Source organism: Taudactylus pleione, unplaced genomic scaffold (genome assembly GCF_031769625.1).
Source record: "Taudactylus pleione unplaced genomic scaffold, aTauple2 ptg000044l, whole genome shotgun sequence".
Taxonomy (NCBI): domain Eukaryota; kingdom Metazoa; phylum Chordata; class Amphibia; order Anura; family Myobatrachidae; genus Taudactylus; species Taudactylus pleione.
The window spans coordinates 7,182,393-7,254,481 of record NW_028284446.1 but is presented as its reverse complement, the minus strand read 5'-3'; the positions used below and the strand labels follow the sequence as shown (position 1 = coordinate 7,254,481).

The window sequence follows — 72,089 nt, the reverse complement described above, 5'->3', positions numbered from 1 at the left end:
CTTCGCATGTTACTATTTTTGCTCCATGTCCACATGGAAAGTAACTGTTGGAAATAAAGGTTGATCTACTAAAGGGGATCTATCCAACCATAGCAATACCATATAAAAGGTCATTCATGAAATCACACATTCTGTATGCCATTCTGGCTCCTGAAGCTCTAAAAACAAACCAAATGCAAGAAGGGCAATACAGCATAGTATCCCCCATCATAAAGCTTAAATGTGAAGATAAAGTTATAGCTTGGGGCAGATATGCGAAAGGAAAAATGCTAAATAAGTTCTTAAAGATTTACATTTCCCGGAGTGCATGATAAAGTTAAACCCTTAACTGGGTAGGCCAACATATCAGATTCCCCCGATTTGCAGATCCTGGACAAAAAAATACAGTGATCGGCAAGTGAGGGTTTAACATGCAGAATTTCCCTGACTACTCAGTCAGGGAATCTGAGAACTGCGGCCCTGATATATGGCCTGGCATTAACAGACATTAGCCATAAGTTACCCTTTTATAACCGATAAACAGAAAGTGATGTATTGAAATTACAAGCATACCTGAATGGGCTGTACATGCCGGGCTACATTTACACTTGCCCTTGGATTTGACATTGTAGTCAAGAATAAAATTCCTGCCGATAACAATTTTTGTGTCACACAACCAGCAGTACTCACCTGGATACTGTAACTGGGAAACATGCCTCTGTACAGCCACCTACAGTACGCACCACTATAGAGCAGAGCAATATCTGCAGTGAATGCAGCAGAGGTTTAAACAAAAATATGGCTTAAAGCTTTACAAGTAATATAAAAAACGAGATATGGTAAGAACTTACCTTTGTTATCTCTGTTTCTACGAAGTCCATAGGGTCCACAGGGTTGACCTTGGGGTATAGCTGGATCTGGATCCATGGGCACCACGCAGTTAAAGCTTTGCTGCTCCCAGGATGCACTTGGGTCCGTCCTCCTCTATACCCCGCCCCGGCCACAAGCACCTCAGTTGGTAAGCAGCTAAGGCCGGAGGAGGAGACTAAACAGAGAGAAGGAAGACTGGAACACACAAGAAACCATACTCACAGAAATGGGAGACGGAAAACCGGTGACCAGCCACACAGCCCATTTGAAGCCAGGTGCGTCAGGGCGGGCGCCCTGTGGACCCTATGGACTTTGTAGAAACAGAGATAACAAAGGTAAGTTCTTACCATATCTCTTGTTTTCTACTTCAGGGTCCATAGGGTTGACCTTGGGGATGTCCCAAAGCAGTTCAACTAAGGGCGGGGACGCTCCTGTGCTGAAAGGAGTACCCGGCGCCCGAAGGATGCATCCTGAGAGGCGAAGGTGTCAAACGCATAGAACCTCAAAAACGTTTGAATTGAAGACCAAGTGGCCGCCTTACACAGCTGAACAGCGGAGGCACCACGTCTTGCAGCCCAAGAGGGACCCACAGAACGAGTGGAATGAGCCTTAACAGAGGCTGGCACAGGTAAACCCTCCTGTGCATAAGCCTCACCAATAATGGAACGAAGCCAACGGGCTAACGTTTGCTTGTTGGCAGGCCAACCCCTCTTGGGAAAACCGAAGAGGACAAAGAATCCGACTTCCTAACCGAAGCAGTCCGATCCACATAGATTCTAAGTGCCCGGACTACATCTAAGGAAGCCTCACCAGCTGAAAGATCAGGCGACTGAAAAGCTGGCACAACAAGTTCCTGATTAATGTGGAACTTCGAGACCACTTTGGGCAAAAACTCAGGACGAGTGCGGAGCACCGCTCTGTCCTGATGAAAAATCAGAAAAGGAGGGCGACAGGAAAGCGCCCCCAACTCGGACACCCTCCTGGCAGAAGCAATTGCTAGGAGAAAAACGGTCTTGAACGTCAGCCACTTGAGGTCCACCGCCTCAAGAGGCTCAAAAAGATGACCCTGCAAGACCCGTAGCACCACCGCCAAGTCCCAAGGAGCCACAGGAGGCACGAAGGGAGGCTGTATCCTGAGAACACCCTGGAAAAAGGTGTGAACATCCGGTAGTGTAGCAATCCGTCGCTGAAACCACACGGACAATGCAGACACATGAACCTTCAGAGAGGCCAGGCGTAAGCCGAGGTCCAAACCTGATTGAAGGAACTCCAAGATTCTGGAAACCCGGAACACCTGAGGATCATAGTTTCTGGATTCACACCACTGAAAGTAAGTGCGCCACACCCTGTGGTAAATCCGTGCGGAGGCAGGCTTGCGTACCCTAAGCATGGTACCAATGACTGAACTGGAGAAACCCCTAGACCTCAAGACGGCTGTCTCAAGAGCCACGCCGTCAAAGACAGCCGACCCAGATCCGGGTAAAGGCAGGGCCCTTGAGACAACAGGTCCCGACGCTGAGGAAGAAGGTACGGAGCGTCGATGGAGACCTCAGATCGGAGTACCAAGGACGTCTGGGCCACGCCGGAGCTACCAGCACGAGCGTGCCACCGTCCTGCTTGAATTTCCGCAGAACCAGAGGAAGGATATCGGAGGAAACAGATACGCCAGGTGAAACGGCCATTTCACCGACAGCGCGTCTACCAGACTGGCGCCTGCGTCTCTTGTCCTTGACCCGTAAACGGGCAACTTGTGATTGTGACGGTAGGCCATCAAGTCCAGCTCCGGCAGCCCCCACCTGTCCACGAGTAGCTGAAAACACCTCTGGGTGAAGAGACCATTCCCCGGGATGCACGTCGTGACGGCTGAGGAAGTCCGCCTCCCAATTGAGGGCTCCGGGAATGAAGACTGCCGAGATCGCTGGAATGTGACACTCCGCCCAAGCAAGGATGCGAGACACCTCCGACATTGCTGCCCGACTTAGAGTTCCTCCTTGGTGGTTGATATACGCCACCGTGGTGGCGTTGTCGGACTGCACCTGAACCAGCCGTCCGTAAAGAGCGGGACCGGACGACTGCAGGGCCCGATAAACCGCCCGCAGTTCCAGAATGTTGATGGGAAGAGCTTCTTCCGCAGACCAACGACCCTGAAGTGACAACGAGCTGTTCACTGCCCCCCAACCCCGAAGACTGGCATCCGTCGTGAGCAGGACCGAGTCCGGGATCCAAAAGGGACGCCCCTCGACCAGATGAGCTGTCTGAAGCCACCAAGCCAAAGACTGCCGAACCTCCGGGGACAACACCAGCAACTGCGAGCGGATCCGGTGAGGTAACCCGTTCCATTTCGATAGAATCAGCCCCTGCAGAGGCCGGGAATGGAACTGGGCAAATTCCACCATGTCGGTTGTTGACACCATGGAGCCCAAAACCCTCATAGCCGAATGGACCGACACGCGGCAACTGCTCAGGCAACTGTGTATCCTCAGCTGCAGGGAGGAGACCTTCTCCGGGGTCAGGAAGATCCTTTGCTGCCGAGAATCCAGCAGGGCTCCCAAATGAACCATCCGCTGAGATGGAATCAGGGAGGACTTTTTCCAATTTATCAGCCACCCATGCACTTGCAGGCAAGCGACCGTCAAGTGGAGATGATGCAGTACCTCCGGGGAACTCGCCAGCAACAGGAGGTCGTCCAGATACGGTAGTAGCCGTACATTCTGGTTCCGATGATGTGCGGCCATGACCGCCATAATCTTCGTGAACACCCTCGGTGCCGTGGAGAGACCAAAGGGTAGCGCCCGGAACTGGTAATGGTGTTGAAGGATAGCGAACCTCAGATACCGCTGGTGCGAAGGTGCTATCGGAACATGGAGGTAGGCGTCCTGGATATCCAGGGACACCATGTAATCCCCCGGTTCCATCGCCAGAATGATGGAACGCAACGTTTCCATCCTGAACTTGGGAACTCGGAGGAATTTATTCAGAGACTTCAAGTTGAGGATAGGGCGATGAGAACCATTGGGTTTCCGCACCAGAAACAGAAGAATAGAACCCCATCCCTCGTAATTGAGGAACGGGAACAATGACCCCTGCTGTCAGCAAGGACTCTATAGCTTCCTGAATCTGTAAAGACTTCGTCGTAACCTGAGGACTCGTGCAGAAAAACTGGTGGGGCAGTCTGTGCCGAAAAGACAGGGCGTACCCCTGGGAAACCACTTCTCGAACCCAGGCATCCGTGGTGGTATTGTGCCAGCACTGGGCAAATAGAAGTCAGCCTCCCACTCTGGGGTCCCCCAGAGGGAGGCCCATCCCATCAGGCAGAAGGTTTATCTTCCTGCTTGGAAGAAGGGCGCCTGGCACTCCAGGGCTGCTTCTTGGGCTTAGAAGCGGCCTTGGTCGTCGACTGCCTTGGGAAGGACTGACCTTCTGCCTTGCCCTGAACCCGAAAGGACCGAAAAGCAGAGCTCCGTACCTTGGTAGGAGCAGAAGCCGAAGGGAGGAAGGCTGATTTAGACTTAGCCAGAGTGTCCACTATTTTGTCCAAGTCTGGACCAAAAAGCAACTCCCCATTAAAAGGTAAGGCCTCCAGTCCCTTTTTGGAGTCTGCGTCAGCTCTCCAAGACCTCAGCCACAAGGACCGACGCGCCGACACAGCTGCAGCCGACACCCGAGAGGTTAGCAGGCTTGCGTCTAACGATGCTTCCCCAATGTAGGAAGCCGCATCCCTCATTTGACCTATCAACGCTCTCTGGATCTCCGGAGCATCTTCCGGAAAGGTATCCTCCAAAGTATTGGCCCAGCTCTCGATGGCCTTAGCCACCCAAGAGATGGCCATGGACGGACAGGCCACCGCCCCCGAGAGAGAGTAGATAGACTTCAAACAAGTCTCCACCTTCCTGTCCATGGGATCCTTCAGGGAGGAGATCGACGGCAAAGGCAGCGTAGCGCTTTTAATTAAGCGGGTAACGTGGGAATCCACCGCTGGAGGAGTTTCCCACTTCCTGCAATGAGCCTACGGAAACGGATAGTTCGAAGCCAACCGCTTCTGCGATTGGAACCTCTTGCTGGGCAACTGCCAGGCCCCTGCCATATGATCCGTCAATTGATCGGACAGGGGAAAAATCGTCGAAGCTACCTTAGCCTTTTTAAAATTTGGGTATTTTGACCTGGGGGCGGGCACATACTCCTCAATGTGAAGGATGGCCCGCACCGCCCTAACCAATGCCGGAACATTAATGGAAGACTTAGCCTCCATCTCCTGGGCCCCGGCATCAGAGTCAAGAGTCTTCATGGATCTCCCCGTCATCCGAAGACACGTCCGTGTACTGAGCCGCCAGTGAAGCCGGAACGCTTGGACGCCCGTGGGGGCAAATCACTGTGCAACATATGTTGAAAAGCCGATGACGAAGCCGCCAGACTCTGAACAGAGCTGGAGAGGACGTCCACCCAAGGCGGGGGTACTGCCTGAGGATACCCCTGAAAAAGTACCATCGACTGCTGCGGCACCGTGGGGGTTTGCACGTATACCGGCAAACCCGCATAAGGACCCACAGTCTGAGACCCGGGAGGAGACTGCACCAGACGAGTCACACCCGGGGAACAGGGCATGGTAGGCTGGGGCAATGCCCTAGAAGGGGCCACAGTCGGGACCGCATGTCGGTCCGCGATTGACGCCAGCACTTGCGTAAACATTGCCCACGGAGGATCATGCGCCACCGGGGGTTTAGAGGGTCCAGGTACCAACTGGCACCGCCCGCACAGACAGTCCTCAGACAATTCTGCCCCGTCAACCCCTGCCGAACAGTGTCGGCAGGAAAACACAGGAGCCTCTGAGCGCTCATTCCCCTCATCAGACATGACAAACTTTTTTGCAAAAAAAGTGTCTCACCGAAACGAGGTAAGGCGTACAACACCCACGCACTCCCAAGTATGCAACCCAAACAGCCCACAATATGGTACTGAGGAGCACACCGCAGTATGTGACGGACCGCACAAATACGTAGATTTATGTAAGTGAGGTACACAGAAAGAACACCCCTCCCCCACACACCTGCGGGCCGTAGAAGGAAAGGTATAGGTAAAAAGCTGCCAGTAAGTAGAAAATAAGCACAGACAGCAGCACTAGCAAAAGTCACATACCATGCAGAGAAGTTATACTCACTGCACCTTCCGCTACAATCAACCTCCCAGATTCAGTGTCTGGGAGGGCTATAGCGCTGCGAACACTGTCCTTTGCAGGGGGAGAGGTACGCAGGGGAACTGGTCCACTGGATGCCTGCCTGGGAGCTCTGCGATGCTGCCTGAGGAAGATGGCCGCCGGAGAGCTCTGAGGAGTGGCCGAGTGAGAACAGCCCAGCGACGCCAGCACACATGAGAGAAGGCGCGCTGGGCTGAGGGGAGGAGCGCTGAAGCAGGGAAGGCTGCCTCCCCTGCTAGTACTAAACCCCCGGGGAAGCCGGTTCCCCGCCGGTACTTACACCCCGGGGGCCAGCGGACACGCCGGGTATTCCTGAAGAGGGGGAGCCCGCCGCCGCTACTAGCGCCGCCGGTCTGTCCCCAGAGACCGGCGGCATGAAGACTGCATTTTCCCCGCGTGCAGCGCTGCACTCGACTTACCTGGCCCCTTCAGTCCGGCAGCAGTCCTTGGGTGGTCCCGGAGCCACACTAGCACTGACTCCGGGGTCCCGCTGCGATCCCCGGATCAGTACCGGCGTCGCAGCGCCAGCGGGGCTGTTGGAGCGGCAGCATAGACGTCCAGATGGACAGTCTGATGCTGCCGCTCTGAAGACAGTAAAAATAAAAATAATAAAATCTCTTTTTTTAAAAAATAAATAAAGCTTAGGGGCTGCTTATGCAGCCCCACTGCGCAGGGTGACCCGACTCCGGCCGGGCACCAACTAAAACTGAGGTGCCTGTGGCCGGGGTATAGAGGACGGACCCAAGTGCATCCTGGGAGCAGCAAAGCTTTAACTGCGTGGTGCCCATGGATCCAGATCCAGCTATACCCCAAGGTCAACCCTGTGGACCCCCTGTGGACCCTGAAGTAGAAATTATAGCCCAACTAAGGTGATGACTTCCCTAATATCTCCCACACTCACTTTAAACATGAAATGTTGATCTTCTGTACTTTGATAGGAGAGCTACACTCCCAGTATGGCATTTTCATTGGAAATAACCTTATATTAACTCCCACAAAAATGGATAAGAAACAAATTTGGCATTCCCTCCAATCTATACTCTTCTCCACATTCTACAAAAGGACGCACCCATTGATAAATAGACATGCTATATTTAAGTCACTGATACAGTGTAATACATTTAGAATTAAAAAAAAAAAAAAAATTATATAGTACAATTATGTCCCACATGACTGCTTCATTTTCAGCATCAATTAGGACTATGCCAATAGCAGAATAGGTAGTTTAAGTTGTTCAATGAAAGCTAGAGAAGCCATTCATGTTTAAGAATTTTATTGCAAAAATAAATGTATCACTAGTCATTTCATTTCCAGATACTGCATACTTGCTTCCTCGCTTTGAGACCAACTGAAAAGAAAAATTAATTTCAATAAGTGTTTCATTTGTACAGTAGTAATAAGCAACTTAACTGGGTGCAAGGTTAATGCTCCCAAAATGCTACAATTTAGGCAGTCATTTAAATATGTCTCACTTAAGTGAAAGCAGTTCACAAAATCCATAGAACGGGTCTTTTAAAGTAATTTGTACAGGTTGAATTTCCCATAACAGTATATTCTAAGAACCAAAATACTGCAAAAAACTTGAGTATTTTGGGGCAGCAGTGACCAGACATCATGAAATCACTAGTGTCAATGGCCAATGACTAGCAGTATGAGCGTGGCTTTGCAGCCATTCCCTCACCAGGAACTGCTTCTCAGTCTACTCCAGTGTTGGCTAACCTTGACACTCCAGCTGTTATGGAACTACATAACCCAGCATGCACTGCTACAGTTTTGCTATTAGGGCATGCTTAAACTGTGGCAGGGCATGCTGGGATATATAGTTCCACAACAGCTGGAGTGTCAAGGTTAGCCAACACTGGTCTACTCCACCCCGCTGGACTCACCTGACACCCACTAACCCCACCCTTGCACAGGTGGTCCTGAGCATTTTGGATATGGGAAATTCAACCTATATTTCCTTTTATGCCAGTCACAAAACACACAGTAGGATGCAGATATTGTGCTCAAGATGGGCAGAACAATGGATTAATGCTTTGCTACCCACAACACTGGTGGTCAAGTGTTCAATTTCAACCAGGACCTTCTGTGTGCAGTCACTCACTCAATGTTTGAATGGGTTTTCTCTCCCATTCCAGACACCTACTACCGGTGGGTCAAGTCAATGCTTCCTAAAACTAGTCCTTGAAACTCTGACATTGCCATGTTATGCAAGTTTCCTCACAATTACAAGTGAATTAAAACAACCTTTAGATTTTAGTGTCAGTAATACATGTGCTCCACTAAAGAGATACAGAAAACATGCACCATTGTGTTTTGAGGCCTGGATTCAAGAAACAATGGGCTGATACAGTAATGTTCGTTTGTCAGAATCCAATCTCCTAGGGAATATAGATTGCACTGGGGCAGACTGATATGACCAACTACTCACTAAAGTACTGTGTAATGTATGCCTGATTCAGATCTGTACATAATTCTGATTTACAAATCACAGTCCCTCTTAGCACTAGCATGAATTACATACTGCAACGTTTGGGGGTGCGGAGATTACAACCATTCTATAGGGACTGCGTCAGACGCACTTCCTGGACCCTGCTGGAGTTCAGGCAGCCAGTCTGGATAAGCTTTGGCTTGCGCAGACTGGCCGAGGGCTGCCACAAGCGATCCGATGCCATGTCTTCGGGCACAACACTCATATCGTAGATACATGCAGGAGGTGTCTATTTCCTATAGTTGCCTCCTGCTGCATTTGCATTTTAGTTGTACAGCATTACACAGCCGCTTCACTGCGGCTATGCAACACCATGGGCGCCATTGAAAATTTAAGATTGACAGTGCATTTTACTACTTAAATCTGGAGTCCTGCTTTTACTAGTAACTGATGCAGTTAATGCCAACTATTGAAGACTACTGGCTTTCTACATACATAACCACCATCTGAAAATAAAACTAGTGTAACTACTTAATACTCTTCACATACTAACCTCATATGAAGTAAGAAAGTCATAGCACAACCAAGAATCATCAGTCTGGTTCCAGGGGGATGGGGGGAAATCAGTCATTAATCTGAAAAAAATATAAAAATAATTACATATTATAGTGCACAGAGCATTTCCACAAATTACAGGGGGGCAACAATTCTATAAAAATATATAGGAACCTCCACCTTCAATAAATTGTATAAACATTGAATTGTCCTTTAAGAAACTTGCCTACTTTGTTTCTTTCATTGGTGAGAAACTATGCAGAGTTTAAGGTCTCTTCACTGGTTTACCAACTTATTGTAGATCAATGGTGAAGAGTCATTAAACTTGTTTTATCTAACCAATTAAAGGAGCCTAATAGGCACTGCAATATTAAAACACCTCAAGTACTAAGCATTTTTTGAAGGTGGTGGTTACTCTGAAGAGCGCTAGTAGATTTTTGGACAAACAGACTAGAGTCAATCCATTGTTTAAAGAAATCCTTCAAATACTCAGGATGTTGACTTAGAAAATAAATTAAATGACTCGATGATCCTCATGATTTGATGTTAGAATGATTTGAGGACTGAGAGAAACTGGTCTGAAAGGTATTCAAAACAGACTTCCCAGCAAGATACTGGGATAGTCCAACTTCTCATTGTTAATGGAGGGATAGCTGGTTCTATTTGTACTGAACCAACACGATTTTTTTTGGGAGAGGCGATTGAAAACATCACAAGCACAACGTGAGCTCAAGGAAGAGGGATGTGGACATGAGCAAAAGAGTTACCTCAAATTACCGGACTAATCCCACAAATGAACTAGCCAAGAGCAGCTTTCGGCAGGCTCCACAGGATGCACAACACTTGACTTCTCCAAGGACATTGCAGATTCTGTACTCTAGCAGAGGATTCTCAGGAGGCAACAGTATTTTACCATCTAATATGGTGTGCGTTAAACTTAGCTAAAACAGTGCTATTGTTAAATGGGTGAGCAGCAATGACATTCTAAATTTTGCTAATAAAAACCCCCAATCAGATTTGGTTTGCCTATTTAAGACAATATTAGAAGCAGCAAAACCAGACCCTTAACCTCAACCCAAAAATGTTAAAGAGGCCATGTTGGCAGCGAGTGGCTATGCTTCAAATATTGCAGTGTCCATTTCCAAGGGCTGACTGTCCAATCAATCATGGGCAATGATGCAGATTCAGCAGGGAAAGTAAATGCCAACTGTAATCACTCATGACCACTTGGACAGTTAATATAATGGAACATTGCACAGAAAATGCAAGTGAGCAATGGGAAGTTACCATTAAAAATGTTATACACTGAGGCTGTCCCTAAAAAATCTAAAGGAGTTCGCTATTTACTTTACAAGATTACTGAGGCAAGACCACAAGAAGAAACATACCTACTTCAAGTATTGCTTACAAAGCAAAGTGTACTTGTTACTGTTAAGTCACCTGCTGGTAATGCTTCTTCCATAGTAATGCTATGGTTTGAGGCCAATAATGGCATAGGAATGGGGTTTGCCTATATTTATGATTTATACAGGCCATTATAAAACCTTAATGTAATCAGCGTCATTTGCAGCAGCACTGAGCAGTTTGCTCTGGCGGCCAGTCAGTACATTTATAGCTTAATAGGCTACAAACTGAGAATACACTATACTAAGTTTATTTTTTATTTTTTTTAGACATTTACGGCAGATACCTACACTTAAGTGCTACACTTTCCTGAAACAACCCCCACCCGTCAATATCACTAAGTAACCACTTGTGCCAAGCCCAGCCACATCCGTGTTGTGCAGAAGGTAAATGTCAGGAGCATATTTCTTTTCAGATGGTCTTTTAATAAGCTTCGTGAAGCCAAAATAAAAGTAGAATACAAGAATTCCGTAACCACTTCAATACAACTTTCATTTCTTCCAGTAAAAAAAGGACAATATAAACAAACATTTTTCAAGAACTTCTTGTGACTGTTATTGGAGAGATTGGACAGGAGGTTCGCTTTAAGTATATCAAGGAGGTTTAGCCACTATTTACAGCGCACCCAGGCTCTGATCTACCTTGTTACACTAAAGGAATGTCTTCAAAATTAAGAAAAAAAATTTTATTAAAGTATATGGGGACCAATATCACCCCTTGCACTATATACAGCAGCAACAGGCATATTATATACCGTGTTGCAGCAGGAGATCAAGTCCAGCAGCAAACAAATCCTCATTTCTTAAGAGTCTCTAGTGAATATAAACCTGTTGCTGGAGGAGCCGATCCCCCTCCAATGCACTCCACATAACTCAAGGGAAAGTAAACTGATTTGCCTCAATGAAACAGCAATGACGGGAAAACATGCCTGTCATTACAAAAAACAGTAACATTATAAAATAAAGTATACCAAAAAATAAATTTAACATAAAAGCATGTCCCAGGTCAGACCCTATAGGACAGCCGTTTCACATAGGTTGGAGGCAGTCAGGTATATCAAATGTTTATAAAAGTGAACACAATTAGAAGAACTACATATTAACGATTCAGCGAAGCTCCAAAAATCTTTATAAATACAGCCATTGGAAGGACGATCTTGAGTCAGGAGGTATTTTACTCGTTGTGTGTAGCTGAGGACAAGAAGCAGGTATAGTTGTAAAGCACTTGTATATGGACAGATTCCAGCATCATCTCCCCTATACTATTTAGACTTTACCCCTTATCCCACTTGGACCTAAATTACAGCTTATTCTACTTGTGCACTGAAAATAGATCAGAACAGAGCCTGTACACATGCATTAGATGGGCAAAATAAGACTGACGTCATAAGCCCTTAAAGAGTGATAGCTTCAAACATGCTCCCAAAACCTCACATCAAATCAGAGTGCCCTACTTACCATAGCTGTCGTAGCTGTCTCTGTAGGAGCCTCCAGACCGATCTCCATAGCCACCTTGACTCCTGCCACTAGACACAAGGTAGCAACCAATAAGTTAGTTCAGCATGGTGATACAGAAGTAATCTACTGCTCTAATGCTGGGCAAGTGATCTTTGCTTTTGATCCGATTTTTATCTGAAGGGCTAGGTAAACAAATGTTAAAGGCTACTCAAGCTGCAATTTAACACCTCTGTGCCGGTTATAAAATTTTCAGTATGCCACTGAAATCATTCTACATCATTTAATCAAGGCACACATTTAGAGAATTGATATGCAAGCACATAGCAAACATGTTGGGAAAGGTAACAAATTTGAGGTAAAATGCTACAAGCAGCAGGAAAACTAAGCTAATCACTGCTTGTCTGCTCAGTGGTAAAAATCTGCTTCTAACCGCTTTGTCGGTACTATCTTTGATCTCATCTAAAACTCCATGCTGATGTTCTACAACTTCATGCTCACCTGCCATAGTAGTCCCGGGATCCACCACTACCACCATAACCTCCACTTCTGTTATCAAAACGGCTGCTGCCATATCCCCTGTCTCCACCACCTATTAATAAAAAAATAAAAAAAATGTAATGTTAAAACACAATTGATAAGGTTTACATTTGAATATAAAGTGTCCACACAGCGATTTTTTTACCGATCTGGCCGATTCCGACACATTGGAACGATAGTTTGTGTAAAAAAAACGCCCAAATCGTGAGTCCCCACTCACGATCAATGCGCGCCCCCGCAGGTCGCACATCGCATCTTCAGTTCTGCCGTGCAGTACAGCAGATCTGACATACTAGACACAAATGCACTGTTAAACTCTGGCTGCTGGAGATCGGATGAAGATTGGACAGCACATATTATGGATATAGTGTTCAGAGCTGCCGGGGAGTTTCAAGGGAAATTGGACACAGTCGGATCGCGAGTACATTGGTATGTGTGTGGGCACCGTAACAATGTTGTGTGACTTGCGCTTTTAGTTTCAGCTGCTATGGTCCAACACAATGCACATATATAGAAAACAAAGAGGGAAGGCCACCAAGTGCTGATACATAGAATAATTCTCTTGTGGAGAAAAAAAAAAAAAAGAAAAAAGAAAACTACAAGTGATATATTGTCTCATGCAGTTAGAATTCCTCATCTCTGAACCATAGCTCACCTTAGAGTGGTGAAAAACGTGCACATAATAGGCATCTTTTTGGAGTCTCTCTCACTTGTGGTTGTGCAGGAATATCCCAAAATCTACATCAATGGGTAGGACAACCTCCAAAATAAGCATAAAGAAAATGACCTCATCGTGTCAAACAGTAAAGCAGGGGTCTTCAACCTTGGCACTCCAGCTGCTGTGGAACTACACATCCCAGCATGCACTGCCTTTTTGATATAACAGCATGCTAAAACTATGGCAGTGCATGCTGGGATGTGTAGTTCCACAGCAGCAGGAGGGCCAAGGTTGACCCCTGCAGTAAAGGATAATTTAACGCTGGTAAAAACCGGTACGACAAAATGTATAAAAACCCAAACCCCTTAGGGAATGTCTGCATACCAGATCGGGCCTGAAAGGTAGGCACTGTAAACAGCATGAGGGAATAGTTCTTATGCCCGGGTCAGTCACCTCCAGCTGTTATCCAGTGAATATCCCCCTTATGGTCCAGTCCAGTGTTGATCCTCTCACTGGTCTGGACCTTAAGGGGGATATTCACTGGATAACGGCTGGTGGTGACTGACCCGGGCATAAGAACTATTCCCTCATGCTGTTTACAGTGCCTACCTTTCAGGCCCGATCTGGTACGCAGCCATTCCCTAAGGGTGTTTTTTAATAAATACCAGCATTTTTACCAGCATTAAATTATCCTTTACTGTTCGACACTACGAGAGGTAGTTTTCTTTATGGTTATTTTGAAGATTATCCAACCCATTGATGTGGATTTTGGGATATACCTGCACAACCATAAGTGGGTTCCTCAAGTGAGGAAAACCCCCCAATAAGATAACTTTATGTGCATGATTCTCACCACTCTAAGGTGAGCTACGCTTCTGACATAAGGAACTCTAACTGCATGAGACAATATTTATCACTTTTTTTGTTCTCTCTCCTTCACAAGAGAATTATTCTATGCATCAGCGCTTGGTGGCCTTCCATGTTTTCTATATAAATTTACATTTGACTCGCAAAAATAAAATTGCATCCTTTGATCAATCCTTTTAAAGGACAGACTGAATTAACGCACACTTTTAAAGCAATTACATACCACGTCCTCGGCCACCACGGAAGAATCCTCTTCCTCCAGATGAACCACCTCTGTATCCTCCTCTCCTCTCACTGGAGGACTTTCCAGCCTGGTCCACACGAATCTGGCGCCCATCCACAGACTAGAAACAGAGCAAGAGTCACACACAAACAAAATGCAGATTTTAAAAGTTAAATTACCACCCAAGAAGCAGAACCTATCAGTACAGCCTGGATTAAAACTGGGGGAGGATTTGGGATGGACATCAGAAAAAAGTTAGCAACCCGATTCAACGGTCGCCAGCCACCAAATACAGCTTCTGATACCATTCCAGCACTGACTTCTTCGCTGCACAGTAAAACCATTTTTATCAGGTGGTTTTGATAAGATGGACTTAGCATCATCCCTGGATTTGACATTTGAAGCATGGCAACTATTTGATGCCAGGCTTCCAATGTCCATACCTAGGAGGTACATGCAACTTTACTTTATCAATCAAAAGGTTTGATTGAATACTCACTTTCCCATTCATCGCTTGCATGGCATCTTTTGCATCATCTGGGCTTTCAAATGTAACAAATCCAAAGCCTCTTGATCGCTTGGTCTCCCGGTCTTTAACAACCACCACTACACAGAAAAAAAAAAAAAAAACACTATGTAAAAGGGACAGACAGCTCACTGCTACACATGGGCAGCACAGATGCATAATATTGGCATTACTGACTCACTATGCTGGGGCCTTAAGTACAATTCCAACCATGGTAAGTTATGTAGAGTTTGTATGTTCTCCCGATGTGCGCATGTGGTAGGGAATATAGAGACTTAAGCGCCACTGGAGCAGGGACTGGTGTGAACGGCCAATTATTCTCCAGAGCACTGAGTAATGTGTTCGCTATAGAAATAACTGATAATAAATACACTTCCACAACTTACCCTCGGCGATGGATCCATATTTGCTGAACACTTGTTCCAGGTTCTGCTCGTCTGTGTCAAAGCTCAGACCGCCGATAAACAGCTTCCCTTCATCACACATGGTGAGATCTGCGGAGACAACACGATGCAGAGAATAAAGGAGCTGCAGTGGCCAAAGATGGCGCCCGGGACGCGGTGGGTGGGCGTTGCCTGCACTCCCAGGGACGTCAATGAGCAGCTACACAGCCTGTGACTCCCCCCGCCCTGCTGCAGCTACGCCTCCTAGCTGTGCAGTTACAGCACCATCGCCTCCCAGAATAGCCGGCTGCAATGGAGGCCGCAGTCAGCCGATACGCAATATTTGAGAAAAAAAAACAAAAAAACTCCCAAAACAAAACCTTGAATACATTGACTGATACAATTTGCCCATAAACACGCAGCATAGATCACAGCGCAACCACTGCGCGCCGACGGTATAATACTTAAGACCACAATACCTAGCCCCAAAAAAAAACCCGTGGCAGCAAACAAAGACTCACTTACCGATTTAACCGTGTGGACCTGACTCAGAAGAAAACTACAGAGAAGGAATGCCGCAACCTATCGGGCACGGCCTTATATACATTCTGTCGCCCCGCCCCGCCCCGTCACGTATTACGTCAGGGAGAAACCAACACGGCAATATCACAGTGTACGTATAGTTTTTTGCATTAAGCAGCATCTGCACACAGGTGCGCGAGTGTCACACTATGATAGCTGTGCCCTATTATTACCGTCACACAGTAGGAAGTAGGAAAGAGGAAAAAAATGCCCTAACGCAAAATGGATTCGTCTGAATCGCACCCGTGGCATGTAATGAATATGCAGCGCGAACATGTGGCATACCCGCTGTGATTGGGCCGGCGGTGTTGCTGGGCGGAGTTAAGTTACTGCACTTTCCTCCTGGGGGCACGGCCCGCCTCACACAAAGAGAAACGCGCCATGATTGAGGCTGCAGTGCAGGCGCCATTTTGTGGGCACAGCGCGGGCTGCAGCCTCTCCCGTACATAAACAAATAAAACAAAATGGTTATCAATTTGTCGCGTCCGTGTGTATGCACCGGGGTGGTGCCTGTGTCCATCTTCACATATGTCTCCATGTTAAGCTTAGCGTCATATGTAAGTGGCGTGCTGCTGCCTGGGGAAGGGAAATGCTATTGTTTTGTCGTTAATGGTCCCCGTTTACTTTGGAAATGTTTTCAGACTGTTGGAGAACAGGATGCCGGTCACCTCATAGCTGGATTATGTTAGTATACGCTGTAAAAAAAACTGATTTGCTGCATTACTACTTTCATCAGCTGCCTTTGAGGAGGTTCCCTGGCGCAGTTTGCTCTTCAGAATTTTTGTGGTCAAAGTGCCTTATATTCCTGTCCACCCATTCTTATACTTCCACTAGAATGGATGTCAGTATTACATGTACTGATAGCATACATACCTGTGTACACCGCTACTATCGGGGCCAGTGCTATACAGGGTGTTCACGGGTCAGTCAGAATTAGATCTTTATATAAATTGATAATGAATGCAGCAATTTAGTTCAGATGAAATTACACGAACTATCTGGACCATTTCAATTCTAACTCCTCCCGCAGGTACAACAATGGAACCCCCTGTGGCCTGTGCACCTGGCTTGTATGTTAACTATTTCATCTAGTGTTGTCAACACTGAAATTAAAAACAAGCCCAAAACAAAAGCCCAACTTAATGTGGTGGTACAGGGTGGTTTTATTAAAATACATATGAAGATTTATGTGCAGAAAAATGCTTTTTATTGCTATATGAATAGACCCCATTCTGCGAAGTAAAGTGTGGGGCACTCAGGGGCTGACTTAGAGGACTGAATTGCAAAGCTGCACACAAGCGACTTTGTAATATCGTCCTTGCTAAAATGCAAATGCAGCGGAAGGTGTCTTGACACCTCATGCTGCATCTGCGACTGAGGTCACAGTCTGGGATCATGGGACGCGAAGGCTGGCCCTTAGGTCAGGCTGAAGCTTACCACAGCCTAACCGGGTCCTGTCAGCCTGCAAAGCCAGGAAGTCTACATCCATGGATGCAGATTCTGGCCTTGCCACTCAGAAACCCCAGTTTCCAGGAAAGCAGGCTGTCCCGCCCAGTAAACGCCTCTGCTTGTTAAGCATAAGGGGGCCTGCGTGCGATATCACAGGACCCGTTCTGCACATGCACAGAACATTTTCTGCGTATGTGCAGATTGCCAAACAACGGGTATCTGCGATCAGCAGTGCACTAGTGTACACTGCTGAATCAGGCTCTCTGTGCATGGTAAAGTGCAGGACAAAAGTTTAATTTAAACACCCCAAAATAATTACTATAGAATCAGTATAATATTTGCCATTTCTATGTGATTACACTTGCAAGTAAGACCACTGTTATTGCCACTTATCAGTGGCGTCACCCGCCGAGTTGTGACACCAAAGTGCTGACAGTGACAGGAGCCGGGTACTGCACTATAGCATTACGTGCAGCACTCGGATCCTGACACAGTGAGGGAGCTGGCACTGCACATAGACTGGTCCCCAGGGGCAGTCCTTGAGTGACTAAAACGTGGGTTGGGGACGTGAGACCATGCCCCTACCTGTGAGGGCCACATCCCCTTTTTGCCGCCACGCAGCTTAGCTGCGCGCACTACAACCCTTCCTGTACCGGGTGTCACTACGGGGAGGGATGCCACTGCCACTTATTATTAATAATATAGATTAGCATTAGGACTGTCTGGTATAAGAGAAATAAAAATAAACATGGGAAAATGTAACGTCTATTGATCATTTAAACAAGTCATTTTCTAGTTAGCCAAAACTATATAACTACTTATACAGATAAATATATAAATAATACAGAGAGGCAGATAAAAATAAATCGATTGGGGAAGGAGATATGTAACATGCTTACCTTATTAGTGGTACCTGGCTATTCAAGCCCCAAAACAAGCTACATAAAAAAAAGCCCAAAAACAAGCCCAATTCTGCTTGTTCTAAATGGACTTGGCAACTATGGCCCTCATTCAGAGCCGGACGCTCTGAGCAGAGCGCTCGCTCTGAATGAGGGCCGTCCTCCATAAAAATGGAGCGTCCTCCTGGACGCTCGTATAGCTGTGGGTCACCACCCACAGCCTATACGAGCGTGCAAGTTGATGGTCGCGATGGTCTCGACCATCGCGACCATCGCCACTGCGAGCCGGAGCCTGCAGTTGAGTTTCTCAACCGCAAGGCCAGGAGTGATTTTAACTCTATCAGAGCCAAAATCACTCCCACTGACATCACTAGTGATGTCAGTGGGCCGGCTTCTGACGGTAGGCGTTCCCTTGGGAACGCCCCCGTCTGGGAGGCATAACCCGGCACGCCCACCAAAGGGGGCGTGCTGTCAATCAACATCGACAGCACGCCCCCTTTGATCAGACACAACGAGCGAAGGAAAGTCCTTCGCTCGTCGCGTCTGGCGCATGCGCACGACGGAGCTCCCTCCGTTGTGCGCATGCTCAGTGCACACCATCGACCCACTCGCAAGCGGACAGCCGCTCGCGAGTGGGTCTGAATCAGGCCCTATGATTTCATTGTGCTGCGACCTTGTTTTAAAAACCAGTGTGAAGTCAGTCATGGCTGTACAAATGTAAAAGGTATAGCCACATTTAGGTCTTCTATGCAGGAAGGATTATTTCTGGCCTTTACAGTAGCGTGGGTTTTACTTACAATATACAATAATTAGATAGGTATGGTCATCTTCACTGTTATTAAACATATTTAATATTTTGTAAAAGTTGTATGCTGCTTCAGTGAATAGTGAAGTGCAATTAGTGATCAATTTAGAAAATTAGGGGTCTATTTAATAATTGTCATTATATTGGATCCATGACAGGTACATCTCCATCATGCAATACCATCAGGGAGGCGTCTGATTAGCTCCAAATTTATTCTGCAGCAGGACAACGACCCAAACATACAGCCTATGTCATTAATGTCCTGGAAGTGACAAATTGGCCCACCAGAGCCCTGATCTCAACATCATCGAGTCTGTTTGGGATTACATGAAGAGACAGAAGGATATGAGCAAGCCTACATCCACAGAACATCTGTGGTTAGTTCTCCAAGATGTTTGGAACAACCTCCCTGAAGAGTTCTTCCAAAAACGGTGTACAAGTGTACATAACAGAATTGATGCTGTTTTGAAGGCAAAGGGTGGTCACACTAAATATTGATTTGATTTAGCTTTCTGTTCATTCACTTTGCATTTTGTTAATTGATAAAAAAAAACTATTAACACTTGTATTTTTGAAAGCATTCTGACTTTGCAGCATTTTCTCCACACCTGCCTCTCAATATTGCAAATAATACCTTGACCCGGTGCCTCCACAATATAAAACGTACAGAACCTCCAAAAGGTGCGGCACTCAGGTACAAAGAGCCAGACTTTAAGGCAGTGGTATGCTCATCAACGTTTCAGTTTCTCGAAACTGTCTTCAGGATGTAAATGATATACATAAACGCTTACCTTAATATAGCCTACCACCTTCACCATGTACAAATCAAACTTCTCGGCATCTCTGACAGGATGCTTGCCAGCGACATCATCGCTAATCGACTGATGCCGATGTCATTACGTTTCTCTGGGCGGCGCACACCACGTTACAAAAAAAAAACCATCACCAGGCAACAATAAACAATATTGTAAAGCTGTGGGAAACAATTGCAAGCATGAAGTCATATAATATACTAACAGTAATAGTTAACTACCCCCGGATTAGATTATAAAACAACAAGGCTAGAAAAAAAAGGTGCAAAATAACATTATTGGCAGCAAAATAAATTATAAAGTGCATAAGAATCAATGTTAACAGCATATACCATTATTAGTAGCATCATGGATAATAAAGTACATAAACATCTAGCAACAATAAGATCTTAAAACGACATCACATTGACATTAAAAGACCCTAAGTAATAACATAACACGCATATTGGATACACTGAATGATCAATGGAGTTCAGACACGCAATATGGTAAGCAGCGTCCTAAATAGTACAAATGCATAACAATCTAGCAGGGGTAAGATCTGTGCTCATCGCTTATTCCAACATCATGGTAACAAACAGACATATATCCAAATCTCATCACTAACACTGCAAACTTGATATTCAAGGGTACTATAGGATGAAAACGTAACTTGTGGACAAACATATCCCATGATATAATCAGTAATATACTTACAGATATAAATTCATGTAGTCATACCTACACAGAGTACACAAAGCAAAAATAGTAAGCTCCTAAAGTACTACCAAAAACCCCAAAGTACACCTAACATAAGGGATCCAAAAACTAAGGCAGATACAGGCAAGTGTATGTGTGCACCTGATGGCAATCTCAAGGCCACCTACTAACTCAGAACTCTAAATGGAAAGGGGAAATGAAATATGCTATAAGGAGCACGGATTGCCAAGTAGGGCATCCAGAGGGACCTCCGGTCTACCTTACAGTAGGTCATTCCATGTAACTCACGTTACATTTCATGATAATTTTTAGAAGTTTAAATGCACCACACACAAAAATAAAGCTGAAATTCAATATTTTAAAAATATGGCAATAATATATAGAGTAGGTAGTCATAATTAATGTTTAGTAGCAGAAACACATGTACACTTAGTAGTTAAATGTTATTGTTTATATGCGTGACTCATGTTACAACAGAATGTACATAGGAACTGAGGGGACTGATATATTTATTTAAACCTGGTCTCCTATTTTTTTTTACAATATAATTGTTATGCTATACACTTATAAGACCCTAAACGTATGATAGACACACAAACAAAAAACTGAATGTTAAACAAACTATAAACTATAATCAATTTTGACATGTGACTCGTGTTACATACAAATGTGACTCACATTACATTTCTGTTCCCAGTCAAAGGGCTCTGATACAAATTACTCAAACCTGTAGAATCCATGTAAATCAATGTAGGTCAGTTTATCTTCCTTATTAATTGTGAAGATGTATAAAATATTTCATCTGGTGATTATGGCCATTTCCAGTTGATGCCAGGTTGCTCCATTGTGCTCACTAAGTATTCACCATCTCTGATGTCCTTGATCTCACCTGGGTAACTCTTTCCATCATATTCTACATAGAACCAGTCACCAACATTAACTACATCATATGTAGTAACTGTCACAGTGCGCCAGACATCGGCTATTACTTACCGGGTCCGGGAGCACTGGAATCCCGGTGGCAGCGGGCGGGGAGTCCCTGGTGCCCGGTGCTTATGTGTCTGGTCCCCCCACTGTGTGGCTGCTAAGTGCAGGCAGCCGCGGCTCTCCTAGGAGCGTGCGCGCCGACCTGCAGGAAACTTTAAAAGACTAGGCACGCCAAATATAAAGTCATGTTTGGGCGTAAATTGAACTCCTCCCTATAAGAGGGAGTCTCTGGCAACAGATAGGTGCCAGAATATAGGCTCCATTACCTTACTCCAGGGTTCCTGTGCATATCTCTTTACCTGTTCCTGATCTTGGCTTTGTTCGTAACTCCGATTTCGTCTGAACCCTAGTACAGCATTGGTAATCTGGTTCTGACCTTGGCTACCCTTCGTGACCTGCATACGTCTGCTCCCTGGTACCATCTTGCCCGTTTGGTTTTGACCCGGCCTGTTGACTACACTGAAAGTCTTCTCTGTTACATCCAGAGTTCACCAGCACCTGTATAGGGGAACCTATTCTGAGGGCCGCGATCTGTGTGTCGGACGCAGCCAAGTCCATACCTTCTTGCGAGGGTCCCTGGTGAAAACCGCTAGCACATCAGACTCTGCGCCACAGAAATAGTTCACGCCAATCCCCAAATTCAAGTTACATCCATTATCTACACGAGAGTTGCGACATAATACTCTGGCCAAAAACATGGATGCTGCTTGTAATCTGTCACCACATGACTTGCTTGAGAACCTCCTCGCTAGAATAGAGAAACAAGAACAAGACTAGGCTCAGATTATGCAGTGTTTGCAGACCGTAATGCAACGAGTCGGTGTCGCTCAGCCACCTCCGGTACAACCAGTTCCATCTACGGTGACTGTACAACTTGCAGGTGCTTCGGCTCCATTACAGATTCCGAATCCTGCGAAGTATGATGGGGACCCCAAAGGCTGTCGAGGATTTCTGAACCAGTGCTCAATTCAGTTTGAGGTTCAGTCGGCAAATTTCCCTTCCGAAAGGACAAAAGTGGCTTACTTTATATTGCTACTGTCCAGGCAGGCGTTGGCTTGGGCCTCTCCATTTTAGATAAAAATCAGGATAGGTGTGTGTGATGAGGCACTAGGTTTGGACTAGGGATGCAATCGGTTGGAGAAATAAATGTAATGGTGGCTTGGTAAGCGACAATTAACATACAGTCAGGTGCATAAATATTGGGACATTGACAGAATTTTCATATTTTGGCCTCTATTCACCACCACAATGGCTTTGAAATGAAACAAACAAGATGTGCTTTAACTGCAGACTTTCAGATTTAATTGGAGGGTAATTACATCCAAATCAGGTGAACGGTGTAGGAATTACAACAGTTTCTATATGTGCCTCCCACTTTTTAAGGGGCCAAAAGTAATGGGACTATCAACTCAAAAGCTATTTCATGGACAGGTGTGGGCTATTCCCTCATTATTTCATTATCAATGAAGCCGGTAAAAGGTCTGGAGTTGATTCTAGGTGTGACATTTGCATTTGGAATCAGTTGCAGTCGACTCTCAATATGAGATCCAAAGAACTGTCACTATCAGTGAAGCAAGCCATCATTAGGCTGAAAAATCAAAACAAACCCATCAGAGAGATAGCAAAAATATTAGGTGTGGCCAAATCAACTGTTTGGAACATTCTTAAAAAGAAAGAACGCATCGGAGAGCTCAGCAACACCAAAAGACCCGGAAGACCACGGAACACAACTGTGGTGGATGACAGAAGAACTATTTCCCTGTTGAAGAAAAACCCCTTCACAACAGTTGGCCAAATCAAGAACACTCTCCAGGAGGTAGGTGTATATGTGTCAAAGTCAACAATCAAGAGAAGACTTCACAAGAGTGAATATAGAGGGTTCACCACAAGATGCAAACCATTGGTGAGCCACAAAAACAGGAAGAACAGATTAGAGTTTGCCAAACAACATCCAAAAAAGCCATTACAGTTCTGGAACAACATCCTATGGACAGATGAGACAAAGATCAACTTGTACCAGAGTGATGGGAAGAGAAGAGTATGGAGAAGGAAAGGAACTGCTCATGATCCAAAACATACCACCTCATCAGTGAAGCATGGTGGTGGTAGTGTCATGGCGTGAGCATGTATGGCTGCCAATGGAACTGGTTCCCTTGTATTTATTGATGATGTGACTGCTGACAAAAGCAGCAGAATGAATTCTGAAGTGTTTCGGGCAATATTATATGCTCATATTCAGTCAAATGCTTCAGAACTCATTGGACGGCGCTTCACAGTGCAGATGGACAATGACCCGAAGCATACTGCAAAAGCAACCAAAGAGTTTTTTAAGGCTAAAGAGTGGAATGTTATGCAATGGCCAAGTAAATCTCCTGACCTGAATCCGATTGAGCATGCATTTCACTTGATGAAGACAGAACTGAAGGGAAAATGCCCCAAGAACAAGCAGGAACTGAAGACATTTGCAGTAGAGGCCTGGCAGAGCATCACCAGGGATGAAACCCAGCGTCATGTGATGTCTATGCATTCCAGACTTCAGGCTGTAATTGCCTGCAAAGGATTTGCAACAAAGTATTAAAAAGTGAAAGTTAGATTTAGGATTGTTTAGTTTGTCCCATTACTTTTGGCCCCTTAAAAAGTGGGAGGCACATATAGAAACCGTTGTAATTCCTACACCGTTCACCTGATTTGGATGTAATTACCCTCCAATTAAATCTGAAAATCTGCAGTTAAAGCACATCTTGTTTGTTTCATTTCAAAGCCATTGTGGTGGTGAATAGAGGCCAAAGTATGAAAATTCTGTCAATGTCCCAATATTTATGCACCTGACTGTATGTGTCTGCCAATCAGGATGATTGGGTCTCCCTGTTGCCATGGGCTGAATTTGCACACAATAATCTATTTCACGAGACATCAGGTATTCTCACTTTTTTATTCAGTATGGCCTGCACCCTGTTCTACCAGAATTACCAGTTCTTGTGTCGTAACACTACCAGCCGTCCGTGGTATGGTGAACCGTTTTCTCAACATCTGGAAGGAGGTAAAAAAGAATTTATACAAAGCCTCCTCGAGTTATAAATTATCTGCGGACAAAAGGAGGAGGAGAGGTCCTTCACTTAGGCCTGGTGACAAAGGGTCTTATTCAGACCCGGTCGTTAGATGCAAGCGGTCGCTCTGATTGAGGACGGCCGCTTGCATCTGGAAGTGCGGCCTCCTGGTCGTTAGCTAAGCTGTGGGTTACCACCCACAGCTTAGCGACCAACCAGGGTGATGGTCGCGACCATCGGGGCTTGCGATGAGACCCTAAGGTTGGGTCGCGGCACTCGCAAGCCCCAGGGAGCTTCCTGCTCTGATCGAGCAGGAAGCTCTCCACTGACATTATTGCTGATGTCAGTGGGGCCGCCCCCAAACGGCAAGTGTTCCGTCGGGAACGCCTCCGTTTGGCCAGCCACCCCCCCAGCCCGCCTTCCAAACGGGGCGAGGGGGGGTAATGTCACAGTGCGCCGGACACTGGCTATTACTTACCGGGTCCGGGAGCCCTGGAATCCCGGACAGCAGCGTGGCGGGGAGACCCTGACGCCCACTTTTTACGTGTCTGGTTCTCCCGCTGTGCGGCTGCTAAGTACAGGATGCCACGGCTCTCCTAGGAGCGCTTTCGCTGACCTGCAGGAAAATTTAGCGGGATAGGCGCGCCAAATGTGAAATCACGTTTGGGCGTGAATTGAACTCCTCCATATAAGAGGGAGTCACTGACAACAGACCGGTGTCAGAGTATAGGCTCCATTACCTTACTCCAGCGTTCCTGTGCATATCTCATTACCTGTTCCTGACCTTGGCTTTGTTCGTGACTCCGATTTTGTCTGATCCCTGGTACTACGATGGTAATCTGGTTCTGACCTTGGCTATACTTTGTGACCTACATACGTCTGCTCCCTGGTGCCATCTTACCTGTTTGTTCTGACCTGGCCTGTTGACTATGCTGAAAGTCTTCTCCGCTACATCCAGAGTTCACCAGCACCTGTATAGGGAAACCTATTCTGAGGGCTGCGACCTGTGTCGGACGCAGCCAAGTCCATACCTTCTTGCGAGGGTCCCTGGTGAACACCGCCAGCACATTAGACTCCACGCCCCAGAAATAGTCACGCTAATCCCCAAATATGAGTTACATCCATTATATACCCGAGACTTGCGACAGTAACTATGACAGTTACATTTCCACATATATGGATGTATGCCAATGCAATTTTAAATGTTTGCAAATGTTGGAGTGTCGCAGTTTCTTTCTAAACTTGTCCAATATTCTACTGAGGGCACCCAAGTGGCTTATTGACTAGTGAGTGCCGGTCCAAGTTTCTACATATTATATATCAGCTGATGAACCCAGGTAGACCTTATATGTTTACTGTTTTCATCTCACCACTTCAATAACACATTGATCCTTTACCTCTATAGTAATGCATCACTGCTACAGTAAGACATTACCTTCCTGTGTACTAACACATTCCACTCCCTCACCTCTGTAGTAACACCTTTCCCTCCCTCGCCCGTGTTGTAACACATTCGACAATCCCCTCCCTCCCCTGTGTAGAAATACAATCCCTTTCTCACACCTGTAGTAATACATTACCCTCACACCTGTAGTAAATTATTCCCCTCCCTCACCTCTGAAGCAACATATTCCCCTCCCTCGCCTGTGTTGTAACACATACCCTTCCTTCACCCCGTAGTAACACTTTTGACATTTCCCTCCTTCACCTGTGTAGTAACACATTTTCCTCTCTTACCTCTGTAGCAGTGACGTGCGGTGAAGTAAATGGCTGAGGAGGCACTGACTAGTTTCAGAGCCAAATTTACACATACATATATGAACCCGAGGGTTCATGTGGACATTATATAAAGGTGCAGCAGTATATAGTTCTGGAAATTTAGTGTGTTTTGCTCAGGGATGTGTGGAAAAGGTGCCTCACCTCCCATACCCTTTTTACTCCAGAGTTTTGACTATAAAAATGATTAGAATAATAGATATTTATAATATTTTCTTTAATATTTTCTTATCATTTTTATAGTCAAAACTCTGGAGTATACTAAAGTATGACAGGAAAGGCTCTGCCTCACCTGACCGCACATCACTGCTCTGTAGTAACACAGAGTGTCTCTAACACTACACTCCATACTGTACACTTACCCCCTAACCCTGAACCCACTACTATATACTTACCCCCCTAACCCTGCACCAAATACTGTGTCCATATCCCTCAACACTTAACCCAATACTATACCCTTATCCCTAACCCTGCTACCAAAACTGTACCCTAACGCTATAACCCTGCACCCAATATTGTATCTTTACCAGTTTTATTACCATTTATTCCCTCACTCACACACAACACAGAACTAAATGATCGGAAAATGGTTTAATTTGAAGTGCCCAGAATGTCTGAAGTGCTGTGGGATCAGATCTTGTTGAATGCAGCGACATCTTCCCATCCCTCACTATTCAAATAGGGGAGCACACCAACTGCCAGTGATGTTTAGCAGCACTTGGGATGACAGTTGGTGTTTGAATATTGAACTGTGCTGCAGCCACTATGAGACAATCAGACAGGACATTGCACAGGGGGAGGAAACAGTTTAGCCCAAAAAATCCCTTAGTGGGCACCTACGTCATGAAAGGAATATTCTCCCCGATTTTCATGTTTCTAGGTCCAGGGGTTTGGGCTGGCGTTGATGAGTCAGTCAGTCAGGACATCTGATTTAAGCTTTTCTTACATAGCTGTGATACTTAAATCATGTGGAAATATTAGGTGACTTTTTGCTTGCTAAATACAGTAGACCTCTAAATAACATGAATAATGGAAATGCAGTAAGCATATTTGAGTATGTTGGTGAAGTAGTGTTTAAAGGGGCCTATTTATTAAACTTCGCACTCCCAAAAATCATGTGGAGCCAGCATTGTCCACATAATTTATCTATTCATGCTGTTTACCAAAGCAGAAAGCAGAATACAGGATGTTATTAGAGCGCTGGATACTGCAGTCACCATTTGTTTTTTTTTTCAGATGGAGACTTTAGTCTTCTCTGATTTATCTATTACTTGATCCCCAGACAGCTAACATCATCTAGAGTTGCCATTAGCCATTGTAGCCCATCCAGTCAGTACATTTCTGTACTTCTATGCAATACCTGATGCAGTTGACTTACATACATGGTGCCATTTTTATAAAACCTTGATAAAAATGATTGATGTATAAAAAAATTAGGTTTTAGAAAGTATATATGAGTGTGGTGACTAACAATGATAATAATATAGCAATAATTGAAATACAGTGCACTGCACATATAAGTAGTTACTGTTGCTGTTGTGGGGAGTATATGAAGAGGTAATAAGTCTAGCAAATCTAGGAAGGTTGCAGCCTTAGTGCTGGGCCTTACCTTACAGTTCTTTTCCTACTCACCATGGGCTAGCTGGCAAATTTTAGCCTTGGGGGTGATTACAGATACAGCACTGGCCCATAGTGTATGAACTGTAGCCCTTCTCTATGATCACTGGGCCTGATTCTGACCCGGTCGCAAGCGCTGTGCGCTCGCAACCGGGTCGATGTTGGGCCAGTGCACATGCGCACGATGGAGCCGGCTCCGTCGTGCGCATGCGCGAGACCCGGATAGCGACGGGACTCCGTCGCTCCGGGTCTCGTACCAAAGGGGGCGTGCTGTCGATGTTGAGTGACAGCACGCCCCCTTTGGTGGGCGGGCCGGGGGAGTGGCTGCCCAAACGGAGCCGTTCCCATGTGAACGCCGTTTGGGGGCGGCCCCACTGACATCACGAGTGATGTCAGTGGGATAGATTTCGGCTCTGTTAGAGCCGAAATCTCTCTGGGGCTTGCAGCAACGAGACCCTACCACAAGGGTCTCGTCGCAAGCCTGATGGTCGTGATGGTCTTGACCATCGCGACCATCTTCCTGGCCGCTCGCTATAGCTGTGGGTGGTCACCCACAGCTATGCGAGCGGCCAGGAGGCCGTTCTAAAAAAAAAATAGCCCGGCCCTGATTCAGAGTGAGCGCTCTGTCAGAGCGTCCGGCTCTGATTCAGGGCCACTTTTCCACAGGTATTTTGTGGCTGGCTGTGTATCAATATGACCTATGGCTCTATTTTACAATAACAAGTTCCAGCTTGCCACCTGGTAAACTTGCTGTGCTTTGTAGTTCCATAACATTGAAGAGCCAGAGGCCCCAATGTAGGGGAGTCCATCTATGTGGGAAGCTTTTATTGCTATGCAAAGTAAATATGCTATGTAAATGCCTGATATTTTAAGGTCTTAATAAGAAATACATTTAAAAAAAATTATCTTGACATGCCCCTGAAATACCATCCCTTCCACATATTATATGCCATCACACTCCTCCATATGCCCCTCTCTGTGCAGTCTCTTCCACATGCCCCCTATGCGAAGCCTCCCCCATTTGCTCCACTATGCCCAGTCTCCCCCACATGCCCCTCTATGCGCAGTTATCTCAACATGCCCCTATGTGCTCAGTTGCCCCTCTGTGCGCTGTCTCTCCCACATGCCCCTCTAACGCAGTCTCTTCCACGTGCACATCTATGTGCAGTTTCTTCCACATTCCTCCCTATGTGCAATCTCCTCTGAATACCCCTTCTATGCAGTGGCGTTACAATGGGAGTGCGGGTGGTGTGGGCAGCACCTGGTTGTCACCCTCGGAGGGGGTGACACCAAAATGCCGGCTCCTCCTCAGTGACAGGAGCAGAGTGCTGCAGTGTCACATTCTCCTGAAGCACTCTGCTCCTATCACAGAGGAGGAGCCAACAGTGCTGGCAGAGGTCTCCGGGGGCAGCCCAGCATCTCCAATGCTGGGTACACCCCCGGAGTGACGCTATCGGGTTTTCCCAATAGACCACGCCGACTTTTGGAGTGTGGGAGGAAACCCATGCAAGCACAGGGAGAATATAGAAACTACACACAGTTATGGCCATAGTGGGAATATGTACAGAAGGTCTAATTGAAGGACTAATGGCATTCATGTGGGTAACCACAAAATCACAGATGATTAGCCTGCTTAACGTTGTAACAAGTTCTTATAATTAATTTGTTGGCTATAACATAAGGGGACTAGCTCCTATGGTTCCATCAAACATTCATTCAGAAAATGTTTTGTTTTGTTTTGCCCAACATAGGGTTAAAAGTGGCTAGGGGTAATATGTATTACTTCTGAGTTTAAGAAGTCCTTATCTTGCACCCAATAAAAGCTTCAAATTTAGCTTACTGTACAAAATACATAAACAAATTAATACCAGAACAGGTAGTGTATAGTAATTTGTACTAACCACTTGTATACTACTGCATGCAATGTACAAACTCATTAGACCAGTGCTCGAAGTGGGAATTTTGAAGTGGGGGTATGGAAATTTTAATTGAACCCCCCCTCCACAAGCTTTGGGGATTTTGATAATAAGATTCAGCCTCTGCTTCTATCTCAAACCCTGCACCTCTCACTGTGTACTACCCTCTCCCACCCCTGCATCTCACACTGCCTACTTCCTTGCTTCCACACCCTGTACCCCACACTACGTACTCCCACACCCTGCACCCCACACTACCTACTACACAACCATGGAACACTCCTTACAGCCCCCTCCCCCCACCCCCTGCATTTCACACTAAATACTCCCCTCTCTGACCCCCTGTACCTGTCCAAGTCCAGAGTCAGCGCTGACAGTCTAGTGCAGCTTCTCCTCCCCTTCCCCAGCAGGCGGTGGAGCTCCGCTGGCAGATCTGCATCTTCCTTCCAGGCTATAGACTTGGTGCCGGCTTTGAACCAATTACGGCACGGAACAGCAGCCAATCAGATGCAGCCGCATGGCTGCTTCTGATTGGATGCCGGTCCGAAAGCCATGATTGGCCAGTGGCCAGCACCAAATTAAAATGACCACAGCAGATAATTCTTGATTCGGGCGCCGGTCCGTGATCGGTTCACGACCGGCGCCGGGTTTGTAATACTGTGGCCGCATCTGTCATGGTGCCGGGAATCATCCTCACCTCCATGCTAGATCAGGCCAGAGCTGCTTGGAGAGGTGTCGCTAGCGGGACACATCTCCACATTATGCTGCAGCTGCTCTTTAGCTCCCAGCGCCGTTGGAACACTGGCTGAAGTAGCGGTATAGCATACCGCTGTATACCGGCTCACTTCGAGCCCTGCATTAGACTATGCCCAATTGCTGTTGGTTAATTTATTGTCTGTTTTTAAATCTACTGATTGTAGTGTAGAAAGTATATTTCTAACGCTGGGTAGACACTTTGATGACGGATTGGTCAGCAGGCCAATCTGCCATCAGAGCAGCTGATTGGTTACCCATACTCACTTACCAATCGACCACTCTATGTGTCTGGGCTGACAGCACAATTGGGCGGGCATTTAAATTTGCCTGCACATTTGAGATGTTCAGTGTCAGCTGGTCCCTGTAGCAAGTGTACGGGCTGGGGCGTATCTATAATGGGTGCAGGGTGTGCTGTTCATATGGGCCCTTGTGCTGCCAAACGGATCGCGGACCTATGTAGGGCCATATGCTCCCTAAATGGCAGCACAAGGCAAGGATATAGACCAGCATTTCAAACTGATAGCACAGCATTTCAAACTTAAAGGTCATTCATTGTCCAGCTTACAGTATAAAATCATCGATCATATGCCGCCTTTGGCACATGGGGGTGATCGTAATGCAATCCTGTTAGTGTGAAACCAAATGCGTTCACAAATTAAATACTTTGGCTCCAAACGGCCTTAATGAAAAATTAACCTGGAATGCCTTTTTATAAATGTGTTACATCTATTATTTCCATATAGAGCTATCTACACATATTATGTTAGCCATAGATTATGTTGCTACCCTTCATATATTTGCTAAGTATCTGAACCATACACCTGTTTATAATGATGTTCTTAGTATTATTATATGACTAGATTTATATGCACAAATGAATTCTTTAGCAAAATATGGTGGAAGTGCTCTTATATTTTATCTAATGTTATTATGCACTTTGCTCTCTTTGTTCTCTCCCGTTTACTGCAGGACTGGTGTCAGTGGCTGCTAGGTCCCGGCTGACGTCATCCGACCTAGCCGGACCTCGTGGTGCTTCACGCGGCCACGTCCCCAGTCACCGGGAGACACTGACCAGCAACACTTCTTACATGAGCTCTTCTTATATAAGGTAAGACACTTGTATCACATGTTTTTCACATGTCCTAATGAAAAAACCTATCGGTCTTAAAACGTCGACAGCAGTTATGTGACCTTTGATAGACAGAGCCATAACTAGACGTTTTGGTGCCCTGTGCCAGAGAGAGCATCGGCGCGACCCCCCCCCCCCTTTTTTAAATAGGGACATAAGATAGTGCATCTCAAAAAGGGCCATGGCTCCATGGGGAAGGACCAGGGAAGAGATAGGGGAGGCCAGGGGAATTTATCTACTATGCCTAATGGAGGAAGGGTAAGCATTCTTGAATATATCCGGAGTACCGGGCTGACCGCAATATATATTTTATATATATATATATATATATATATATATATATACTGTATATTAGCTTGCAAGATCTTTATGAGTCTGACCAATATTTTAAGTAGCAATCAGTTGAAAGGCAAAACCAACTTGGTTTTGCCTTTCTGTAAGGTCTGTCCCATCTGTTAAATGCATGTACAGTGGGAGCCGGGTCATGCCAATGACTTCCACTGGTTGAGAGATGGGACCTCTCCTAGAAGAGGAGGAACTTTGTAAATATGAGAGTTTGGGGAGGGGGCTTGAGGGACAGGGTAGGAAAAGGGGGTGGACAAGACCGAGTGCAGCGTTGGGGGGTGGATAGAGAACAGGAAGAGTTGTCAGTGCAGGGAGAGTGGTGCGGACCGGTGGGGGGGGTCCATTTTTACTAATGCATATATCACTAGGGTATATACTATTTTTTCGTTGCTTGAGGCAAAATTTTGTGCATTCTACATGTAATGTTATATATATTTGTGTAGGAAATTTCAGTCAGCTATTAATAGCTTAATCAGTTGTGTGTATATATACCGGTAAAGTGATTGAAAAGTTAAAACCAGAAAACTGTGTTGTCTAATTTTTTGTGGCAGCCCGCAATATCCAACAGCCAGTCAAGTGCCTCCATCAGTTGACTAACCAGAAAGTTTCAGAAGGCATATATTTACACCATGTGTGCTCTCTTTGACATATTTGTGTTCTCTCTATGGGTTGTGTCAACATGAAGACTTCAGAAGTTTGGTCTCCAAGGGTGGAGGTAGAGGGGAAAGCTGCTGCTAACAAAGGGCCAGATTCAGAGTTGTGCGCTTTTAGTATCACTGCTGCATTTTTGGATCTACCCGATGTGATGTCCCTCTCAGTCTGACCATTAAACTGAGGGTGATATGCTAAGGAAAAGTTCAGCTCTATGCCTGCCTGTTTGCAAAACCTTTTCCAGATCTGGGATGTGAACTGTGTACCCCTAGCCGATATGATGTCCCTGGGGCAAATTTGTCCCAAATGAAGATTTGTGACAACTCCGTGCCTGAGGTTATACCTCTGAGGGGTACAAAGTGGGCCATCTTAGTGAACTGATCCTCTACAACCCATATTGTGTTAGACTTCTTAGATTTTGGTAGCTCAGTGATAAAGTCCATGGTGTTGCTGGAACAGGGTTGACTTGGAATTGATCCATGGGGTATTTATTGTGTTAGGCACACTTGGCACAGGTGTAGATGTATTCATGCACATGAGTCAACCACTAGTAAAATCTGAAGAGGAAGTGGGTCAGTTTCCATGTACCAGGATGTCCTAAAAATTGTGATGTGTGGGCCAGTAGAGTAATCTGGGTCTGAGCACTTCTGGCACAAGTGATCTGCTGGAGGCTGCTGATAGTGGCCAAAGTTAAGGTCTTTTTCAGGGTATTCAAGGCCTGAATGGCTTCTGACACCCATTGTCTGTGGTTACTCCCTTTCCTGTGAGGGTCATTATAGGGGTTACCAGTGTGGAGTAGTTCCTAATAAACTGCCAATAGTAGTTCAAAACCCAAGGAATTGTTGCGTGGCTCGGAGGACAGTAGGCAGTGACCACTCTTTGATAGCCTGGAGTTTTGCCAAATCCATCTCCAGACCTGTGCCCGAAACTATGTACCTAAGGTAATGTAGTGAGTGATGAGGCAAGTAGAAAGTATTAAAATGTTGTCTAGGTAAATTACAACACATGAGTACAGGAAATCTCAGAATATCTCATTCATGAATCCCTGGAAGACCACAGGGACATTGTAGAGCCCAAAGGGCATCACCAAGTATTTGAAGTGCCTGTCCCTTGTGTTAACAGCGGTCTTTCACTTGACTAGCCACACCCACTCTAGAACCCAAGCTCGTCAGAGCTCTTGACCATCATGGGGAGGCAGGCATGGAACAAATAAGGAGCCTACTGAGTGGCATAATGTGAAATGTGTGTACTACAACTGGTCTAAAAGGTGAAATAAAGTTGCCAACATTACATAAGAAACTTTTGTATGTTTTATTTGTAACAGAGCAACATAGCTAGCTTTGGGGAAAACATATTTCTTTAATAACACATGGCGTGACTTCACCGCTCCACAATAGGTAGCGATATCTGGACTTTCATGCCTTTTTCTTAATTTAGCCTCTGTGTCGCATCGCAGCTGCATCCAATGTCATTCATGGGATACTGGGCACTTAGCATTAGTATTTTTGGCGCAGTTGAGTTTGAATAAAGTTGCAAATTATGGACAAAGGGCCTAATTCAGCTTTGGGAATAGAGGGCCTGATTCATTAAGGATCGCTATTGCGATAGCCGTTCCATAATCGCACGCAGGTCTGCTGCGAAAATATGCTGATTGCTATCGCAATGCCGTCACACTGCCAGCATAGATGCCCACTGCCTCCCACTACCGCTATCTCACATCCATAATACTTTGCACTCCTGCATATACATCGGTAACATTGAGTACCATCAGCCCCTCACGCAGAATTACAGCAGCCCTGACCTTACTTAGAAATCGCTAACCTTGTTGCATGTAATAAGCTCTCAAGCTGCGTATGCCCCTAGTAGTCTTAGGAAGATTTCAAAACCTGCTTTGGAAGATGGAAATAAATGGTTGAAAACCAATAATGTAACTAAAGGCTGTTACAAATGTGGTAAAAGTAGGTGCATCACTTGTAATCACATAACTAATAGAACAGGGGTAGTGATTTGTAATTATAATCAAGAGATATTTACAATAACAGATTTTATCAACTGTGATTCCAAGTACTGCACCTACGTAATACAGTGCCCTTGTCGCCTGCAGTACATGGGTAGGACAACACGTACACTTAATACAAGATTTACAGAGCATCGGCTAAACATTTTAAAAAGGTGTCAACAACATAGCGTATCTCGTCATTTTAGTACTGATCACAATGGAAATCCAGAAGGTCTCTCCATCACTGGCATTAGAACCATCAAAAAGACACACAGAGGAGGGGACAGATATAGGCTGCTATGCTCCCAAGAGGCATTTTGGATATTTTGCTTACATACCTTATATCCTGGTGGCCTAAATGAGAGCATTGACTTTGAATCATTTTCATAGTCATATATATTGAATTCAATGCTTTTTTTCATTCCTTTGGGTCTATCTTTAGTTGTTGTGAGGTGAATGGAATTCATTACAGAGGAAGTCGACTCTGGTAGGATCTATTAGTATTTCCGAGAGATGAGCGGGTTTGGTTCTCCGAGATCCATACCCACCCGAATTTCGCAGATCCGAGTCGGCTTGGGTTTTCCTCGGATCTCAAAACGAGACAAAACATCATCAACCCGCTGTCGGATTCTCGCAGGTTTTGGCTTGTATAAAAGCTCCCCGCGATCGCCACCATTTTCATTCCGGCTGTGGAGAGTGAAAAGGGAGGGGGCTGTGAATGTGATTGCTGTGCTGTTGCTGTGCATAGGGGCTGGCTACTGTTGTCACTCAGGGGCTAGCTGCTTAATGTCCATAATGGGCGGGGATGGCTGTTTTCCATATAGGTACTGGCTGGCTATTGTCCATAGGGGCTGGCTGGCTGGCTGTTGTCCATACAGTGCACCAGGAAAGTATTCACAGCGCTTCATTTTTTCCACAGTTTGGTATGAAACAGCCTTATTCCAAAATGGAATAAATTCATTTTTGTCCTCAATATTCCACACACAATACCCAATAATGACAACGTGTAAAAAGTTTTTTTTAGACTTTTGCACATTTAATTAAAAAACAAAATTAAGAAATCACATGTACATACAGTAAGTATTCACAGCCTTTGCTCAATACTTTGTTGATGCACCTTTGGCAGCAATTACAGCCTCAAGTCTTTTTGAATATGATGTCACAAGCTTGGCACACCTATCTTTGGGCAGTTTCACCCATTCCTCTTTGCAGCGCCTCACAAGCTCCATCAGGTTGGATGGGAAGCGTCGGTGCACAGCCATTTTCAGATCTCTCCAGAGATGTTCAATCGGATTCAAGTCTAGGCTCTGGCTGGGCCACTCATGGACATTCACAGAGTGGTCCTGAAGCCACTCCTTTGATATCTTGGCTGTGTGCTTAGGGTCGTTGTCCTGCTGAAAGATGAACCGTCACCCTAGTCTGAGGTCAAGAGCACTCTGGAGCAAGTTTTTATCCAGGATGTCTCTGTACATTGCTGCATTCATCTTTCCCTCTATCCTGACTAGTCTCCCAGTTCCTGCCGCTGAAAAACATCCCCACAGTCCTGACAGTGGCGTGCAGGACATGCTCTCGGTGGCCCGAAAAGATTTCTGGACATTTTCGACATTCAGCAACTGCGTGTCAAAAATTGCAGAACCAGCAAGAACTGTTGAATTTGCCCTGCCATCAGCTGAAGCAAGAGGTAGTAACTAGGTGGAATTCTACACTCTATATGCTTCAGCAGATGGAGGAGCAGCAAAAGGCTATCCAAGGCTACACTAGGGCCTATGACATAGGGAGAGGAACGGGAATGCACCTTAGTCAAGCGCAGTGGAGAATAATTTATGTGTTGTGCAAGGTTATCAAACCCTTTGAACTTGCCACATGTGAAGTTAGTTCAGACACTGCCAGCTTGAGTCAGGTCATTCCCCTAATTAGACTTTTGCAAAATCAGCTGGAGAAACTTAAGGAGGAGCTGAAATGGAGTGATTCCGCTAGGTATGTTGGACTGGTAGATCAAGCCCTTCATTCTCTTCGCCAGGATCCAAGGGTCATCAATCTCTTGAAATCAGATCACTATATTTTGGCGACCATATTTGATCCTAGGTTTAAGTCATACCTTGTGTCTTTCTTTCCAACGGACATAAATCTGAAAAGATGCAAAGAGCTGTTGGTGAAAAAATTGTCAGCTCAAGCGGCACATGACTCGGCATCATCTCCTCCTTCAGTTTCTGTATCTGCCAGGAAAAAAACTACATTTTCCTAAGAGACCCACTGCTGGTGGTGACGCAGATCAGTCATGAAAAAGTAATGACATCTGGTTGGGTCTGAAAGAACTGCCTACAATGAGTGACATGTCTACCGTGACTTTGTCTGATACAGTGACCATTCAGAGAATGGTGGATGATTATTTTAGGGACAGCATCCAAATAGGCATTTCAGACAGTCCATTTCACTACTGGCAGGAAAAAGAGGCAATTTGGAGTCCCTTACACAAACTGGCTTTGCTGTACTTACATTGCCCACCCTCCAGTGTGTACTCTGAAAGAGTTTTAGCGCAGTCGGGAACCTTGTCAGTAATTGGCGTAGGAGATTATTTCCTCAGAATGTGGAAAAGATGATGTTCATCAAAATGAATTACAAATTCCATGAGGAAGACCTTTACCAGCAATTAAGTAAAACAACTACAGAAGAGTCTGTTATGGTGGATTCCAGCAGGGACAAATTAATATTGTGTGAAGAAGAGGATGTACACACTGATGGGGATGACGATGACAACATCTGATCTTACCTATGTTGTAAATCCAGTTTGTGTATGGGATCATTGCCACCAATGTCCACTGCGCATTGGCAGCTTGTTTTGTGGGGGTCCAAACAAACCAATCAATTCAGCCACATGTGGCAGTCCCTGTCGCTGAAGTGATTGGTTTGTTAAACTGTGAATGTCCTGTTTCATATATACAACATAAGGGTGTGTGGGAGGGCCCAATGACAATTCCATCTTGCACCTTTTTCCTTTCCATTATGTGCTGTTTGGGGCATTGTTGCCTGACATTTTTAATGTTATGGTTTATGAATGTCCAGAAATTGTAATGGCCACAAACAGCATCTACTACATGCCCCTTTCATTTTTTTTTAAGAAAATTCTGAACCAACTGCTGCTTGTGTCAACCCGGCGGCACAAGTCGCACAACAGTGACATTCAGCCAAGGGTTCTCAGCCCGCAAGGCTGCTACATGGCCCAAAGGCTGCATCATGATTCACGGCCCAAAGGCCACCTGTCGTCACTCCAGCCCTCAAAGCTGTAACGGCCACAACTTGCCAAGAGTTCCAGCCCTCAAGGCTGTTGCAGGACTGGTTCCTAATCATAGCTCTGTATTCCAGTACTACTCAGCCCGGAGGCTGCACCAACAATTAACTATCAATTCTTACTTTAGCCAGTGGCTTTACCAACTATAATTTCTTCAGCCAGTGGCTGCACCAATTATAAAGTATCAACTCTTCTTACTTCAGACAGTGGCTGCACCAATTATCAAGTATCAACTCTTCTTACTTCAGCCACTGGCTGCACCAATTATCAAGTATCAACTATTCTTACTTCAGCCAGTGGCTGCAACAACTATCAATTCTTACTTCAGCCAGTGGCTGCACCAATTATCAAGTATCAACTATTCTTACTTCAGACAGAGGCTGCGCCAACTATCAATTCTTACTTCAGCCAGTGGCTGCACCAATTATCAACTATCAATTCCTCCTTCAGTAAGTGACTGTATCAATTATCAACTATCAATTCTTCAATCCTCAAGAGGTACCCCAACCATCATCTTTGCACAGTCCTCAACTCTATTTATCACTCAGTTTTGAGCCAGCTAGCTGGATGGAACCTTTTGGCCTTAACTAGATGAAACAAATCAATATTGTGAGCTGTGAGGTCATCAAAATTGACTGGAAACGAGTGGAAATAAATGTTATTGAGGTTAATAATACTGTAGGAACAAAAACAGACCCATTTTATGTGATTTTAGCTGTTTTTATGATTTTTTAAAGAAAAAATACAGATCCAATACCAAAAAACAAAACACGGAAGGGAGGTTTTGGCAAAACCAATCCAGATCCAAAACCAGGAGAGATACGGATCCAAAACCAAAACACGGGGGTCGGCGCACATCTGTAGTATTTCCATGAGATGATTTATTGCAGGTGTGGGGAGATTTATGGGTTCAGCAATATTGGTCCATACAATTTATGTTCTAATGGGACCACTGCTATTTTTATATATACATATATATAAATATATATATATATATATATATATATATATACAATGAGTATAACTTAAGGAGCTGGAATATTAAAAATAATCAATTAAGATGTCTAATGTATTGACAAATCAAAACTTATAGTATATGATTGTATAGTCACAATAGAAAGTTGATTATGTATCGAATATGTAAAATAATATGCAAATTTAATATAAATATATGTATATATATATATATATATATATATATATATACGACTTTGTAAGGTGTGGCACTCCACGCAATAAACACACAGGAAACGGCTTGTAGAAAACGGTTAACGTTTCAATGCATCAGCATTTTCGTCAGAACAAATTCACAGTGCAAAAAACATACCTTATATACATAAGCATAATCACCCAGTGATAGTAAGCATGCTTGCTAAGGCGCGACTGCACGCCCGGGCTCAGGCAGCTCCCTGATGACGTCATCACGTCGCTCCATGAGTGACACATTCCCATAACCATAGCAACCCAGTAACAAAATACACGAGCTAACATACAAAAAAACCAAACGGCGCTGCACCATACATATTACAATGATGATATCAACATTAAATACATTAGCACTCAACAAAGTGTCAAAGCACTACATATATTCCACCTACTCATAACTAGAACGACACATATCATGCCCGCTATGATGCCCAAAATGCTGGCTATACTAATCGATATAGAGACCTAAGGCATAGATCTAGCTCACTCACATGTACCTATTACATCAATTCTACAGAAATGAACTTAAGCCAAGTTGCTCATTAAGCCCTCTAGGTGCCATGGTACCCAGGCGATGTATCCACCTAGTCTCACGCTGCATTAGCAATCTACTTCTATTGCCACCCCTAGATAGGGGGGGAACGTGATCAATCATACGGTACTTAAGCACAGACAAAGCATGCCTAGCACTGGCAAAATGCCTTGCAACAGGCTGATCACTTCTTCCTCCATTGATTGCCGTTCTAATGGCACTTCTATGTGCAGCCATGCGTTCCTTAAATGCCCGCTCGGTCTTGCCAATATAGGAAAGACCGCACGGGCATAGGATTTGATAAACTACATATTGCGAATTACACGTGAGTTTATGCCTGATAGTATACCTAAAGCCCGAATGGGGATGGTAAAAACTATCTCCAGGAATCATGTATCTACAGGTGGTACACGTACATCTAAAACATCCTAATTTACCATCAGACCTACTATCTGCCATGGGAACAGGGCTCGATATATCTGCTTTAACAAGGATATCCTTAAGACTACGTCCACGTCTATAACATGACATAATATGCGTGTCATTCATCAAATACTGTCTACTAGCTGCAAGACCTTCCCCATGAGGGATAATGGTGTATAAACTCCCCACGTCCAGGCTACAAAGCCAAATTTCTTCATTGTATACAGGGAGTTCAGCCAATTTCCTAAGTAAAGTTGACGTATCCAAAAGGTAATGTGGGTGGCTCCGTATGCATGGTTGCATCAATGAATCAAGATATATGGCTGTCGGCTGCAATAAGGATCCCCTGGCACTGATTATGGGACGTCCTGGTGGGTCCACCAGACTCCCTGTATACAATAAAGAAATTTGGCTTTGTAGCCTGGACGTGGGGAGTTTATACACCATTATCCCTCATGGGGAAGGTCTTGCAGCTAGTAGACAGTATTTGATGAATCACCCATTGTATCAAGGACCACAAATTGATGTGGTTATGGAATTGTTGAATTTGATCTTGACGCATAATTTCTTCTTCTATGACAATAAGTATTATTTACAACGGATTGGGTGTGCGATGGGGTCCAGTGTGGCCCCATCGTATGCGAATCTGTACATGTTTGCGGTAGAAGATGAAGTGTTTTTCAAACAACAGAATATTGTGAATAGGATTGCATTCTACGTGCGCTACATTGACGATTTGTTGTTGTTTTGGTTGGGACCCAAGCAGGACCTGATTGATTCACATAATATTAGTGATAGCCCAGTGAAATTTACGTACAATATTAGCAATGAATATGTCAATTTTTTGGATGTAAATATTTCAATTAAGCAGGGCAAAATCTCAACTCAATTGTATCAAAAGGCCACTGATAAAAACAATCTACTTAGGTTTGATAGTTGCCATCCTAGGCCGTTAGTGAAGGGGCTACCCTATTCCCAACTGATGAGGATTAAACGTATTACATCAGACCCACAGTTGGTTGAAGTGGGGATGGATGATATGATACATACATTTATTGCTAGGGGCTATGACCCTATAGAGTTGGAAACAACTAAACAAAGGGTCCTTAACTTTGATAGAAATTCAATCTTGGCACAAGGTCAGCCTACTCACAAATCTGAATGTGTACCATGGGTTAACCAATACAATTGTAATAGTCGCTATGTCAACAAAGCGTCTAAAAAGCTATGGCCTATAATACAAACAGACCATGATTTGAAACTACATGACACGCGTATTATGTCATGTTATAGACGTGGATGTAGTCTTAAGGATATCCTTGTTAAAGCAGATATATCGAGCCCTGTTCCCATGGCAGATAGTAGGTCTGATGGTAAATTAGGATGTTTTAGATGTACCACCTGTAGATACATGATTCCTGGAGATAGTTTTTACCATCCCCATTCGGGCTTTAGGTATACTATCAGGCATAAACTCACGTGTAATTCGCAATATGTAGTTTATCAAATCATATGCCCGTGCGGTCTTTCCTATATTGGCAAGACCGAGCAGGCATTTAAGGAACGCATGGCTGCACATAGAAGTGCCATTAGAACGGCAATCAATGGAGGAAGAAGTGATCAGCCTGTTGCAAGGCATTTTGCCAGTGCTAGGCATGCTTTGTCTGTGCTTAAGTACCGTATGATTGATCACGTTCCCCCCCTATCTAGGGGTGGCAATAGAAGTAGATTGCTAATGCAGCGTGAGACTAGGTGGATACATCGCCTGGGTACCATGGCACCTAGAGGGCTTAATGAGCAACTTGGCTTAAGTTCATTTCTGTAGAATTGATGTAATAGGTACATGTGAGTGAGCTAGATCTATGCCTTAGGTCTCTATATCGATTAGTATAGCCAGCATTTTGGGCATCATAGCGGGCATGATATGTGTCGTTCTAGTTATGAGTAGGTGAAATATATGTAGTGCTTTGACACTTTGTTGAGTGCTAATGTATTTAATGTTGATATCATCATTGTAATATGTATGGTGCAGCGCCGTTTGTTTTTTTTGTATGTTAGCTCGTGTATTTTGTTACTGGGTTGCTATGGTTATGGGAATGTGTCACTCATGGAGCGACGTGATGACGTCATCAGGGAGCTGCCTGAGCCCGGGCGTGCAGTCGCGCCTTAGCAAGCATGCTTACTATCACTGGGTGATTATGCTTATGTATATAAGGTATGTTTTTTGCACTGTAAATTTGTTCTGACGAAAATGCTGATGCATTGAAACGTTAACCGTTTTCTACAAGCCGTTTCCTGTGTGTTTATTGCGTGGAGTGCCACACCTTACAAAGTCGTATATCTCAGTTCAGTGGGGGCAACCAGCTAAGTAATCATACTATTTTTTGAGTGCCGGACCTTTGGAATGTATATATATATGTTTCATTGGGATTGATTTATTGAACAATGGGTGTCATTCAGACCCGCTCGCGAGCGCTGTACGCTCGCAAGCGGGTCGATGGTTCCCAAGTGCGCATGCGCGAGACCCGGCGAGCGACGGGGAAGCCATCGATCGGGTTCTCGCACCAAAGGGGGCGTGCTGTCGATGGTGAGTGACAGCACACCCCCTTTGGTGGGCGTGCCGGGGGCGTGGCTGCCCAGACGGAGGCGTTCCCATGGGAACGCCTACCGTCTGGGTCCGGCCCAACTGACATCACTAGTGATGTCAGTGGGAGTGATTTTGGCTCTGATAGAGCCAAAATCACTCCAGGGCTTGCGGCCACGAGACCCTACCGCAAGGGTCTCGTCGCAAGCCCGATGGTCTTGACCATCGCGACCATCATCATGGATGCTCGCATAAGCTATGAGTGGTAACCCACAGCTATGCGAGCGTCCAAAAGGTCGGGTCACAATTAAAAAAAACACGTCCTGATTTAGAGCGGGCGCTTGTTCAGAGCCTCCGGCTCTGAATCAGGCCCAATGTGTGATGGGTTGGGGATATATTTATTATATTTAAAGAGTCTCCGCTTATAAGTTCGCTAGGGTGATTAGCAACTAAAACATAATAGCTGGGAAGATATGAAGTCTTATTTGATTAACGGTTGGTCTTAAGGTAGTTTTGGTATTTTGCATAGAAGATCTAGTTATGTGGTAAAGGCAGTATAGTAAGGTAGCTTAAGTAGTAGGTAGCCAACGTAAAGATCTTTTATATGGGGAATTGTATTGTGAATATTGATTATGTCATGTTCAATATCTATAAAATTATTACCTTAAGAACGATTAAGAAATAAATCAGAACAATTTATTTTTTATCTATCCATCTAAATCAGATGTATAATATGGAAAATTTATGGAATAAAGACTTAACACATCATCTAACACACAGCGTTATATGTGATTTGATGTGAAGTCTAGTCTGGATGATAAGTATGTGGATTGCTGTGGTGTAGAGGTAACAGCTAGTGACATACAGTATGTTAGGAGAGTCAGAGGTTAGATTCCCTTGTTAAATGAAAATCAGGATATATATAGTTTCTTCAGGGTCCATAGGCTCCACAGGGATACCTTGGGGTATAGCTGGATCCACCGGCACCACGCAGTTAAAAGCTTTAGCTCCCAGGATGCACTTGATCCTTCCTCCTCTATACCCCACCCCCGAGCAACAGGCTCCTTAGTTCTAGTTGGTGCCTGGCCGGAGTCGGGTCACTGTTTGCGCAGGTGGGGCTGATTAGCAGCCCCTAAGCTGTTTTTTATTTTATGAGATCATAGTTTTTATTTACTTTTGACTCTTCAGAGCGTGCAGCCGCAAGCTGTCCATAGGACATCCGCGCTGCCGTTCCGTCACCCCGCCGGCGCCGCAACACCAGTACAGATCTAGGGATCTTGGTGGGACCCCAGAGTCTGTGCTAGCCGGGCTCTGCAGGTATCCCTGGACTGCTGCTGGACGATACGGGGACAGCTAAGAAGCAGATCACCGCTTGCGGTGATCCGCGTATTGAGCAGTCCTATACTTCCGGTCTCTGGGGACAGACCGGAGGTGCTAGCAGTGGTGGCAGGCCCCCCATTCCCCGCGCATCCATGAGACCACCAGGGACTTGCAGTCAAAAGTGGGAACCGGCATCCCGGGGATTAATTGCCAGGGTATACAATCGGGAAACCGGCTGCCTTAATACCGACAGCCGGCTTCCTAACTGTCATATCCCGGCGAAGGTGAAATGCCGGGTATCTATATCTAGACGCCTGTCATTTCCCCATTGCCGGGAGACAGGCGTCCGGCATCCTGATCGAAGGGATGCCGGGCGCCGCAAGCAGACAGCCGCGGGGGGAAGGGTTAGGTTTAGGGCACCTGGGTGGGACTTAGGGTTAGGCACCCCCCCGGGAGGGTTAGGCTAGGGGGAGGGAGGGTTAGGCACCCCCGGGGGGGACTTAGGGTTAGGCACCCCCCCGGGGGACCTTAGGTTTAGGCGGCAGGGAAGGAGGGGGTTAGGGTTAGGCACTTAGAGGGGGGATTAGGGTTAGGCACTTGGGGGGGAGGTTAGGGTTAGGAAGGTTAGGTTAGTTTATACTTACCTTAGCGACGATCAGGATTACCAGCGCTGTCTGGCTTCCGCTGCCGGGAACTGTGCTTTTGTCGGCCAGGCGCTGTCAGGAATCGAACCATGCGGTCGGCGGTATTTCATACCGATTCCAATTGCCGGCCAGGGGAGGCAGCCTTCCCTGTTTAGTGGCTCCTCCCCTCAGCTCAGCGCGCCTTTCCGCTTAGGTCTGGGATAGCTGAGCTGCTCTCCTCCTACTGCCACACCACCTCTGAGGTCTCCAGCGGCCATTTTATCCTTGGTGCATCACAGATCTCTGGCAGCATGCGGATCAATCCCCCTGTCTATGTTCTTTCTAGTTTAGTTCAGAGTTTGGCAGCTTCGTCTATGGCTTTTCAAACCATGTTGCGAAGTGAAAAACCTCAGAAGGCATCTAAACGCCCTGTAATGTCATCCCAGTCTACACAATTATCCGACACGGACATGTCATCGGATGATGGGGAAATGCCCGAGGAGTCTGATTCGGATTCCCCTGTCTGGGAAGTGGAGCCTAAATCAGCTATTAATGTTCCAGCATTCGTTAGGGCGGTTCGGTCCATACTTGATATAGAAGATGACGTTCCTGCCCCTAAATCCAAATATCCTGAATTTAAACAGGCGAAGGTGGCCTCGGCAGTTTTTCCTCTCGCTGGCCAACTGACGGACCACATGGCAGAGGCCTGGCAAATGCCTGGTAAGAGGTACCAACCACCAAAAGCGTTTCGCCTCAAGTTATCCGTTCCCTGCGGGTCATTGCAAAAAGTGGGAATCACCGCCTGCGGTAGTTTCTCATGTTACTTGCCTAATTAAGAGTGTTACACTGCCTATGCCTTCCATTTCTTTGCTGAAGGATTCTACGGACAGGAAGGTGGAGACATGCCTGAAATCAATTTATTCTCTCTCAGGAGCTGTGGCTCAAAGGTCTTTAGTGGGCCACAATGAGAGATGCAGCCGCCTATATTGGTGAGGCAGCTTTAGATGCCAGTCTACTGACCTCCAGGGTCTCGGCTGCAGCCGTGTCTGCTCAACGCTCTTTGTGGTTACGCTCCTGCAGGGCGGATGCTGATTCCAAAAAGGGTCTGGAGGCCTTGCCCTTCAATGGGGAGATTTTGTTTGGCCCTGACCTGGACAAAATTCCGGACACTCTGGCGAAATCTAAGTCCGCTTTTCTGCCTTCCGCATCTGCTCCTGCAAAGGCTAGAACCTCTTCCTTTTGGTCCTTTTGTTCTCAAGGAAAGCCCAAAGGACAGTCTTTCCCTAGACTAACCAAATCAACCTCTAAGCCTAAGAAACAGGCCTGGAGCGCCAGACGCCCTACTTCCAAGCTGGAGGATAAACCCTCAGCCTGATGGGACAGGCCTCCCTCTGGGGGATTCCAGGGTGGGAGGCCGACTTCTTCAGTTTGCCCAGTACTGGTGTCACACCATCAAGGATGCTTTGGTAAAAAAAAGTGGTCTCTCATGGGTACGCCTTATCCTTTCGTCACAGACTTCCCCACCAGTTCTTCTGCATGAGCCCTCCTCTGGACGAGACCAAGGCCTTGCAGATTCAGGAAGCCATAGAGTCCTTGCTGAAAGCAGGTGTAATTTTTCCAGTTCCACTGCCTCAGTCCGGGACTGGTTACTACTCTACCCTGTTTTGGTTCAAAAACCCAATGGGTCTCATCGGCCTATCCTCAACCTAAAATCTCTGAACAAGTTCCTCAGAATGTCCAGATTCAGGATGGAAACTTTGCAATCCATCATTCTGGCTATGGAACCTGGGGATTACATGGTATCACTGGACATTCAGGATGCATAACTACATGTCCCCATAGCACCTTCCCACCAGCGGTATCTGCGGTTTGCTATACTGCAACAACACTTCCAGTTTCAGGTGCTGCCCATTGGCCTCTCCACGGCTCCAAGGGTATTTACCAAAATTATGGCTGTCATGGCAGCCCACCTACGGAGTCAGGGTATACGACTTCTGCCGTATCTCGATGACCTCTTCTTGCTGGCAAGCTCTCCAGAGGTACTTCAATAGCATCTGCACCTGACAATCGCTTGTTTACAAGCGCACGGGTGGCTGATAAATTGGAAAAAGTCCTCTATAATTCCCTCACAGAGGATGGTTCATTTGTGAGCCCTTTTGGATTCTCATCAACAGAGGATCTTTCTAACCCCAGAAAATATATCCTCTCTGCAACTGTGGGTGCGCAGTTGCCTGAGCAGCTGCCGGGTGTCGGTTCACTCGGCAATACGGGTTCTAGGATCCATGGTGTCCACATTCACAATGTCAGAATATGCCCAGTTCCATTCCAGGCCCCTGAAGGGGCTGATACTATCCAAGAGGAACAGGTTACCGCAACAGATTATGACTCAGATGCTGGTGCTGTCTCCGGAGGTGCGCCTGTCTCTGTCTTAGTGGCTACAGACAACTCATCTCACCAACCGTCGCCCCTTTTGGATCCCAGACTGGGTTCTTCTGACAATGGATGCCAGTCTCCAGGGTTGGGGCGCGGTGACCAGTCCGCACTCGCTTCAGGGCCGTTGGACAGCGGACGAAGCAATTCTCCGAATCAACAATCAGGAACTTCGGGCAGTATACAGAGCCTTCCAGTGGACCGGACATGTTCTTCAGGGAAAAGCCGTGCAGGTTCAATCCGACAATGCCATCACGGTGGTGTACATCAACCATTAAGAAGGCACTCGAAGTCGGGCAGCGATGACAGAGGTGTCATGCATCCTGTCTTGGGCAGAGTGTCACCTCCCTCCCATTTCGCAGTGTTCAATTCCAGGAGTCCTCAGTTGGGAAGCGGACTTCCTCAGCCATCACGACGTGCATCCAGGGGAATGGTCTCTTCACCAAGAGGTGTTTCAACTCCTTGTGGACAAATGGGGCCTCCCAGAGGCAGACCTCGTGGCCTTCCATCACAATCACAAGTTGCTATTGTACAGGTCCAGAACAAGAGATGCCAAAGCAAGCTTGGTGAATGCTCTGTCGGTGAAGTGGACCTTCCAGTTTGCATACCTGTTTCCTCCAATATCCCTGCTTCCTCGCGTTCTTCAGAAATTCAAGCAGGATGGCGGCACGGTCCTGCTGGTGGCTCCAGCGTGGCCCAGATGTCATTGGTACTCAGATCTTCAGAGTCTCTCCATCGACACTCCATTCCTGCTTCCTCAGGGTCCTTGCCTTTACCCGGACCTGGGTCATCTGTATTTGACGGCATGGCTCTTGAGACATCCATCTTAAGGTGCAAGGGCTTCTCTAGCTTGGTCATCAGCACGATGCTTCGGGACGCAAACCTGCCTCAGCCGGGATCTACCACAGAGTGTGGCACACCTATTTTCAGTGTGTAGCACAAGAAATTACGACCCCCAGGTGTTTTGTATTTCTAGGATTTTGGCATTCCTTCAAGCTGGATTGGACCTCGGCCTACGCCTGGCCTCATTAAAAAGTGCATGTCTCTGCACTGTCCGTGTGGTTCCAGCGATGTATAGCTCTGCTTCCGGATATCCACACCTTTTTCCAGGGTGTCCTCTGGAGTCAACCTCCCTTTGTCCCCCCAGTGGCACCTTGGGATTTGGCAATTGTTCTTCAGGCCCTTCAGGGTCCTCCATTTAAACCGCTTGATTCGATGGAGCTCAAGTGGTTGATGGCTAAGTCGCTTTTTCTCCTGGCGATTGCTTTGGCCAGGAGGGTATCAGAATTGCAGGCGCTCTCCTGTCGTCCTCCCTTTCTGATATTTCACCAGGACAGGGCGGTGCTTCACACTTGCACTGGGTTCCTTCCGAAAGTGGTTTCTAATTTCCACATTAATCAGGAAATTATCGTACCTGTCTTTCAGTCACCAGACCTCTTTGCTGGTGAGGCCTCATTTGATGTGGTCCGTGCTCTCAGGATTTATGTGGACCGGACTAGTTCCCTTCGGAAATCGGATTCCTTATTTTTACTCTTTGGATTTCACAAGAGGGGATGGCCAGCCAACAAACAAACTTTGGCTAGATGGCTTCGTATGACTATCTCAGAGGCTTACACACAGGCAGGCTTGCCTGTTCTGGCTTCTGTTAAAGCTCATTCTACTCGGTCTGTGGGCCCCTCGTGGGCAGCTCGCCGTGGCACCTTGGCTGTTCAGCTGGGTGAGTCGACCGGCCACGTGGTCTTCCATCCAGACCTTTCTAAGGTTCTATGCTTTTGACACCTTCGCCTCTCAGGATGCTTCCATTGGGCGCTGGCTTCTCCTCTCAGCACAGGAGCGTCCCCACCCTTAAAAGGACTGCTTTGGGACATCCCCAAGGTCTCCCTGTGGAGCCTATGGACCCTGAAGAAAATGAGAGATATGGTAAGAACTTAACCTTTATCTCTTTCTTCGAAATCCATAGGGTCCACAGGGCGCCCGCCCTGCCGCAACTGGCTTCGTGTGGGCTCTAGTACCAGTCACCGGTTTTCTGTCTTCCTTTCTGTATGATTCTTGTGTGTTGCAGTCTTCCTTCTCTCTCTTTTTCCTCCTCCGGCCTTGGCTACTTACCAACTGAGGTGCCTGTGGCTCGGGGGCGGGGTTTAGAGGATGGACCCAGTGCATTCTGGGAGCTAAAGCTCTCAACTACGTGGTGCCTGTGGATCCAGATATGCCCCAAGCTGTCCCTATGGACCCAAGGGACTTCGAAGAAAGAGAGATAACAAAGGTAAGTTCTTACCATATCTCTAATTTTTTTAATTCTTTTTTTTTTATATTTGTTTCTTTTAATATGTAATGACAAACAACTTATGCAGTCATGTGCTCTGTTTATAGGTTCAATTTTTACACATGTAAATGTTTTTATTATATGCATATATGTGTCTATATAATTTTTACATGCATCCAGGTCGTAAACAATGCTAAACATTGTACTATATATGATCCTTTTTGTTTATCATAATTACCGTTTTCTAATTGGATGTCCGAAGGTGAAATGAGAGTAATTCACACGACCTCAGGTAAAGCAAACCTGAGGTAACTAATGATCACCAGCGGATGCTCCAATTGAGTATGGAGTAGTGCTATATAAGTACAATCAGTCTGTGTAATAGTTACTCTGTGATAAAGCCCCCACTTCAAAGAGGCAAAACACGTCAGGAGACCCCCTGATTGACAGCACCCTAAAGCGTGACAAGCTTTTCTGGAGGAATCTAATGAAATTACCAAGCGGAGTTATCAATACAAATATACACCAAGCTTGTGGGATCTTAATTAAGCTCTAGTCTGACCACCACGGTACATCCAGCTGACAGGCACGGGAGACAGACTGCTGATGCAGCATAGCCCAGCTTCGGGTGCTGCCCAAAGATTACGGGAGGCCAGATCCACCACCCGGTATAGCAAACATACAGGTTATGCTTGAAGCAGCTATCCGCAGGTACTTTCTGCTCGATTTATTATGACATTGTAGCTTGCCAATTCATAATGGCATGGATATTGCTGTGGAACTTTAAAACTGGATTAAACACCATGATATTGGAGATTTTAAATCCAATCAAAGATTGCAACAAAGTGATATATATAAGAAATGTTTTAATTATTTTTGGCAATTCTGTATTGAATGTGTAGTGAAGTGCACTGTAATATGTTTCAACAACCTATATGCGATTAAATACAATATAATTTTTTATAATTAACAGAGCCTTGACTGCTACATATTTTCTGCCACTTCACAATTTAGAGGTTTTTTGTTAATAGCGCAGTCTTATTGAGTTTATCCTGATGTATGCCATTGCAATGACTAATTTATGCACGCCCAAGTACCGGCGTTCAAACGGACAGGCACGCCTGCGTTTTTTCGACCACTCCCGCCATCACCCCAAAAGGCTGACCTAATGTCACTCACTCTGCGATGGCCTTCTTTCTGCGTGAGTAATCACAGAGCAATCGCATTGCTACACTGCAGTGCATACGCAGTACGCACCATCGATCGATCTGCGTACACGGTTGCAATTTGCGAGCCATGATGAATCAGGCCGAGAGTACAATATTGCAAGTAACTGTGAACCTGGACAAACCATGTTACGATGCAAGGGGAGCAGATACATACATTTTATTTGCATGTAGGGTTAATACTGGCTGCTTTTGCATATAGCTCACAAACACTGCAATTTAGATTTCAGTTTGGACACACCCCTCCCAAATCTCTATGCACGTTAAATCTGCCCCGCCTGTAGTGCAGCATGGTTTTACCAAGATGCAGTTACTTGCTCTCTTTTATGCTATTCCCAGCTCTGAATCAGACACAAAGTTGCTCACAGCTGCTGCAGGCACTGCCAGTAGCAGTGTCCAGGGTACTTGTGCATTGTTCACATTAGAGATGCAAATAAAATACAAAGTCGGTACAAAACTACGTGATCAGATGCATGGGGCAACTTAGTCGCATTATCTGTGGCACGCTAAATGCTTCTTGATGCGATTTGAGGATAGGTGTATGTGAACACATTTGTATACTGTAACACAGATATTGTGCAGCACAGTTATTCACTAAACAAAGGTCATCCCTTCAGAGTTGGTCCCCCCAATTTTTTTCTCTGCATTGTATTGCACTAGAATGTTCTTTATTGTATGGCAGACACTGCAGATAGATATTTTAGTGGCCTAACATTTGTGTCTCAGTTAATGGCAGAGTGTTAAATAGTCTTTAATTAATTTTAGATGCTATCAAAATCCCTAAAGTTTTTAGGCAACCCCCAGGCCGGTAGATGCTAGATTTTAGTTGGCTAAAGGACCTCTGATGATGTCACATCCATGTGACCCAGTTACGGTTAGGCAGCGGAAGGGGGGCGGGGAGCGGGTGGGTGTTGGAGAAAGCAGCAAAGTCCTTTAGCCAACTTGGAGTTAGACTCAATTGCAGTTTTAACTGATGTTTTTTGTTGCTTTTGGGCTTTCCTAATTTGCATTTCCAGTACGTGTTTGAGTATCGATATAAGAATTTTGAAGAACAGTTTTCAAGGGGAACTATATATTTTTTTGTCCTGGGTGCCATCACCTCTAGTTACGCCTTTGAGCTGAAGCAGAATCCGCAAAAAGGGTTTACCGATGTACAAATGGGTTTCTTCCAGGATGTGCAGTGCAAAGACTGAAGAAGTTCCTCATAGGTAGCAGAAGCAGCCTCAGTGGTGGATATAACAAACTGCAGAGAAAGAGTCCTGTGTGCAGTAGCTACAGCCCGATTCACCCAGGACTGCAAAACTCTGTGTCCAATCGGTTCCTGAGAGTGCAGGAGAACCTAAGCCACCCACTGCACCGTACTGGTAGCAAAGAGTAAAAAAGGTCTGTCAGGCAGGCTTGGTACCATGAGTATACCTATACCTCAAAGGAAATCACCAGCAGGACCTGACATTCCAGCAAAGAAGACCAAGGAGATGCCAGCTGGATAGAGCCAGCAGGAAAAGCCACCACAGGTGCCCGATATGTCCTGGGAGTCAGGTCCAACAGTGGATTTGCAAGGAGCCAGCTAATAATGTCTGTCGCTTTCAGCCAGGCAAGAGTACCTAAGGGGGCAAGGAGGTCGATAAGTCAGAACCAGCAGGAGCGAGGTCCCATGAAGCAAGCAACTGATGATCCGAGCAAGTCGATAACTGTGTAGTCTAGCCGGAGCCAAGGCTCCAATAAGCAGGAGTAAGGAACCGGAAATCATGGCCAAAATAGGTCCAATTAGTTGGGAAGCCTTACTCTGTCCATAAATGGGCTGATCATGCTGCTGGGTCCAATATCAACTTAATACTGCAGTTAGAAAGTGCCAGTAACTCTAACCTCTTGTACTTCTCCCTACTTTAGTTTCATCTACTTCTTACTCACCACTAGGGCACCTAACACTTGGCTGCTTATGCTCTGTTGCTTATCTGGGTGTTATAGTCACTAATGTAGCAATATATATTATCCATGTCCTGGTCCTGTATTGTATTGTTCTGTAAGTCGCTTGTCTACAACTTGTTTATGTGCTTTGTAAGGCGCTGCGGAACATTTGTGGCACCATATAAATGATAATATAGTTAACTGCACATACAGTGGTTCTGTCAGGGTTCAGCCTAGGATCGGCTATCTATTACCTCTGTGCCAGCTTCCCCTGACTTCCTTGTGGTCAGACGTCTGGTGCAGTGATGGGCGAGATGCCGAGTATTCTGCCTTAGGTGCTTTCTGTGGACTTCCATGGTCGGCTGTGTATGTTGGGGATCGGAGTTCCCATCATGGGCGCCGCCATGACAGTTCTTCTCATGTGACAGTCCTCCTAACCAATTGTAGCATGATCTCAGTCAGGTGACGCTGTGCTCCAATAATCTGCTACCCCTGGGTATAAATCCACCCCCAGCACTCCAGGAAGTTGCCTGATCAACGATTGTCACTCCTAGTGTTCTAGTTGAGTTCTGGTCCAGGTGCCATGGATTCCAAACCTAAGTTCCAGTGTTTTCTAGTGAGCAACAGTGCTATTCCTATTTAATCTCTACATGTGTTGGAGTTCCAGTGTCTCGTTTCAGCACTAGTGTGAATAACATCCCTACCTGTGCATGCTGTTTGTGATTTCCAGCTAGGTTTTCTTGAGTGTCTCACAGCTGCACCTCTGTGATTACAAGCGTTCCCTGTGAGCAGCAGTGCTAATTACATCTCACCCTGAGAGTTTTGTTTCCAGTGACTGTGCTATAACATCTCTGCCTGTCTTCAGTATTTTCTTGTGAACAGCAGTGCGACCTATATCTCTGCCTGCACATTAATACCAGTGTCTCCCTTGAGTGCACCCCGCAGTGAAAAAACAAGAGATATGGTAAGAACTTACCTTTGTTATCTCTGTTTCTACCAAGTCCATAGGGTCCACAGGGTTGACCTTAGGGGGTATAGCTGGATTTGGATCCACGGGTACCACGCAGTTAAAGCTTTGCTGCTCCCAGGATGCACTTGGGTCCGTCCTCCTCTATACCCCGCCCCCGAGCCACAGCACCTCAGTTGGTAAGCAGCTAAGGCCGGAGGAGGAGTCTAAACAGAGAGAAGGAAGACTGGAACACACAAGAAACCATACTCACAGAAATGGGAGACGGAAAACCGGGGACCAGCCACACAGCCCATATGAAGCCTGGTGCGTCAGGGCGGGTGCCCTGTGGATCCTATGGACTTCGTAGAAACAGAGATAACAAAGGTAAGTTCTTACCATATCTCTTGTATTCTACTTCAGGGTCCATAGGGGGTCCACAGGGTTGACCTTGGGGATGTCCCAAAGCAGTTCAACTAAGGGCGGGGACGCTCCTGTGCTGGAAGGAGTACCCGGCGCCGAAGGATGCATCCTGAGAGGCGAAGGTGTCAAACGCATAGAACCTCAAAAACGTCTGAATTGAAGACCAAGTGGCCGCCTTACACAACTGAACAGCAGAGGTGCCACGTCTAGCAGCCCAAGAGGGACCCACAGAACGAGTGGAATGAGCCTTAACAGAGGCTGGCACAGGTAAACCCTCCTGTGCATAAGTCTCACAAATAACGGAACAAAGCCAACGGGCTAACGTTTGTTGGCAGGTCAACCCCTCTTGTGAAATCCAAAGAGGACAAACAATGAATCAGACTTCCTAACCAAAGCAGTCCGGTCCACATAGATTCTAAGCGCCCGGACTACATCTAAGGAAGCCTCACCAGCTGAAAGATCAGGTGACTGAAAAGCTGGCACAACAAGTTCCTGATTAATGTGGAACTTTGAGACCACTTTAGGCAAAAATTCAGGACGAGTGTGGAGCACTGCTCTGTCCTGGTGAAAAATCAGAAAAGGAGGGCGACAGGAAAGCACCCCCAATTCTGACACCCTCCTGGCAGAAGCAATCGCCAGGAGAAAAACGGTCTTAAACGTAAGCCACTTGAGTTCCACTGACTCAAGAGGCTCAAAAGGAGGACCCTGCAAGACCCGTAGCACCACCGCCAAGTCCCAAGGAGGCACGAAGGGAGGCTGGATCCTGAGAACACCTTGGAAAAAGGTGTGAACATCTGGCAGTGTAGCAATCCGGCGTTGAAACCACACGGGCAAAGCAGACACATGAACCTTCAGAGAGGCAAGGTGTAAGCCGAGGTCCAAACCTGATTGAAGAAATTCCAAGATTCTAGAAACTCGGAACACCTGAGGATCATAGTTTCTGGACTCACACCACTGAAAGTAAGTGCGCCACACCCTGTGGTAAATCCGTGCGGAAGCAGGCTTGCATGCCCTGAGCATGGTACCAATAACCGAACTGGAGAAACCCCGAGACCTCAAGACGGCTGTCTCAAGAGCCACGCCGTCAAAGACAGCCGACCCAGATCCGGGTAAAGGCAGGGCCCGTGAGACAACAGGTCCCGACGTTGAGGAAGAAGGTACGGAGCGTCGATGGAGAGGCTCCTCAGATCGGAGTACCAAGGACGTCTGGGCCACGCCGGAGCCACCAGCACGAGCGTGCCGCCGTCCAGCTTCAATTTCCACAGAACCCGAGGAAGTAGGGATATCGGAGGAAACAGATACGCCAGGTGAAACATCCATTTCACCGACAGCGCGTCCACCAGACATGCGCCTGCGTCTCTTGTTCTTGACCCGTAAACGGGCAACTTGTGATTGTGACGGGAGGCCATCAAGTGCAGCTCCAGCAGCACCCATCTGTCCACGAGTAGCTGAAACACCTCTGGGTGAAGCGACCATTCCCCGGGATGCACGTCGTGACGGCTGAGGAAGTCCGCTTCCCAATGGAGGACTCCGGGGATGAAGACCGCCGAGATCGCTGGAATGTGGCACTCCGCCCAAGCAAGGATGCGAGACACCTCCGACATTGCTGCCCGACTGCGAGTTCCTCCTTGGTGGTTGATATATGCCACCGTGGTGGCATTGTCGGACTGCACCTGAACCGCCCTTCCGTGAAGAGCGGGGCCGGACGACTGCAGGGCCCTGTATACTGCCCGCAGTTCCAGGATGTTGATGGGGAGAATTGCTTCTTCCGCAGTCCAACGACCCTGAAGCGACAATGAGCCGGTCACTGCCCCCCAACCCCGGAGACTGGCATCCGTCGTGAGCAGGACCCAGTCCAGGATCCAAAAGGGGCGCCCCTCGACCAGATGAGCTGTCTGAAGCCACCAAGCCAAAGAACCTGCCGAACCTCCGGGGACAACACCAGCATCTGAGAGCGGATCCGGTGAGGTAACCCGTTCCAATCCAACAGAATCAGCCCCTTCAGGGGCCGGGAATGGAACTGGGCAAATTCCACCATGACGAATGTCGACACCATGGATCCCAGAACTCTCATAGCCGAATGAACCGACAGGCGGCAACTGTGTATCTGCAGCTGTAGGGAGCAGACCTTCTCCGGAGTCAGGAAGATCCTTTGCTGACGAGAATCCAGCAGGGCTCCCAAATGAACCATCTGCTGTGATGGAATCAGGGAGGACTTTCTCCAATTTATCAACCACCCGTGTGCTTGCAAGCGATCGTCAGGTGGAGATGTTGAGGCAGTACCTCCGGGAAGCTCGCCAGCAACAGGTCGTCCAGATAAGGCAGCAGCCGCACATTCTGGTTCCGAAGATGTGCAGCCATGACTGCCATAATCTTTGTGAATACCCTCGGTGCCGTGGAGAGGCCAAAGGGTAGCGCCCAGAACTGATAATGATGTTGAAAGACAGCGAACCTCAGATACCACTGGTGCGAAGGTGCTATCGGAACATGGAGATAGGCGTCCTGGATATCCAGGGACACCATGTAATCCCCAGGTTCCATCGCCAGAATGATGGAACGTAACGTTTCCATCCTGAACTTTGGAACTCTGAGGAATTTGTTCAGAGACTCCAAGTTGAGGATAGGGCGATGAGAACCATTAGGTTTCTGCACCAGAAACAGAGAATAGTACCCCGTCCCTCGTTGTAATTGAGGAACGGGAACAATGACCCCTGCTTTCAGCAAGGATTATATAGCTTCCTGAATCTGTAAAGCCTTGGTCTTGTCCTGAGAAGGACCCGTGCAGAAAAACTGGTGGGGCGGTCTGTGCTGAAAAGACAGGGCGTACCCCTGGGAGACCACTTCTCGAACTCAGCGATCCGTGGTGGTATTGTGCCAGCACTGGGCAAATTGAAGTCGGCCTCCCGCTCTGGGATCCCCCAGAGAGAGGCCCGTCCCATCAGGCAGGTTTATCTTCCTGCTTGGAAGAAGGGCGCCTGGCACTCCAGGGCTGCTTCTTGGGCTTAGAATCGGCCTTGGTAGCCGACTGCCTCGGGAAGGACTGACCTTTGGCCTTGTCCTGAACCCGAAAGGCAGAGCTCCGTACCTTGATAGGTGCAGAAGCCGAAGGGAGGAAGGCTGATTTAGACTTAGCCAGAGTATCCACTATTTTGTCCAAGTCTGGACCAAAAAGCAACTCTCCATTAATAGGTAAGGCCTCAAGACCGCAGCCACAAGGACCGACGCGCCGACACAGCTGCCGCCGACACCCTAGAGGTCAGCAAGCTTGCATCCAACGATGCTTCCCCAATGTAGGAAGCCGCATCCCTCATTTGTCCTATCAATGCTCTCTGGATATCCGGAACATCATCCGGAAAGGTATCCTCTAAAGCGTTGGCCCAACTCTCGATGGCCTTAGCCACCCAAGAGATGGCCATGGACGGACGGGCCACAGCCCCAGAGAGAGAGTAGATAGACTTTAAACAAGTCTCCACTTTCCTGTCCGTGGGATCTTTCAGGGAGGAGATCGACGGCAAAGGCAACGTAGCGCTTTTAATTAAGCGGGTGACATGGGAATCCACCGCAGGCGGAGTTTCCCATTTCCTACAATGAGCCTCAGGAAAAGGATAGTTGGAAGCCAACCTTTTCGGCGGTTGGAATCTCTTGCTGGGCAACTGCCAGGCCCCCGCCATATGATCAGTCAACTGGTCGGACAGGGGAAAAACCGTTGAAGCTACTTTGGCCTTTTTAAAATTAGGGTACTTCCACCTGGGAGCCGGCGCATCCTCCTCTATGTGAAGGATGGCCCTCACCGCCCTAACCAAAGCCGGCACATTAATGGAGGACTTAGCCTCCACCTCCTGGGCCCCGGCATCCGAGTCAGAATCCTCATGGATCTCTCCGTCATTTGAAGACACGTCCGTGCCCGTGAACTGCGCCGCCAGTGAAGCTGGAACGGGTCACTTGGACGCCTATGGGGGCAAGTCACTGTGCAACAGTGACTGAAAAGCCGATGACGAGGCCGCAAGGCTCTGAACAGAGCTGGAAAGGACATCCACCCAGGGAGGGGGTACCGTCTGAGGGTACCCCTGAAAGGGTACCACTGACTGCTGTGTCACCGTGGGAGACTGTACGTATACAGGCAATCCCGCATAAGGACCCACAGTCTGAGACCCGGGAGGAGACTGCACCAGATGCGTGACCCCCGGGGAACGGAGGATGGTAGGCTGGGGCAACGCCCTAGAAGGGACCGCAAGTCGGTCCGCGATCGACGCCAGCACTTGTGTAAACATCGCCCAAGGAGGATCCTGCGCCACCGGGGGTTTAGAGGGACCAGGTACCAGCTGGCACCGCCCGCACAGACCGTCCTGAGACAAATCCACCCCATCAACCCCTGCCGAACAGCGTCGGCAGGAAAACAACACAGGAGCCACAGAGCGCTCCTCAGACATGACAATAACTTTTGCAATAAAAGTGTATCACTGAAAAGAGGTGAGGCGTAAAACACCAATGCACTCCCACGTATGCAACACAAACAGCCCACGATATGGTACTGTGTAGCACACCGCTGTATGTGACGGACCTCACAAATACGTAGATCTATATGTGAGGTACACAGAGAGAACACCCCTCCCCCACGCACCTGCGGGCCGTAGAAGGAAAGGGATAGGTATAAGCGGACAGTAAGAATAAAATAAGCACAGCCAGCAGCACTAGCAAGTCACATACCATGCAGAGAAGTTATACTCACTGCACCTTTCGCTACAATCAACCTCCCAGATTCAGTGTCTGGGAGGGCTATAGCGCTGCGAACACAATCCGTCTGCAGGGGAGAGGTACGCAGGGGGACCGGACCATGCACCGCCTGGGAGATCTGCGTTGCCACTGAGATGGCCGCCGGAGAGCTCTGAGTGGCCGAAGCAGGAACAGCCCAGCAACGCCAGCACGCATGAGAGAAGGCGCGCTGGGCTGAGGGGAGGAGCCGCTAAACCAGGGAAGGCTGCCTCCCCTGGCTAGCGATTAACCCCAGGGACGCTGGTTCCCTTCCAGCCATTACTCCCTGGTGGTCCAGCGGTCACGCGGGGTATGCTAGAGGGGGGAGCCCGCTGCCGCTACTAGCGACGCCGGTCTGTCCCCAGAGAAGACTGCATTTCCCCCCGCGCACAGCACTGCACGTGGCTTACCTGGCCCCATAGAATCCGGCAGCAGTCAGTGGGAGGTCCCGGAGCCACGCTAGTACTGACTCGCGGGGTCCTGCTACGATCCCCAGATCAGTACTGGCGTCGCAGCGCCAGCGGGGCTGTTGGAGCGGCAGTGTGGACGTCCAGATGGACAGTCTGATGCTGCCGCTCTTAAGATAGTAAAAAAATACAATAAAATCTTCTTATAAAAATAAAGCTTAGGGTGACCCGACTCCGGCCGGGCACCAACTAAAACTGAGGTGCTGTGGCTCGGGGCGCGGTATAGAGGACGGACCCAAGTGCATCCTGGGAGCAGCAAAGCTTTTAACTGCGTGGTGCCCGTGGATCCAGCTATACCCCCTAAGGTCAACCCTGTGGACCCTGAAGTAGAAAGTGAGTCTGCACATTAATACCAGTGTCTCCCTCGAGTGCACCCTGCAGTGCAGTAGTGCATCTGCACATTAATGCACCATTACCTGTGTCTCCCTTGAGTGTCAACTCCAGTGTACCTCAAATGCTAATTACAAGTATCATCTCCTGGTGGATCTCCCGGTGTAATAGTGCCTTTGTTAGGCACTTCCCTTGGGCCACTGATATTCGAGTCTCTATTCCCACAGGGCTTGGATACCTGGTCAAAGGACCGCGACCTGCCTGCAGGGTGCAGCTAAGCCAATATCCCCCTTGGAGGGGTCACTGGCGAACACCTCTCTGCAGGTTAGACTCCGCACCTTTGACCAGGTCTCATCAACATCCAAGACCTGTGGATGAGGAGTCCTGATATCCAGGCCAGTTCCCCAAATTCTTCCAACACCACCATCACTACCCCTCTCTAGGGGAATCCAGTACATCAAACCTGACAGGTTCACCCTGCATTCAAAATAGTCATGTGCACATTTTGACCAAATCAACATACAGGCAAAATGTCAACATGGACACTATAAGAATGTTCATGTTTTACATGTCAATATTTTGACAAACTGTAACCTGCAGTCAAAATATAGGCAAATGTAGATGCTCACCTTGTCATATATTTCACGCAACTAACCAGGGGATTAGCACTACAGTTCTTGTCATTTAGAGCTCCTATGAGGGGGATTAGTGGCCATGACAATTAATGTATGTTGCTGTGAAACACCTCTCCGCATACCCGGCCTTTCAGAATGCCCTAATAGCAACACTACCATGGTGGGGTTTAGCGGCAGCTGCAATTAATGTATGCTGCTGTGAAACTACACATGCCCTGCAAGTTTGAGCAGGCCCTAACAGCAATCTGTAACAGGGCATGCTGGCTTGTGTGGTTCCACAGAAGCTCGCAGTGGGACACTTATCTGTTGGAATTATGACCATCAACATTTTAAGTTTATTCATTTTGGTTGTTGACCACATTTCAACATTATGTACCTGTGAACTGTCTACGTACTGAATGTCAACATATAGTCAATGACATAATTTTGGTTGTCTAAATATTGTACCTTTTAACATTTATGGAGTCTATATTTTGACTAAGAAATATACTGTACCCAACCTGTTGGAAGATGTCTGCACACCAGGGGTTCTCAACTCCAGTCCATAATTACCACCAACAGGTTGTTTTGTGGATTTCTTTAGGCATCGACATATGAGGAAATTTATTTTGCTGGGTCAGTAATTATCTAGTCTATATCCAGACAGAAATCTTCAATACATGACCTGTTGTGAAAGCGGGATCGTACCGGCAGTTCTAATCCTGACAGGTATTTTCCTATTTACTAACCCAACCACCCCCCTAACCCTCCCTTAGGGGGTGCCTAACCCTAACCTCTCTTCCTCCTTGGACAAGTCACACTGGTATTGCTTTGGAGAAATTTATATCGCAAAATGTCAGAAATGCTCAGTAATTCTTCAACTTGTCTATTGCCAGGTACACACAAGACAATAGGGTCAGCCAATACTGCAGATCGAGCACATCATCTGTATGCGCACCCCAGCTGCCCAACATCAGGTAATTTAGTTATCTGTGCTTGCATGGTTAAAAGCGCAACCAATGTCATTCATCAGCACTATCAGGTAGTGTGTATCCACCTTATTCAATATTACTCTAGTAGTTCAAGGAAGCTGATGCGATTTTTTTAGTGCTGCACCTTGCTCCAAGTTAATTGTTTTAATTCCCATAACTAAAGGCCCCCCATACATTAGAGATGGATTGTAGCAATCGTGCAATTTGCAATCGATTGTGTATAAAAATCTGCAATGTATGGACTTTACAGATCGCAACCAAAAAGTTAATAGAATTGTTTAATCAGATTGTCCAACATGTTGGATTTCACAGATCGATTGGGGCTGTAGATTGCTAGTGTATGGATATGATCAGCAGACAGTTTCTAGCAAAATTATGGCCACTTCAAAATTGCCAGATCTGTGTTTGCTGCAATCGATCTGCAAATCACTGAAAAAGATCTGTAGTGTATGGGCGCAGATTGCTCGATTGGGAAATCCTAAGATCGTGCACTAAATCTTCAAATTGTTCAATTGTGGTTTTCAGATTGCTGATGTATGGGTGCCTTTAGAAATTCTAAACCCTCCCCAAGTAGCTGGTTTAGTCAGCCTCAAATGTTTGGATTGACTATCACTTTGCATTGTTTCCCAAATTTTGGCCCTGCTTCAGATGATGGAACAGAGCAAGTTATCGTGCATCTTTGCAAAACCATGTTGTACTGAAGATGAGGCAGATTTACCGTGTACAGCGATTTAGATATGGGAGGAGCCCTCAGAACCACCCTAACAGACCAGGTTAATAGTCATGCTTGAGCATTTTAAGACACCTATTCTCATGCATGAACAGCCTTATTACCAGGAGTCTTAGAGAACCAAGTTTGGAACATTGCGATACATAAAGTGCAAACCTCACTGCTCCAGCTGCTGTACAAATTAAATTTTCACACAGACATAAAACATTAGATTTACACTCGTAAAGATCCATCTGATAATGAAAGACCAAGACAAAAAGGGTTATAAAAAAAATAATAATTTTATTACACCGACTCCCCAGTGGTTTTGTCTGCAGCACCTATTGATAGATGAAGAAAAAAAAAAAAAAGTTTTAGTAATTGATCTTTTGAAAGATCACATTTCCTAAAATTAGGATTGTATATCTATATATGCAATCATAGCAATATTACAAGGGTAATTGTTAAAGGATAAAAACAGACTCAGACTAAACTACTCTATTTTAGACAGTAGATCACTTCCCCAGCCCCTTACTATTTCCATCAACGATCTGGTGCCTTTACCATAGAAGCATGCCTGCAGCTTATTCACATGGAGTATAGCATACACAAACTTTCAATGTGCACATGAGTGGTTTGAATGTTGCAAAATTAGACTATTGAGCTACTGCACTGAATAAGTGTCCAATTCAGTTAAGACTACTTACCTGTAAGTCACACTGGGTATTACACTATAGTCTGCAACCAGCTATCAAACCAACACCTGCCAACTTTAATGGTAGTTATCACTAACCTGAAACAAAAAAAAAAAATAAAAAAAAAATATAAAGTTTGAAAGGAAGCCAGTCTTGCAAAGTAGACCAATCTTAAACAGGATGGGTAGATATTTATGCTGTATTTAAGGCTGGTGCTTGGCCATTCTCAACATGTTGTAGAGGGAGTAACTATGGAGTGCTAGAAATTCTTAACATCCAATAGAAATTTGCAAGCGCCAAGCAGAAACCAGACGCCAGTTATCTGAACAAGATATTTTGCCAATGAAATTAGAAAAACAGCAGCACTGATGTTCCTGAAGTGAATAAGTTAATTTGGGAGTTTTCAATGGGAGCTCAAGGAAGAGGGATGTGGACATGAGCAAGAGTTACCTCAAGTTACCGGACTAATCCCACAAATGAACTAGCCAAGAGCAGCTTTCGGCAGGCTTCACAAGGTGCACAACACTTGACTTCTCCAAGGAAAGTGTAGATTCTGTACTCTAGCAGAAGATTCATAGACAGCAACAGTGTGGTCCTACCATGGGCTTAAAAGCCCAACTTTAAGAACATTAGAAGTCTGCACTTGCATCCAGTTAAACTAAATGTTGACCACATGCAGAGTCCCAGCAATTTTGCTAACTGGATCTGTGATAAGTATCTTTACATAACTTGCTTCCACACTCATGCCTTTTTCTCCTGCTGTATAGTAGCCAGAGAATACTCAACTCCCTAGCAGTAATAAATATTAAGCCCTCCAGCTGCTGTGGAGCTACACAGCATAGCATTCCCTGAAAACAAAACTGAGGGGATGCTGGGATGTGTAGCTGCACAGCAACTGGAGGGCTGCATGTGTATTATCCCTATACCAGCATTGTACCAAGTCTAGTGTGAGGTCTTCAATACAACGCTCAACACCAAAGGCGTTTGATAGATTACAATGGTGGTCATGTAGTGCCTTAAGGTTAAACACATTTCCCTTCCACTATATCCCAAACTGTATTTTAAGAATGATGGAAGTTAAATGCTCATTCTTATTCACAGCTGCAATATTGCTGGACAGTTGCAGATCCACCCACATCTTTAGAATTATGTCCTCATGGGATGTTACACTGGTCAAAGTAAATCCATACTGTTCTGTAGGTCAATTAGGTCTTGCCGTTAGTCACAAGTACCTCCTTTTTAAAATTGTAACCTACTGCAGAGTAAGCGTATAATCACTAGTTTATTTTAAATGTCAACCATGTTCTATGTAGATTCTTCAGTTGACAGTTTCTGAACTTGCACTCTACGTACCACCTTGCTGGACAGTGTTCCAATGCAAGAGCTAGATGTAACTAATGAGCGAGTACTTTTTCAAGCACTGAGCCATTAAATTCGAAGGTAAACCATATACTGCCCAAGCTTTAGTTCTCCATGGCAATTTACAGGTTCTGTTGCCATACAACAGCATTGTGACCACCACTTGCTAGTGATTAGAAACCACTGCACAAGATAGTTACCTTCCATGATTCCTTTTACCTACTAATTCAGTACAGGAATACATCAAATCCCACAATTGTTCAGGACAGGTTCAGAACTCCAATACCCCAACAGGTCATGTTTTCTGGACATGTTAATCCTGCACATTAATCTATTTTTCTGGATCAGACATACCACCAGTTTCCAGACAGAAATTGGAAGACCTGATCTGTTGGGGTACCTTTGTTGAAAAACCCATGCTTTAGGACATCATGGATGAATACCATAAAGTGCATCCTGAAGGCATGTTTGACCCTTTGTCTGGACACCATGGAGGTGGCAAACTCAATAACATATGCAATTGGTTCATGATGTCAGATCAAAATGAAACCATTAATGCATGAAGTTCTTGCAGGACTGCATTGCTCACATTCAAGTCATGTATACAATACAGTTTACCTGCAGGAACACCCTGAACACAAGACCTAAAAGAACAAGGCAATAGTATAACACCTACTCTTTACTGGTCTGTGCTCCCCTGCAACTCATTTCCTCATGTTCCTTTAGAACAGTGTTTCTCAAAATCAGTTCTCATACAACCCCAACAGCAAATGTTTTCAAGATGTAGCTAGAGCATGTGCTTCATTGATAAACATTAAATCTACAGGTGGTACTATAGTGTGAAACCACTAAGGCTGGGTACACATGTAAAGATTGTCCAACCATCCAACTAGTTGATTTTCATTCCAACCAATCTGGTAAGGTATGAAAATATCAGTAATTTGCTCCCAAACGCCAGAAAATGGACAAACTTAAATATTTAATCTAAACAATGTGTTCAGACTTGTCTGACGACCATTTCCATCCATTTTCTGGCATTTAGGAGCAAATTGATCATTTACTCCCATACGTTACCAGATTCACCCCAGCCAACTAGGATGGTTGGACGGAAAATCTTTGTGTGCCCAGCCTAAGGGACCAATGAGGAAAGAATTTGAGAGACACCTAAAGTTTATACAGAATGAGCAAAGCTGTGTCAGTGACCCAGCCACTATATAATCAGAAGGTACTGTATGTGCCAAATTCTGCATGACAACATGTACAAACCATTATAATTAAGTTACCAAAACATGAATATTTAGTTTAATTGGCAGTACATTTTAGTTGTGCATGCTAGGCAAGATCTCCCATTTTAGTGTTGTGCAGAAGGTAAATGTCGTGAGCATATTTCTTTTCAGATGGTCTTTTAATAGGCTTCGTGAAGCCAAGCGGAAGTAGAAAACAAGAATTCTGTAACCACTTCAATACAATATTTGCATTTTGTTTAGTAAATAAAAAAAGAAAACGGACAATATGAACAAACATTCAAGAACTTCTTGTGACATTGTTAAGAGATCAGATTGTTCACTTTAGATATATCAAGGAGGATTAGCCACTATTTACAGCGCACCAAAAGTCAGGCCTACCTTGTTACAACTAAAGGACCATTTTTCAAAAGGCATGTGCTCAAAAAAGCTACAGGGTCCCAAGCCCCTTAACTATATATACACAGAACAGCAGAGATCCAGTAAGACCATGCTGTAGGAGAGCGTGTCCATTAACAGACTGGGCTGCTAATGCAGAAGCTTCACTCCATCTGAGCAGAAACCATTTACTGATGCAAGTACCTGCTCAAACTCCATTATGCAACAGGAGCCCCTCATCTGAGCAGCCTCAATGGAACAGCAAGGGTGAGAAGTCTAACTAACAATATGAAACCATAACATTAAAAAGTAACAATATAAAAGTTCCTAAATACACCCTTTGGGACAGCTGTTCCATCACTACCAATTAGGCTGTAGACAGTTGAACAGATATAAAAAAGTGAACACAGTTAGATGTACTACACATTAACGATTCTGCGAAGCTCCATAAATCTTTATAAATACAGCCATTGGAAGGATGATCTTGAGTCAGGAAGGTATTTTACTCGTGTGTAGCTGAGGACAAGAAGCAGGCACAGGTGTAAAGGCACTTGAAGCATTGGTCAGATCCCAACAATACCTCCCCTACACTAAAGATCTAATCCCACCCATGTAGACTATCTTAAACTTACATCTTGCATTTATTTTAACTGGATTATAAATTATCTGTAGCGACTGGGCTGCTGAAACTAAGACCATGGCAAGCCCTTCCATGAAGGTACATCGCTATAAAGTACAACAGAACATAACTAGTTTACAAAATACATGCCTCCACCCCAAACCATATACCATCCCTCTGACTAAACTACTTACCATAGCTATCATAGCTGTCTCTGTAGGATCCTCCTGAGCGATCACTATAACCTCCTTGACTCCTGCCACTGAAAAAAAAAAAATCAAGTTAGGTACAAGGACCAGAATAGCCAGTGACCTCAAAATGAGTATAGACAGACTAGACTACTGCCCCCCCCAAATCTTACCTGCCATAATAATCTCTGGAGCCACCACTGCCACCATATCCTCCACTTCTGCTTTCAAACCGGCTGCTTCCATAGCCTCTGTCACTTCCACCTAAAAATAAAATTTAGTTAGTGCCACATTTTATGAGGCCATATGCAAGTTTAGGTCTTCAGCCTACAATTTGATTCATACAATTTTCAAAGTTACCACCCCCTCCTGGTAGGATGATCCATAAATACCACCTAGTTCTCAATTTGAGTTTACTTTGCTGTAAAGGATAAACAGATTTTTATACTGGGTTTGGAAATCCTTACACCAACTGCTCTACACCAATCCATATTAAGGATTTCTAGTTTAAACTATCACTTGGTGGAAGGTCTGGCCATAGAAAGCCAAGACAGGAAACAGCCTATTTAATAGCAAGATCTGTTTAAAGCAAATTACCAAATTAATATTGTAACAGTAAAATTTACTGAACATACAAAATTACTGTGCGTTCCAATAAGCAATATATGTATAACAAATAAAAATGCAATTGCACAGCTAGATCTTGTTTTAAGGGGCTTATTAAGCTATTTTTTTTACCACAGAAATCACCAGAGTGCCAATTTAAAACTGCAGACCCCAGTCCACAAAACAAGGCTTTGAGTTTTACCCTGTTAGTTTAGTCTTCAGATGGAGTAAACTGCTTATGGAGGCTTTACTTGCTGGAGATTCTCCTCCTGGCTGGCAATGGAAGCAAACACTGTTTGCATGCGCAGTGTCAGCTTCCCCCAGTCTTAAACACCAGAAAGTGGTCATATTGTAGCTCCCATTGATAAACATGGGGACTGCAATCTGCAGCACTGAGCTTGCTGTAGATTTGTGAAGTCACCTGCATAAGGCTATTACATTGTAGTTTTCAAACAATTTTATGAATTGTTGCTATTGCTACATCATTCAAAAGAAAATAGAAAAAAAAAAAAAAAATCTTCCTTTGCCGCCGCCACCTGCTGGAGGCGCTGGTTGCACTACTTTCATATCTTCACTAGTCAGTTAAGATGCATAAAGATCAGCCAGTGTCAGTCATTCCCTACCATCCAAGTGGGCATGGAGGAGGAATATCCATGTGGCGAATGAAGCTAGTGAAGATAACGCAAGTAGTGTCACCAGCACCTCCAGCAGGGGGCCAAAGAGATAAGTACCAAAAACAAGCTTCATAGTTACAAATGAATCTGCTCACGTAATAAATTACAAAGGAAGTTTATTTTGCAACAGATTAGTCGAGTGCACCAAAGTGGACCATTATATAGATTGTTTATCTGGATTGAGTACTTTACTCAACCTAATTTAGTCTGCTATTTAAGATTACAGTTTGTGGCTAATGCTGGGTACACACTGATAGCTACATTGGCTGATCAATTGTTCAGCCAATGTACCCTGCTGCCAGTTGGCCAGAGTGTAGCCGCGATATGTCAGTGAATGTGGCTGTTCACTGACATATCGCTTTGGCTGTGCTGCACAGCAGTTGGACAGATATGTCTACAGACATCTGTCCATCAGCAAGTGTACGGGCATGGTGGCAGCTGTGAGGGGGTGGGACATGCCCACCAAGTCCCACCCACAGGCTCAAGCAGATTATGGCCATTGTGTATGAACAATCATCATCTGCAGATGTATCTGCACATCTGTCAGGTGTACCCACCTTTAGTAGCAATATGTTTATGGACACATCTGTATTAGATTATTTTCATAGATGTTTGACAATTTCTGACTAGATCATTTAATTTATGGTGCACAAAACTAATTTCATTGCAAAAAAGATGACAATGGGTTACACTATATTTATGCTGGCGCAGGAAACTTTTTCCCAAGCTCAAATAGTTGTAGCAACCATAAAAAACCCCATAAGAGATTAGATATATATTATATATTTTAGTACAAATTTAAATGACAATAGAAATAGAAATAAGGCAGGGCATATAGTTAAACTACATACCACGTCCTCTACCTCCACGGAAGAATCCTCTGCCTCCAGATGAGCCACCTCTGTATCCTCCTCTCCTGTCACCAGAAGACTTGCCAGCCTGGTCCACACGAATCTGACGCCCGTCCACAGACTAGAAAGATTAAATAAAAATTATTTTGTGTTTTGCCAGTTACTATGCAAATGGTCCAATCATTTCAGTACAATAGTCTACCTAAAAACAGCAATGTGGTGTCCCATTATGCTCAGCCAATGATGTTGGTTCTCTTATTTGCACACAACAAGCCTCAGTAATACTTAAGTGTACAGGCAGATTGTTACTGTCCCAGTTAGTACTACTTGGAACACAAGCTGCAGTGATGTCACCAAAGGAGAAAAAAACCCTACAAGTTAATTCAAATGAGCAGCCTGCTGGGAGGCCATGTGCTATTGGCCAAGCCATCGCGTGTGGTTCGAGCAGATGTTATGTTGCCCCGCCCCTCCCCCACGTGGCCTCACCTTTCCATTCATGGCCTGCATGGCGTCTTTAGCATCCTCTGGGTTCTCGAAGGTAACAAAGCCAAATCCCCTTGATCGTTTCGTTTCCCGGTCTTTCACTACAACCACTAAAAAGACAAACGATTATTTATTATTAGAGAATTAGGCGGCACTCGGTAAAACCCGCCAACTCGTTTGCCGTCACTCACCTTCGGCGATGTTCCCGAACTTGCAAAAGCTTTCTTCCAGATTCTGCTCATTTGTATCGAAGCTCAGACCGCCGATGAACAGCTTTCCTTCATCAGAAGACATGATGAAATCTGTGGAGAAAGAGACCGCGCTTATAAAATGGCCGCCACCGCGTGGCCAGGCAAAAGACCGCGTGACGCGACCTCGCTGCAGCAGCACGGCAACATGGCCGCCGGGGTGGGGGAGGGATAAGGGTGAGCGCCCGCAAAAGGTAGACTAAAACCCCACTGTACTGTGTTATCTACCCATGTCACGGGTATACTGAGCGGAGTTGCCGCACATGTGGGATTTAAAGACGTAAAAGAAAAAATAAAATACCCATAAATAAGCGGCGGCAGCAGCAGCAGCACAGCCGCATCACCACCGCTATTATCTCACACAGCACGAGTCAAGAACCATTGAGCGCAATTGCACGCGGCAGAGAGTGGCGCTTACCTAGAGGTGTTCGAAGCAGGAGAGAAGATGGACGTCAGGGAAGCAGAGTGCGCAACAGCTTCTGGTCCCGATCTTATATACAATGTAACGCCCCGCCCACCTCATGTATTATTCATGACCACCGTGGACTGTACCATCTATCTAGCTCCTACTGGATACGATCTTATATCTAAATATGATTACAGCGTGCAATGCGTAGTGTGGTTACAGCTCACTGTATAATATATACGTGATTGTGTGAATAGGAACTGCATAATTCGGAGCCCCGGGCAGAGGCGCTGCACCCCTGTGTATTGCATGTGGTTTGCCCCTCTGGGAAAGAGTCTGGTTTCTCTTTAACCTCGGGGTGTGGTACTGGTACAGCAGCGCGGACGGTGATAGGGGAGCCGCTCTCTGCCGCGGCGGCGGGGGGAGGGGGACTAGCCGCCATTTCGGGTATGACGCCTGGACAAAGAAGCACAATAGGGCGTGTAGGCGCCATTTTAGGGCTGGACACACGAGTCAGTGTGCTATCTCTCTTCCCGAAGATGACGCTGAAGCTCTGCTCATTTCTGTTGGAGTTTCTTTATCCTTTTATTTATTTAAATTGGGGCGGGTGTAGGATATTTTGCCGTTTTAGTAACATGTATCCCGCTCCGGTACAGTGAGGCTGAGCAACCCTATGGCGGCCATTATAAGTGGAAGCGAGGATATTATTCCTCCGGAGCCGCCGCCTAGCGGGCACTGCAGCAACCGGCCCTCAAGATGGCGCCTTATCATAAAAATGTGTACCCGTGACTGCGCCTGTTCTCAGCCCCACCGGAGGACCCCGCTTCGCTGGTTATTTTTTTACGACCCCGTCATAGCCGGGAGTAATAAAAGAAACAATGTTGCGGCCCATCATGGCATATAAAATATCACAAAATAACTCCGCTGACATGTTCTTCCCAACCCCCCCATGTACACCCCGTAGTCTCAGGCAGAACGGATTAATGTAGCTGGGACTGACGCCCGGTGTATACGGCGATAGTACGCCCAGCACTGGGGGAGATGTGTGCGGCGGCTGATGCTGTGCTGCGGGCACTACGCCGGTCACACGGTAAAAATGGGAAATATCAAAATTAAAACGTTATTACCAAAAACATCTGTGGCAAACTGCTCGTTTTTAATCCAACGAACATCTCATTTAAGGACATAGTTATTAAGCAGTGGATTTACAGAACCCTCGGTTTTTTGGTAAAGAATAGTGAATGCAAAATCAGGCTTGGTTTACATGAAGTATTATTGCCCTTTTATATATGTGGCAAGCAAATTATATACAAAAAAAACAACAGTATTTGTTTTTGTAAAACCTCTGCTTCGTAAATATTCCCCCAACTAAGCCTATGAAATAGCATGAAGCAATACTTTTGTATAATATGCCATTCTATACAATTTAATAAAATCCTTAGCTTAAATTATTGTTACTTCAGTCTTAAATGTATCTCTAATGGGCCTTTGTATTAAAAGTCGTGGCAGTGCTACATTTATCAGTCCACATTTTGGCAGGATTTTATTTTTCTTATTTTAACATCTTTCCAGCCATGCATTAACATTGACGTGCAGGGACAGTGATTGCAAGAACTCAGACACATCAGAGGAGTCTTTCTTGTCGCTGGGCCTGATTCAGAGATGGACACTAATGCGATTTTTAAGCAGATCGAGCAATTGTTTGCCATTGTGCATGCGTATAAGCCGCAATGCGCGCGTACTCCTATTGTTTTGCCATTTTGCACGCACAAAGGGTCAATTCGCAAAGTAAGTGACAAGTAGTCAGCATTTAGGGGATGTAACGGGGAGTAGTCAATAAAGCACAGGCATGTTTGACCGTTTAAACGCTTTTGCATGGCTGCTGTGATCCCTCCATTACCGCAGGCAGCTGCTTCCCCCGTAGGTTTCTATGGGGGATGCGATGCTGCCAAATTTACCAATATCCGGAATGCAATGCATTCCAGATATTGGCCCCCCGCAGCTAACACCATCTGAAGATGGCGTTAGCCGCTGTAGCCTATGGGCTACACCTTGCATAATTAGCCGGCGGAGGGATCCATCGGAACCCTCCCCGGCTATGATGGCTGTGCATGTGCAGTAGCCCCTGCACTAGCCGGCAGCTCTCTGGAGACATCGCAGAAACAGGCTCCTTTCGGAGCCCGTATCCTTGCATGTCCCGGATGATACATCCGGCCACTATGATCGCATTTTGCAATGAGATCATGGGCGGTACTGTCATGCCCTGATCACGTTGCAAAAGCGATCATTAATAAATGGGGGCCTAAAAAAACAACACAATTTGTAGTTTTATAGATGGGGGTAATTTTGTAGTCCCCATTGCTAAAAATGGGGACTGCATTCTGCAGCACTAAATAGCCTTTTGCAGGAGATTTCTCCTGCATTAGGCTATTGATACATAAAATACATAGATACATAAAATCATGTAGAAACTGCAAAATGTTATGATAATGTGCTTGCTAAATATGCCCCTAAATAACATTACAAAACAAGTCATAAGTGTGTTTTAAGCATTTAATTGCAGAAAGACTAGCTTTCTATAGTATCTTTCATATATTATATAAAAAGCAGGATTTACAGCTTTCGGTCCCCTCCCCCAGTGTGCAGGAGAAAGAATGAGTGCATCGGCTGATCAAGGGTGTGGAAATGCAAGCCTTTTGTCTTTGCTTTTGTTTGCCATTTTTCCAAATTCCCTCCCTTTTTAGTTGTTTT

The 72,089-nt window shown here is 45.9% G+C and overlaps 2 protein-coding genes across 7 annotated transcripts; both read right to left on the bottom strand.

Annotated features, from left to right (window-relative positions):
• Positions 1-9,024: 9,024 nt before the first annotated feature.
• On the bottom strand, positions 9,025-15,713 carry LOC148537781 (cold-inducible RNA-binding protein B). Of its 2 annotated transcripts, none has more exons than XM_088460372.1 (7): positions 15,607-15,713; positions 15,085-15,192; positions 14,672-14,778; positions 14,173-14,293; positions 12,386-12,476; positions 11,888-11,955; positions 9,025-9,106 (listed from the first exon to the last, which is right to left on the bottom strand). In XM_088460372.1, exons 2-7 carry the CDS (start codon positions 15,182-15,184, stop codon positions 9,102-9,104), a joined length of 492 nt encoding a protein of 163 aa, XP_088316498.1. In that variant the 5' UTR covers positions 15,185-15,192; positions 15,607-15,713; the 3' UTR covers positions 9,025-9,101. The 2 variants fall into 2 exon arrangements, with proteins under 2 accessions (XP_088316498.1, XP_088316497.1); XM_088460371.1 differs by lacking the exon at positions 9,025-9,106 and adding an exon at positions 10,679-11,620.
• A 46,157-nt stretch (positions 15,714-61,870) lies between these two features.
• On the bottom strand, positions 61,871-69,444 carry LOC148537780 (cold-inducible RNA-binding protein B-like). 5 transcript variants are annotated; one of them, XR_015873388.1, is made up of 8 exons: positions 69,351-69,444; positions 68,876-68,986; positions 68,688-68,794; positions 68,202-68,322; positions 66,244-66,334; positions 66,077-66,144; positions 62,295-62,380; positions 61,871-61,928 (listed from the first exon to the last, which is right to left on the bottom strand). XR_015873388.1 is itself a non-coding variant. In XM_088460370.1 (7 exons), exons 2-7 carry the CDS (start codon positions 68,976-68,978, stop codon positions 62,376-62,378), a joined length of 495 nt encoding a protein of 164 aa, XP_088316496.1. In that variant the 5' UTR covers positions 68,979-68,986; positions 69,351-69,444; the 3' UTR covers positions 61,871-62,375. The 5 variants fall into 5 exon arrangements, 4 of the variants coding, with proteins under 4 accessions (XP_088316496.1, XP_088316493.1, XP_088316494.1 ...); XM_088460370.1 differs by having other exon boundaries at positions 61,871-62,380; XM_088460367.1 differs by lacking the exon at positions 62,295-62,380.
• Between the last annotated feature and the right edge of the window lie 2,645 nt (positions 69,445-72,089).

Excerpts from the sequence above, each read along its gene's own strand:
- LOC148537780 (XM_088460367.1), bottom strand. The coding sequence starts at position 68,978 with ATGTCTTCTGATGAAGGAAAGCTGTTCATCGGCGGTCTGAGCTTCGAT. Across the intron at positions 66,335-68,201 it reads CCGTGGAGGTAGAGGACGTG|GTGGAAGTGACAGAGGCTAT; the intron begins GTATGTAGTTTA and ends TTTTATTTTTAG. Across the intron at positions 61,929-66,076 it reads AGACAGCTATGATAGCTATG|GTGCTGCAGACAAAACCACT; the intron begins GTAAGTAGTTTA and ends ATCTATCAATAG.
- LOC148537781 (XM_088460371.1), bottom strand. The coding sequence starts at position 15,184 with ATGTGTGATGAAGGGAAGCTGTTTATCGGCGGTCTGAGCTTTGACACA. Across the intron at positions 14,779-15,084 it reads ATATGGATCCATCGCCGAGG|TGGTGGTTGTTAAAGACCGG; the intron begins GTAAGTTGTGGA and ends TTTTCTGTGTAG. Across the intron at positions 14,294-14,671 it reads TGCAAGCGATGAATGGGAAA|TCTGTGGATGGGCGCCAGAT; the intron begins GTGAGTATTCAA and ends CTCTGTTTCTAG.